Raw genomic sequence first — 72089 nt, 5'->3', positions numbered from 1 at the left:
AACTTAGAACTACTTAAACCTAACCAACCTAAGGACATCACACACATCCATGCCCGAGGCAGGATTCGAACCTGCGACCGTAGCGGTCGTGCGGTTCCAGACTGTAGCGCCTTTAACCGCTCGGTCACTGCGGCCGGCAAAAGACACGACAAGCATCACATGAGAGCGCCCCCAATGCTTGTCGAATGTGGCTGTTAGTTCCTTGGGAACACATGTTCACAGGCGGACTCAAACATGCGCCGTAATACGTATCTGGAAAGATTTGCTCCCGCCCTGGAAGACGAGATCATCACTGCAGCACCAATAAACTTTAACCAGGAGCCCGTTAGCACATTGTAGCTAAACGCGGTACAGTTGGACGGTGCAGAAACCATGTGCCATTCCCCCGAGAGATAAGAGCGTTTCCGCCCAAGCTACTCGTAAACACATTACTATCTTTCCAGTAAAAACGTCCACCTCCGTTAGCTGCATGTCCGTCATTCCACACTGTTCAGATAAATTGTCAAAGAGGTCACCGGACCTCTCAATATCTTTTACACAGTTGCTGTTGAATGCACTACCGTCAACCATCGGCACACAATTTATCTTCAAAAGTTAGTAAATCTTTTTAAAAGATTATGAGTGTGTGTCAGCTGCAGATCACGATTAGAATCCGCCCTGACTCTGCTGAAGATCATGTTGTACTGAAGAAGCTCGATGTATATTAAATCCCGTATTGCAGCGGAAAGGCTTATATCGGCCAGTCGATTCGTCTAACCAGAAGAGATGTGTGAAACATTTTTGTCACACAAGGTGCCAATAACCTAACAAATTCACGTTGGTGCGCCACAACACAACGGAGGGACACTACATGAAATCTGATTCCTCATAGAGGTTCGTTGCAGCACCTACTTAGAGGGGCTGTGTCCTTAAGAAATTCCCTGAAGAAAGCTGTAGGGATGATCTTATTAACAGAGACTATGAATAGCTTTCTTGTGCGCAAGGCGTGGAACTAAGGCTAACATGCATTAACAAACTACACTTTGAGTGCTGTTCTGCCGACGGTGTCAATAGCTAATTATTGATATTTATACGTCGCTGTTGTCAGCGTTAGTAGCATATTGGCTCTTTATGTTTGCTTCTAAGCAACACTGCCGTGCCTTTTCTTTCCCTATTGATAGGGAGTCGTCTCCAGTGCTACACTAATTCAGCGAGATAATGCACAGAGTTTTATCTGAAGATACTTATCTGGTGCGTTGCTAAAACAGTTTTATTTGGTTAACTACCTGATCTGGTAGTAAACTGTACAAAAATAATACATGTTAACAGCAGCCTTAGATTATATACGACAGTTTTTTACGATGTTTTCCATGTATGCCTGTGCACATATTTGATGAGTCCCTATAAAATTTTGAGAGATTATAACACAAAAAATACAAGTTGTGTAGGTTAATTAAGGTCTTTAGAAACAGTAATGAAAGCTTCATTCAGACCAGACGCATTGCTCATTATTTTAAAGCATCTTCAGTGGTTACTGCAACAATATTGTGTTTTTCTCTCACAATTATGTTTGCTTTTATCATAAAAAGTTCGCGTGATTTAGTTGTTTATTCCATTCTTTTTCGTCTGGTAGTAAACTGTACAAAAATAATACATGTTAACAGCAGCCTTAGATTATATACGACAGTTTTTTACGATGTTTTCCATGTATGCCTGTGCACATATTTGATGAGTCCCTATAAAATTTTGAGAGATTATAACACAAAAAATACAAGTTGTGTAGGTTAATTAAGGTCTTTAGAAACAGTAATGAAAGCTTCATTCAGACCAGACGCATTGCTCATTATTTTAAAGCATCTTCAGTGGTTACTGCAACAATATTGTGTTTTTCTCTCACAATTATGTTTGCTTTTATCATAAAAAGTTCGCGTGCTTTAGTTGTTTATTCCATTCTTTTTCGTCTTCCACGTGTGTGAATTTACACACAGCACTTTCACTGCACTGTCCTCTCGCCATTTTGCGTGTTTTGTTTTGTTGTTGTGGCATGCGTTCGTGTTTTGTTTGTTTTGACAGCAGTGGGAGCGTCTGCTTTCGATCTGTTAGTGTTTATATTTTCCGACTAGGAAGAGAGAGAGAGAAAGAGAGAGAGCGTATGTATGTGTGTGTGTGTGTGTGTTGTTATTTTGTGTGTGTGTGTGTGTGTGTTGTGTGTGTGTGTGTGTGTTGGTGTATGAAGGGAGCTAACATGTCTTACTACTGCGTGTATAAGTTACTGCTTTATTATGGTACAGTGATGGACAATCTAGTTTGGGAATATTGCCTAGTTTGTGATATAGTTTTGTAGTGTCTAAGGAGTTGTTTTTTTTAACAAAAAGTTTCATTAGTTTAAATAGCGTCTGGTTGCTGATGTTTGTCTGGTCATTTATTATGCGCCTTTTCTCTATTATTGCTTTATGAATTTGGACGTTTTCATATAGCTGTAGGAGATGTTCCTTGTTGCTAAATTTCACTCTATTCATGTCCTTTCCTATTCTGATAGAGAGGCGGTTTTCTTGAAGGAGGTGTTCGTCAAATGTTGAGTGGCTGGTGCCATATTTCCACGCTGTTTTGTGTCTTATACCTTATTTCAAAAGTTCTGTCTGCCTGTCCTAGGTACAGAGCATCATAGCTGTTAGATTGGAGTTGGTAATTGCCGGATTTTTGGTAGATGTCCATTTGATCTTCCTTTTTTAGACAGTCAGCATTTACAGGAAGAACTCCACAACAGACGCACAATTACATCAGTCACGTAACAACCGACTTGCCCAAAACGATTCTGCCCTCATGTATATGATCCACGTATAGCACTACTTGACAAACACCACTATAATAAGCTGTTGGACATAATTATTTAGATAGCAAAAAAATAATGGGCACCAAGGTTCCCTAGTAACAAAATCGAACAAAAAATCCAGAAAAACGTAAGAATGAAAAAAGACACCACACAAATCCAGAGACCAACATCACCTATCACAAACACACACTTCAACATCACCACCATGACACAACAACAGAGCAACACAGAAACTCATATACATGGAATTAAATTGACACACAGAATTGGGACGGTCTGAAGAAACAGGGATAAAAATAGCATACCAAAGCAACAACTGTATACAGAAATGTCTGAAAAGGGAAGATAAAATGAGCATCTATCAAAAACCTGGCATTTACCAATTCCAGAGCACAGCTGTGATGCCCTATATCTAAGACAGACAAGCAGAAATTTTGAAATAAGACATCAGGAACACAAAAGAGCGTGGAAATAAGGCACCAGCCATTCAATATTTGCAGAACAACTCCGTCAAAAATACCACCACCCTTCCACAACAGAAAGGACATGAATGGAGTCACATTCATATAAACATAAACGGATCGACAGCAGACCTATATCCGAGCGAGGTGGTGCACTGGTTGGCACACTGGACTCGCATTCAGGAGGTTCAAACTCACATCCGGCCATCCTAATTTAGGTTTTCCGTGATTTCCCTAAATCGCTTCAGGGAACTGTCGGGATGGTTCCTTTGAAAGGGTACGGCCGCCTTCCTTCCCCATCCCTCCCTCATCCAATGGGACCGATGACCTCGCTGTCTGGTCCCTTCCCCAGAACCAACCACACGCCTCTACCACTATCAAAACAAACAAAAAACGAGCGCATCCCGCAAAACAAAACACGAAAAATGACGCGGGGAGAGTGCACAAAAATGTAAATGTGTTAATTGCTGTGAAAGGGTTGTGTGAAACTGCAAATACTCAACACATACACGTGAAACACGAAGAAGAATGGAATAAACAACAGAAAACCAAAATTAACGAAAAGAATAAAAATTGTTTGGAGTTACAAGTAAAACATGAGAACTCTTGATGGCAAAACAAACAAAATTGTAAGAGACTACTCAAAATACTTTAAAATAAAGCGAAACGCGTCTGGTCTGAATAAGATTTTTTATTACAATTGCTAAAAGACGGAAATTAACCTATACAACTTGTACATGTGCAACTAGAGGGAAAAGAGATAAAAAAAAACCAGACAACACAACATGCAAACAAAAGTGTGTTTGTTACATTTCGTCAAGCGTGAGCTGCGAAGTTACAGAATATCTTTAAAGATGCAGTTTGTAAAACTGTGGTATATGTTTTGCAATGAAAGTTCGGTCTGGTTAAGCGATAGCTGCGGCTCCTGAAGCTTCGCTCTCTCAGCGAGGTGGTCTGCTCGCGGCGTTTAGGAACACGTAAATCACCGTTGTGGGGTGCTTTTGCTGTCCACCGCGGATACTGCCCTGAAATAACTCTCCCTGCGTCAGACACTACATTACGGCGTGATCATGAATCACTTTCCTGCTTGGAGGTGTACCAGAGTGTTTACCGTTGTTCAAGTAAAATCTCTCTCTCTGTCTTTCTCTCTGGACAAGGTAGGCAACAGTTGTACTTGCTTCATCTATACACTATATTAGCTGTAATCACAATAAACCTATTACCACTTTTCTCAGCTTCAGAAACAGAACTGTCAATTATAGTGTTTACTCTTATTTTTTATGGTCATATAGATCCCTGATCTAATACCACTCTGTGTCCATCTTTTCAGAGATGGTTGCGGGACTTGGCTGTTCGATACAGGATGTCAAATCAAACACCTTTCAGCCGTTAGTTTCTAGACTTATTTTACTTCGCTATCAGTTTCGGCGATTTACTACGCCATCTTCAACCTGCTGACCGACGTGTTGGAAGATTCCTCCTTGGTTCTGGTCAAAACAGGGGGCACCATTCGAATTCTGGTATCTGTAGATTTCTGCTTGCTATAGCGATCACTTCAACCATAATCTGCCGACGTTCTCTGCACAGTACATGAAAGCATAAGAAAATACGATTTTTGTATGTAACAATCATTGCAGAAATTTCGCGAATGTGAAATGTAAAATCATTGTAAGCTTCTACGTGCCGGTGGAAAGGATTGTCTTCTCAAACTAACATAAGTGCAAATAACGAGTGCCTATAATCATAAAATTCTAACTAGTTTCAACAGCACAGAAACTGAGACACAATCTCAATAGACACTGTATTGTGACAGATAAAAACACAAATATATACAAAAATAGAATTAAGCCTTCCAATGTATTTTTATAATTCCATGCACAAAAAACTGTACATTGTACACTGAGGTGACAGAAGTCGTGCGATAGCGATATCCACACATACAGATGGCGGTAGCATCTCGTATGCAAGATACAGAAGCGCAGTGCATTGGCGGAACTGTCATTTGTACTCATGTCATTCACATGAAAAGGTTTCCGATTTGATTACTGCCGCATGGCGGGAATTAACAGACTCTGAACGCGGAATGGAAGTTGGAGCTAGACCCATGGGACATTCCATTCCGGGAATCGTTAGGGAATTCAATATTTCGAGATCCAGAGTGTCAATAATGTGGCGATAATATTAAATTTCAGGCATTACTTTTAGAGCTAACAGAGAAGCAACATTGTGTGAATTAACCCCAGAAATCAATGTGGAACCTACGACGAAGGTAGCCGTTGGGAAAGTGCTGCGAAATTTGGTGTTCGTGGGCTGTGGCAGCAGTCGACAGACGCGAGTTCATTTGCCAACAGTACGATGTCACCTCTAGCGCTTCTCCTGGGCTCGTGACCATATCGGTAGGACCCAAGACTACTGTGAAACGTGGCCTGGTCAAATAAGTCCCGAATTCACTTGGTAAGATCTGATGGTACGGTTCGAGCGTCATGCAGGCCCCACGAAGCGATGGACCCAAGTGGTCAGTGAGGCAGTGCGAAAGCTCGTGGTGGCTCCATAATGGTGTGACCTGCCGTCACATGGAATGGACTGGGTTCTCTTGCCCCACTCAACCGCTCATTGACTAGAAATGGATGAATGTTCGGCTACTTGGAGACGATCTGTAGGCGTTCATGATTTTCATGTTCCCATACAACGATTGAATTTTTATGAATAAAATGCGCCATGCCACAGGGCCGAAATTGTTCATGATTGGTTTGAAGAACATTCGGGACAATTCGAGCGAATAATTTGGCCACCCATACCGCCCAATATGAATCCCATCAAACATTAATGGAACACAAACGAGAGCTCAGTTCGTGCATACGATCCTGCACCAGCAACACTTTCGCAATTATGAACGGCTTCGGATGCAGCATAGTTCAGTGTTTCTGCAGAGGACTTCCAGCGACTTGTTGAGTCCATGCCACATCGAGCTGCTGCAATACTCCCGGCAAAAGGAGGTCCGACACGATATTAGGAGGTATCTCAAGAGTTCTGTCACCTCAGTGGTTATTGCAGGATAACTTGAAACTGGAAAACTGCCAAAACGAGGTTCGTCGTCTATGTAAATAAAGAGCGAATTAAATAATTGTGTAGCACAAAACGTGAAAATATATACGAGGGTTATTCCAAAAGTAAGGTCCGATTGATTGCCAAATTGAAACCACAGTGAACATCAGAAATGTTTTACTTGTAACAATTAGCTACACCTTTCAGCTACTTCTCTACGTAGTCGCCGTTCTGACTTAGACTTTTGTCATAGCGTTGTACCAACTTTTCAATAGCCTCATCATAGAAGGCAGCCGCCAGTGCTTTCCGCCAATTCTCCACGCTGGCCTACACCTCGTTGTCTGTGTCAAAATGTTGTCGTCAAAGACAGCGGTTCATGTGACCCGAGATGAAACTCAGGGGGAGACAATTGCGGACTGTATTGTGGGTAATCTAACATTTCCATTTGAAAACGATGCAGGAGCATCTTCATTGCCCCTGCAGAATGCGGCTGAGAATTGTCGTGAAGACGAAACAGCACGACAGTTATGTAATGTTGGCTGCATAGCTTCAGGCGAAATTTCTCACCAGGCCCTCGTACTTGGCGGCAGACACTATTTTCTAGACATCTTTACGCACTCACTGCGAGCTCAGAAATGAAAAGAGCGACGTGATGCTAACTGGGGTTATACTAGAGACACTACCCAACACATCTGTGCAAAGCTTTATCGGATTTTCATAGTCGTTTCCATTTCGCGACCGATCGGACCTTACTTTTGGAATAACCCTCGTATATGCCATTTACTTGTAGCCTTTTTTTTTTCTTTTTACCCAACGTATCAGCCTTTGCGGAAAAGCTAATATTTCTTCATATTGAAGATTTTTCCAAGAGTAAGCCTACTCGAAAATAAATGTATCCATTCCCGCAAAGTTCATCCTGTTTTCATCTGCGGAGTACCTCAGTCACTTAAATGATACCAAGGATTCCATGTGTGTGTGTGTAGTTGTCAGAGCTCGGGTACATCATGCCTTGAAGTCCACTATCAGCAAGCGTAATCATTGTTCTACAATGCAGAACGACATACTTTTACTGAAAAAGCCTTTAACATAGTATTTAGTTTGTCAGTTAATGTCATTGTGTATAAAAGTAATGGCAGTGTGAATACTTCAATCACAGTAAGCAAAAACTTAGTTTGTCGCTGTATGGAAACTCTGGGAATGGAGAGAAGGTGACTTTTCTGCGATTAATGGCGTTGTTACAAAAACTGGAAGTTGGAGATAGTGCAGAAGGAAACTGAAGTGGCAGAGTGTAACAATGCAAGTAGACCAGTTTATTGACAACTGCTGGACATGTATTATGGTAAGTCTTCACCAAATTTATTATTCGGTGATTCTTCCAGGTATATAGCGCGCTTACAAAAATTTTCGCGTGTGATTGTGTTGCTACTGGACGCTCATGTTCCCTTTAGGGACATGACCCCATATGTAAGCCGATCTGACAGTGACTGCCTACCGGTAACTATGTAGACTTTGGTAGTGTGTAACACGACATAAGGGAGAAAAGCTGATAACCTCAGCGCTTTTTTTTTGTCTTGTTTTTGGGCGCAAAAACTTCGCCATTGAGAGACCATTTTCCACGCTGTCACTGACACATACACTCACTCACACACACACACACACACACACACACACACACACACACACACACACACACACACAAAAGATGAAAAGTATCCTAGTTTCGGTTGCGTCATAGACCCTGATCTAACACCAGGACTCATGGGATAATCCCGTAACCAGGGTCAGGCATAAATTTTCCTTCTTTGTCGCTCAATACAGGCTAAACACTTTCTACTCTTTGTCGACTTTCAGTGTGCTACGTAATTAATGAACTTCTAAGAACTTTAATTGCGAACAATTTCTATGCACTTACAACGATTGTGTATTTACTTTGTGAACTTGATCTAGACTGTGTCACGGAGATGAGGCATCACTTGCCCCAGTGTTCCGATGGTTATTACTCTGCATCTGTGTCTTTTGTCTACCTAAACGGTTTAACTTCGTAACCCTTCCCAAAATGCTATCCAACAAAGAAAGTCCGCAAGAAGTCAGTAGCGCAAGCATTGCTTGAAATGTGCCGCACTATTCAGAGACTTCAAAGTGTGGAATTCTCAATCACCTATCGTAACATGACCCCTGATGTGAAACATGCTTCAAAGAGAACATGCTCTTTCTGGTATGCTGCTGGTTTTCAACGTGTTCTATGCACAACTATGGACTATCTAACAAGGAGTTACTAATGTATTAATGAGTATTTTATTGATTCAAGCTTGAGCTAGTTTTCCTCCATGCCGCCCTATAAACTACAAAAATATCCATACACACAATCAACAATTAATGCTACTGCATCGCGTCCATTTATTGCATGTGCGACCGTAACAAATTTTTTTTCTTATTTTGTAGATTTTCTGCTCAAGCGGTGCACATACCGGAATACTACATTTCTTTTACAAGAGCACCCAAATGAAGAGAAATACGAATCGTAATTTCGAATTCATCTCGACCTACTACAGCTACGATACCAGTACTGAATTGGATTTATATGACGGGTTCGTGACGAACGGCAGTCAGGCGAAAATCTTAAAGATTGCATCATGTTGTACATGAAAGACGTTTAAACTACTATCATGGAGCAGATAGTGCTTTATTATTGGCATGTGGTTCATAATGTCGAACTAAAATTTTGATCATGTAGAATATATGCTTCAAAACACTCGTATTTCAGCTAAGGTTAATTCATAGATATACAAGATTTATCCTGAAACAGCCAACAACACTTAACATGTCGTGAGTGATGGCAAACTGTCATCTGTCAATGCCGGCCGCGGTGGTCTAGCGGTTCTAGGCGCTCAGTCCGGAGCCGCGCAACTGCTACGGTCGCAGGTTCGAATCCTGCCTCGGGCATCGATGTGTGTGATGTCCTTAGGTTAGTTAGGTTTAAGTAGTTCTAAGTTCTAGGGGACTTATGACCATAGATGTTAAGTTCCATAGTGCTCAGAGCCATTTGAATCATCTGTCAATGGGATACTCCTGTCTGGAAATTGCGTAATTTCTGCGGTGTGTAGTGTCGAAGTTCGAGAACGTAATCGTTTATGGTTCTTCGGATTGTGTTTGATATCCTAATTAGTTGTGCAATCTGTTAACAGTCTGTGTAAAGTGAACCGTATGTTGCCGGCCGGAGTGGCCGAGCGGCTCTAGGCGCTACTGTCTGGAACCGCGCGACCGCTACGGTCGCAGGTTCGAATCCTGCCTCGGGCATGGATGTATGTGATGTACATAGGTTAGTTAGGTTTAAGTAGTTCTGAGTTCTAGGGGACTGATGACCACAGCAGTTAAGTCCCATTGTGCTCAGAGCCATTTGAACCATTTGAACTGTATGTTGAGCATGACATTTAACTCATCATTTTTCAAGACGAAAATGTTAGAAAAGATTCATTTACAGTGATGGACTGGTGACCCATGGTATGTTAAGAAACTACACAAAAGCGGCATTCTGTATAGTACATTACAAAATTAGCTCATATCTTTGATCTACAACTTTATTGAAGAATGTGCGTAGTTAGTGGAGAGACTGACACAAGTTGAGAAATACGCTATATGATTAGAGGTATCAGGGCACTTCAATGAAATTCGGAACTAGCTACTAGATGTCACGGGAGGCGGAACCGTCAGTATAAAAAGAGGCGGAGAGTAATGTGGTGATAACAGAGAACCAGTGACAGTAGAATGGGTCGCTCATGAGAACTCAGTGACCTCGAACGTGGGCTAGTCATTGGGTGTTACCTGAGTAACAGATCCATCAGGGACATTTCAGCCCTTATAAAGCTGTCCAAGTCGACTACTGGTGATGTGACTGTGAAGTGGAAACGCGAAGGAACAACCAAAGCTAAACATAGACCAGGCAGATCTCAAGACCTGAGGGACAGGGCGGCTGTACAAAAGCAGCGGAATGAATGACTTGTGAGTTTCAATGTGCTACCAGCACTTCATGTAACACGATGACTGTGTATAGGGAGTTAAGAGAAATGGGGTACAATGGTCCTTATAAGCCACAAATTTCTGTAGTCAATGCTAAACTACGCTTGAGGTGGTGTAAAGAGCGACGCCATTGGCCAGTGGATGGATAGAAACAAGTGATCTGAGGCGATGAATCACGACACACCCTCGCGCAGTCCGAATGCCTGGAGAACGTTATCTGCTATCACATGTGGAGCTATCACATGTGGAACTTCTCTCGAAGAAGTGGGGAGTGCAGACACACAAACATCTCATACAAAGTATCAACAGCAGAGCTCAAAAACCGTCATAACGGCGATGGGTGGACACACACCGTATTAATATCCATTGATAGGTGTTCGAATATTTTTGATCAGATAATTTAAGTGCGGTAGTGGGTATGGTATTTCAGCCTCGACGTGGACTCATGTGATAAAATTTGCTTTGTTTTATGCTAGTCTTAACAGGAACTACAGAAAATGGTCAAGAGGTGCTCCATCTGGTGAGTGTGGTTGCCATGGCATAGGTTTCCAAAACAAATGGTTCAAATGGCTCTGAGCACTATGGGACTTAACATCTGTGGTCATCAGTCCCCTATAACTTAGAACTACTTAAACCTAACTAACCTAAGTACATCACACACATCCATGCCCGAGGCAGGATTCGAACCTGCGACCGTAGCAGTCATGCGGCTCCGGACTGAGCGCCTAGAACCGCGAGACCCATAAGTTTCCCCTCTAACATTTCATCGATTCGTATATGTGACGTTCTGTTGGTCACGCATATTCACATTAAAATGAAATGAAGCTCCATTATTTTGCAACAAATTAGCTGACGAAACCGTTCAGGCATCTCATGCAACAAGATAGGGTAAACACTCGTTAAAAGGCATATTGCTCAACACCATGAGCTGCATGTAACAGACAAGCTTACAATAGCAGACCACCAAACATTAAAGATTTTCAACTAGAGAGAACCTTCCTGAGAGAAATCAAGTAGAGACTAGTTATCAGTCTGATCACATATCTTGACACTGAACTTGTGTTTGCGACTTGTGCTCGCGGATTTTCTTCTGCCAAAATATGGTTGTTGTGCAAGTTCAGGTGCCGTGTCGCCTGAGCCCATTCTTTGCTGCGGATGGTATGGAGGTAACAAATTACCACGACACGTGACAAATGTTTGAGCCACGTGCCGCGTGCTGTTGGACGGCGTAGTGACCTAAACTGTCGTCTTCCACGGCAGCCGTTCGAAACGACGGTAAATGCACGGCATCTGTTTTGAGACCTAATGCCGGACAGAACTGCAGAATAATTGAGGCATTTATCGGGATGTTCAAATAACTTACGGGTTTGCTGCCGGGTGACATCGTCGAACACCGCTAATATTTCGACAGCAGCACACCATGCCCTACTCAAGGCACAAATGCAAGGAAGAAAAAATGTGTAAGCAAATTTAATACCTCGGTTCACAGAGGAGAAACAAGGAAGACACCACAAACAGGTGTCAACACAACCAAAGATAACCAACATCAGAAATATCGATAGTATAGGTGGAAAAGAATGGATGCCTTCCCTTCCTTGATGTGTTGGTCAAAAGGAAGACTGATGGTACGTTGGACATTCTGTTTATAGGAAGCCCACCCACACTGACTTGTATTTGCGAGCTGATAGTTGTCACCATCCAGCCGAGCGTGAAGGAGTACTTCTCTCCTCAGTTCCCAGGGCCCACGTTATCTCAGACCCTGAAAGTTTGGCAGCTGAGCTAGCACATCTGGAAGTCACCTTTCGTCAGAATGGCTATAGTGAGAGGCAGATCAAACGTGCGTTGCGCCATCAGCCTTCTGTGTAACGGATGAGTGACGATAGTAACGAAGTGGCACCTAAGTCTACGGCCTTTTTGCCTTACGCAGGAAGCATTTCCAACAGGATTGGCCGTATTTTGCGGAAATACGATGTGAAATGTGTTTTTCGACCATCTTCTAAGATTAAGGCCCTGTTGGCGTCCGTAAAAGATGATCTTGGTTTGCGTAAGGCTGGGGTCTATCGTATTCCTTGCAGTTGTGGCATGTCATATATTGGTCAGACAATCATGACTGTGGAAGACCGGTGTATTGAACATAAGCGTCACACACGCTTACAACAGCCGAGCAAATCCGCTATTGCAGAACATTGCCTTGACACAGGTCATCCTATGGAATACAACAATTCGGAGATTCTGGCTTGCACATCCAGCTATTGGGATAGCGTTATTAAGGAAGCTGTTGAAATCAGACTATCAAGCAACCTTATTAACAGAGATGGTGGATTTTGTTTAAAGGCAGCTTGGAATCCGGCTCTGTCTCTCATCAAAAAACAGAGGGACAGAATTAGTGCTACCTCACCTGTTGATTAATAGTAACTATCGATATTTCTGATGTTGGTTATCATTGGTTGTGTTGACACTTGTTCTGTGTGTGGTGTCTTCCTTGTTTCTCCTCTGTGAACCGAGGTATTAAATTTGCTTGCACATTTTTTCTTCCTTGCATTTGTGTCTTGAGAATGGCAGGGTGTGCTCCTGTCGAAATATCGGCGGTGTTCAACGACGTCACCCGGCAGCAAACCCGTAAGTTATCTGAACATTCAAAATGGCTCTGAGCACTATGCGACTTAACTTCTGAGGTCATCAGTCGCCTAGAACTTAGAACTAATTAAACCTAACTAACCTAAGGACATCACCCACATCCATGCCCGAGGCAGGATTCGAATCTGCGACCGTAGCGGTCGGTCGGTTCCATACTGTAGCGCCCAGAACCGCGCGGCCACTCAACCCGGCATTTGAACATTCGATTCGCCGGGAAAAGTTAAGGTCTCACATTTATCGGAATGTCTCTCATACCTCCAGTTAACTTCTCAGTACCTCAGAGTACAATGTGATTGAAAAAGATTCATCCGATTTCACAAGACTATGTCTTATTCGAGGCTCATTCAGTAATTAAATAGACAAATTGGTCTGGGGAAGAAACTTTTAGTATTGAAAGTTTCGTACTTTTATGCCTTTAAGTTGGTATCACTGGGATGAGCCCTGATCAGCTGATGTATTAAGACTGTTTTGCTTATAACCTCAAAAATACATTTCAAGATGGGGAGTGCGCTCGAAACGTCCACATTAGTTAAACAAAGTTCTGTTAATCGTTTTTTACTTGCTGAAGGCGAGAAACCAATGAATACAAACTGTAGAATGTCTAAAGTTTATGGTGAAGGATGTATCACCCGTGGAAATTTTACAAGTGAGTAGAGGAGTTCAAAAATGGTCGCGACTCAGTGACTCGCAAACACCGTTCTGTCCGACCAGTTGCAGTTTCAACTCCCTCATTTGAAAGTCAAATTGATGACATTATTCGTGCCAACCGCCGTGTAACTGTGGAAATGATAGTTTATAAGGTTCAAGTTAGTACTGGTACAGTTTATAACATAATCTGTAACAAGCTGAAGTACCACAAAACGTGTGCAAGATGGGTCCCAAAGGAGTTGACGCGGCTACACAAGGAAACAATGTTGAGAGTGTACTCAGAGATAAAGGAAAATTATGAAAAAGAAGGTGAGCACTTCCTCAACAAAATTTTAACTTGTGATGAAACTTGGGCTCATTATTATGAGCCAGAATACAAAAAGACAAAGCATGGAGTGGAAGCACATCAACTTACCTATCAAGAAAAAATTCAAGACCCAAGCTTAAGCAGGAAAAGTCTGTTGACGGTGTTTTGGGATGTTGAATGTCCAGTTGTTTGTGATTATCTCGAAGAGCAGCGTACAATGAACAGCCAGTAATACTCGGATTTGCTTTTAAACAAGGTGAAGCCAGCCATGAGAGAGAGACTTCGTGGATCTCAGAGGAGAGGTGTGATTCTCCAGCAAGACAACATACGTCCTCATATTGCTCATCTAACCCGTGAAACCATCGACAAAATGGGCTGGGAAGTACTGCGTCATTCCCCTTACAATACTGATTCAGCAACTACTGATTTCCATTTGTTTGGTGCACTAAAGGAGGCATTACGTGGGAAGATGTTCCAGGACAACGACGACGTGAAAAAGTTTGTGGGACATTGTTTCCGGCATCACAATAAAGAGTTCTTTGCAGCCAAAATAAAAAAGCTTGTAGCCCGTTGGAACAAGTGCATGAATGTTCAAGGCAATTATGTTTAAAAGTAGAAAAAGTATTGTTTTGTAAAAATAAACGCTTTTTTCTCAAGACCAATTTGTCTCTTTAATTATTGAATGACTCTCGTGCATGAATGAAGGTAAAATGTGGGAGTGGCTTTAAACGGTTCAAATGGTTCTGAGCACTACGGGACTTAACTTCTGAGGTCATCAGTCCCCCAGAACTTAGAACTACTTAAACCTAACTAAACTAAAGACATCACACACATCCATGCCCGAGGCAAGTTTCGAACCTGCGACCGTAGCGGTTGCGCGGTTCCAGACTGTAGCGCCCAGAACCGCTCAGCCACCCCGGCCTGCGGAGTGGCTTTAACATGGGTGTACAGCTGTAAGGATTTTATTTTCAGAATTCTATTTTTGCAAAGGTATATCCTCCACATGTATAGATACAAAACCTTTGGATACTGTTTCCAAATGTTCACTGTGCGCTCCACAGGGCACACGACAAACATCCAAACAGTAGTCAAACCCGTCCCATACTTCCGATAGCATGTCTGTTGTTACAGCATCCACTTTTGTAGCAGTGTAACATTGCAAGTAATCTGATTTTGTCGGAATGGGAAGCGAATAGGCGAAATATTTAACAAACCCCTCGAAAAGAACTAAATTCGCATGAGGTAAAATCAAACACCAAACGGGGCCCCTTTGGCCGATCCATCTTAGAAGCTTCACAATGTTAAGAAATGCTCTTACACGCACTCGTCAGTTTAGTAGTATTAATCTTGTTGCAAAATCAAAATTTTTGCATGTTCTCACGAATTTGGAACACTTGAGATATCAAACAGATCTAGGTAAGTGATTCCTGTAGTTACTTTTCCAGAAAAAAAGAACGCAAAACACATTATGCTTTAGAGAGGCTCTTTCGTATCCGTCTATAGTAAATGACTGCTATGTTTCCTATATCATACGTTGTGGCACTTGAATATTTCACATAAATAATAATTAGCCAATTAGCCTCATCACAGAAAACCATACGAGACCTCTCTTTATTTCTTTCTTTTTTTTTTTAAGAACAAAAACAGTATACAAGCTGGCTGCACTCTATTTATTGTCCGTGCTGTTTGCTAACTTCGACCGTCAGCCATTTTCAAACACCTGAAACATATCCTCAAAATAGTGATATCGGCATATACATCAAGACAGAAAGGAATTAAAGATATTAGCTGCCAGTGCGTACTGAATTATATCAATGTGGAAACCTGGAAATTCGTGCCACACTGCGATTCGAAACTGGGTCTCTTGCAGGCAGATGCGCTGACCACTACGCCATCTGGACACAGTAGTCATCACAGCTGTCCGGTTTACCCCAGCATGCCTCCCATCAGACCGAAATTCTTAATTTATACCACACACTACTGATGCAGTGCCCCTGCTCAAAAGCCTCGTTACCCATGGCATCTCGCTGATTTCCATAAGAGTTCGACCTTGGTGTGCATCTGCACTGAAGGGATCACTGGAAGTCATCGCGTTAATTATACAGGGTGATCATAATTAAAGTTAAACTTTCAAACCGCTGTACAAGTAACACCACTGGTCAGAACGACGTCTAATTATAAAGGAATATTATCGGAGAAGGGGGAAAACGTATGGCAGAACAAAAATAAACAGTTACAAAATGTAGCAGTAGATGGCACTGTAGTCAACTACAAATGACAAATGAATCATACAACAATACCTAAGGTGTTCGGTTGACGTTAATCAAATTGTACTACTCAGTGTGCATGGGTGTACAGTGAAGGTTAAGTAAGCCCATCCACCACGGCAAGGTCATATCACATCGGATGGGATCAATCTGTTTTTAATTGTCCTGAGGACAACAACTGCATAAAAAGCATCACTCGCATTAGTTTTTAATTGTCCTGAGGCCAAAAACCGCATAAAAACATCAATCAAAATGGAAACGGATTATTAATATCCGTTTGACTGGGGCAAAACATGTTCAATATGTTGTCTACTGTTTCCTGCAACACGTTGAAATCGGGAAACAGCATGTTCTACAACCGATCGAAGTGTTTCCGGGGTCACGTTCAGAATGTGTTGCGCAATGCGTGCCTTCAATGCAGCTAAGTTTTGAATCGAAACACTAAACACAACGTCTTTCAGACAGCCCCACAGCCAAAAGTCACATGCATTAACAATAGATGATCGGGACGGCCAAGCTGTAGGGAATTGGCTAATAATTCTAGCACTTCCGAAATGGCGCTTCAGCAGCTGTTTAACTGGAATTGCAATGTGCGGAAAAATGATCCCATCTACACATCCACGCTACTGGAGAGCTGGAATGACGTGTTTGCACAAAAAACACTCATAACGCTTAATCAGTGACGGAACAGGTAACAGGACCGGAAGCACCTGTCTCTTCGAAAAAATATGGCCCTATGATAAATGATGACGTAAATCCACACCACACAGTGACCTTTTCGGAATGATGTGGTACTTGTGGATTTGGGTGTGGATTTTCCGTTGCCATATTTAGCAATTCTGTGTATGGACGTATCCTGTCAGATGGAAGTGTGCTTCGTCTGTCGACAAAATTTTCCACGGCCAGTCATTGTCCTCTTCCATGTCAGCAAGAATTTCTAAAGCAAAGGTCTCTCTTGTTGGCAGTTCAACAGCAAGCAACTCGTGCACATGGGTAATTTTGAATGGATAGCAAAGAAGGATGTTTCGTAGGATTTTACACACCGTGCTCACGGGTCTGTCCAACGTTCGGGTAATTCTCCGTGCACTATACGTTTTCACACAACCACTCGTCTCCTTCTCCATTGCTGTGGCCACTGCTTTCACTGATGTCGAATCAATTCGTTTCATCCCTCTACCAGGTTACAATCCAAAGGAACCCGTCTTTCCGAATTTCCGAATAATTTTCTCCATACCCACGGCAGTCATCGGACGAACGCCTTTTTTCAAACCCTTCAGTGTCCGGAAATTCTGCAGAGCGACGCGTGCACACGCATCATTCTTGTAATACAGCTTTACAAGCAGAGCGTGATCCTGCGTTGAAACAGTTATGGCGAACGTCGCAGACGCGAAAGGAGGAAAACCCGTGTACCCGGGCCGGCCGCATTGGCCGAACGGTTCTAGGCGCTACAGTCTGGAACCGCGCGACCGCTGCGGTCGCAGGTTCAAATCCTGCCTCGCGCATGGATGTGCGTGATGTCCTTAGGTTAGTTAGGTTTAAGTAGTTCTAAGTTCTAGGGGACTGATGACCTCAGAATTTAAGTCCCACCGTGCTCAGAGCCATTTGAACCATTTGAACCGTGTGCCCGGCCTGTTTATGCCAACTTCAGTGGGTTGTGCGCAAGAGAGGTGTTTTCATTTACGTATTCTAACATATACAACGTCATCTCTTGATCAATTTTCATTTTTTTCTTCTGCCATACGTTTCCTCCTTCTCCGATAATATTCAGTTGCAATTTGACGTCATTTTGACCAGTGGTGTCATTTCTACAGCATTTTGAAAGTTTAATTATAATCACCCTCTATACGTGGCGTCTGTTCTTTCGCACAAGTCCGAAACAAATAAAGGCTTATACATCGTCTGTCAACGTTAAATATCCCATGTACATATATACTTCATAAGCAAAGTTACTTAGGATCATAAGCCTCAAGCTTCACATCAAGTTTACTTTATTAAGTGAACTTGATGTGAAGCTTGAGTCTTATGATCCTAAGTAACTTACAGTACATACGTAAAGGTATACATCGTTTTCACTTGCACGTGTAGCACCAATACAATCCAGTAGTGCACTAGATTACTTCAATTATTAACACAAATATAGAAAGCTGTCACGTCATAGCATAGACATAGGTGTTACGGAGCAGTCATACATCCTTAGAACCATATCTAGGATAATCGATAATACTATGCAAGATTGTGGCGTAATATTTACTGCAACCTTAAGTTTCTTGTACTTAAGCATGTCAAGCAGAGCAACGAAACACAAATCGATAGAATATATGGTACAGTAACAAAACAACTGTACACACATTATACTCGATACATTACAGTTTGGCATGGTGCCCGCCAGAGGTTATGATGGTAGACTTATTTGGGTAGATGAAGTAATGTTAGACTAAATCATACCAGCAGTTAGCTGTTTCAGTTCAGGTTACAGGTTGGCCATAGTTACATATTAGCCTATGAAATCACCAGTATCATGTGAAGAGAAAAAGCGTTTTATCGAAATTATTTGCATAAAACACAAAAATTGCAACATAACGTACGCAGTATTGAAGCAGTAGAAACGGTTCAGAGGATACTAGGGTAAATATTAGATCTAATCTTGTGTCTTGTTAAAAGTTAAAAATCGAAACTCATACATTAGTGTCATGTGAAATGTAATATTGGAGTTTTCAGTATCATGTAAGAAATATAAAAAATTACGGCGAGTCTCCAACTGGTGTATTCCAGTCGATATATAAAATATGTCAAGTTTCACTTTCTCTTTAATTCTTCCCCCTATTCTCACACCCTGACACTATTTCCTTCACTCTTTTCCTAGGCTGTTCCGTCGCTGTCAGCCATGCTCCACTGCCACTGTGTCCCTCTCTTTCTCTCACACTTTGCCTCCTTCGCTGTTGCTATTACACAACCAGTGTCCACTGTTTTTCAGTATTTATTTCTTTTCCGTCTCCTTCCCACTGCCACTGTCTTCTTCTTTATCAGCATAAAAAAGCGCGAATCAGTTCGCATGCCAAAATTTTTGGGAAAATTTTGTGAGTTGGCTGGTACCGCACTTTTCAGTCTGAGTATTTTAAATAAACAGGAACACATTTGAATTTTTAGTGCTCCGACAGCAATGCATATAACTCATAGGAAGAGAAATATATGGGTTATAAAAATTTATATAGTTCACTTACATGAAATTGAAATAACGCAAAACTAATTTTACACCTCGAACCGGATTTTACGTGAAAAAATTAAAATTTTGAAGTACTCTGAAACGAGGATCCCAGACGATGATGTAAACGTTTTACAGCAAAGGTACGAAGAAGATTTTCAAGGCAGTTAGAGACCGGCATCTTAGAAAGACGTCGTAAAAATTGCAGCCATTTGATACGCATAGCCCTCTCGTATTTTGGTATAAAACAAAAGAGTTTTTGGGGTGTTTCTCGATAACAGATAAAGATTTTTGAAAATAGGGAGATGGCTCTTCTAGACAAATGCTCAAAAATATACCATTATCATTTGAACGATTTTCTGCGGTTATTTATTATTTGCATTTCGCCTCATACCGAATTACACGTGTAGACGTAGAGTAGATTTGAACCTCTGTATCTTGGAAACAGATAAATATATAAGGAAATTTTCAAGTTTTTCCGAGAACGGGACGTTAGGAATATATCATAAAAATTTTAGTCATTTACTGTGCATAGCCGTCTTGGAATCCTCTGCTCGGTTTTGGTCCGCAGGTGACGCCAAAAAAATACACTACTAACCATTAAAATTGCTACACCAAGAAGAAATGCAGATGATAAATGGGTATTCATTGGACAAATATATTATACTAGAACTGACATGTGATTACATTTTCACGCAATTTGGGTGGATAGATCCTGAGAAATCAGTACCCAGAACTACCAACTCTGGCCGTAATAACGGCCTTGATACGCCTGGGCTTTGAGCCAAACAGAGCTTGGATGGCGTGTACAGGTACAGCTTCAACACGATACCACAGTTCATCAAGAGTAGTGAGGTAGTGAGGCAGTTGCTCGGCCACCCTTGACCAGACGTTTACAGTTGGTGAGAGATCTGGAGAATGTGCTGGCCAGGGCAGCAGTCGAATATTTTCTGTATCCAGAAAGGCCCGTACAGGACCTGCAACATGCGGTCGTGCATTATCCTGCTGAAATGTAGGGTTTCGCAGGGATCGAATAAAGGGCAGAGTCACGGGTCATAACACATCTGAAATGTTACGTCCACTGTTCAAAGTGCAGTCAATGCGAACAAGAGGTGACAGAGACGTGTAACCAATGGCACCCAATACCATCACGCCGGGTGATACGCCAGTATGGCGATGACGAATACACGCTTCCAATGTGCGTACACCGCGATGTCGTCAAACACGGATGCGACCATCATGATGCTGTAAACAGAACCTAGATTCATCCGAAAAAATTACGTTTTGCCATTCGAGCACCCTGGTTCGTCATTGAGTACACCATCGCAGGCGCTCCTGTCTGTGATGCAGCGTCAAGGGTAACCGCAGCCATGGTGTCCGAGCTGATAGTCCATGCTGCTGCAAACGTCGTCGAACTGTTCGTGCAGATGGTTTTTGTCTTGCAAACGTCCCCATCTGTTGACTCAGGGATCGAGACGTGGCTGCACGATCCGTTACAGCCTTGCGGATAAGATGCCTGTTATCTCGACTGCTAGTGATACGAGGCCGTTGGGATCCAGCACGGTGTTCCGTATTACCCCCTGAACCAACCGATTCTATATTCTGCTAACAGTCATTGGATCTCGACCAACGCGAGCAGCAATGTCGCGATTCGATAAACCGCAATCGCGATAGGTTACAATCCGACCTTTATCAAAGTCGGAAACGTGATGGTACGCATTCCTCCTCCTTACACGAGGCATCACAACAACGTTTCACTAAGCAACGCCGGTCAACTGCTGTTTGTGTATGAGAAATCGGTTGGAAACCTTCCTCATGTCAGCACGTTGTAGGTGTCGCCACCGGCGCCAACCTTGTGTGAATGCTCTGAAAAGGTAATCATTTGCATATCACAGCATCTTCTTCCTGTCGGTTAAATTTCGCGTCTCTAGCACGTCATCTTCGTGGTGTAGCAATTTTAATGGCCAGTAGTGTAGTAAGAAACTCTTTTCTTGTATTTTCCGATGAACTACCCATGATATATTGGCGGCCTCATAGTCACATTAACCCACCACAGACCACATGAAATGCAGAAAGAACCAACCCAACTGCTCCAATTGCCTTAGAAGGGGGAAGTGTATAACGTTCACACTTTGACCCTTCACTGTAGGATAATGACACTAAGGCGATCCTTCTAATGCTTATACAAATGGTTCCTAGCCCAAGGGGTATCCAAAACACTTGACCCTACCCTTCTATCACCAGCAGAACCCGAGGTATAAGGGCCGGAAAATCCCCTTTTTATGCGTGACGTTTTGGAAAATTTTAGGTAAGCAAGCCGTCACATTCATATCTATATGAGAGCTTTAATCGTCTTGCTCTTGTTGGAAGCTCCTCTTGACGCTTTTCTGTGTTGGTGATGTAAAATTCTGGCTTCTTTTGAAATCCGCCTTATGGAAAATACTATTATTTTCACGTACACAGACGATGTATAAACCAATTTCAACGTTTTTGTCGGTGTATTTCGGGTGCTTGAAATTAACTGACTGTCGATATTAGCTAATAGCACGGACAATAAATAGATTGTTTTTACCATGTTTCTGTTCTTAGCACAATGATGCTGTGGACCCTCTCAAGAACTAAATTCAGAAAAGAAATTGTTTCGTATCTAGATGTTCAGAATCAATTCGCGAAATTCTACACGTTGTTGTTATCACAATAATTCTAACGTCGAAGTCGAGGTATGCCGACTATTTCCGTTGGAAAGTACAGTCATGCCTCAGCTCTGTTGCTGTTGTCAACTTTTCCATAAGAAAGGAGTATTTATTAATTTCGCTACAAAGGTGCTGGTAGACGTCGTAACAACGCCAACAACGTTATTGCACTGATAAACGAGGTAACAATTAATTATGAAGAGAGCTTTGGACTAGCAGAAAATGAAGTTCATCCACAAGAATCCTACTATAATCCATCTTACTTGGATGGATATTGAGATGCATCATTAACTAGGTTGTCAGAAACAATCGAAAGGTTGAGGCAACAGAGCATCACATTCATTGGAGACAAGGCCTGTTTACGCAGCAGCTAGCTCCAACTTCTTCACTGGCAATAGTAGCAATTAATCGCGATCAGTTAATGAGAAGCAATATTTCGAGACGATCCATCTGGTGTCCATAGGCATGAAAAGTCAAGTTTTCTGCCGCTGGGGTAGCCTAGAGGTAGGTGCCAGAACCTATAACTACGACGCTCTGTGGCGTCTTTGGATGACGTTTGGGAACACGGGCTACTGTGTTCGATTTGTTATCCAAAACACCCCTATAGCCCCTCCAAGTCTGTCGCAACATTTTATGTAAATACGTAAAACTACAACCACTCACTTTTTGAATAGTTATGAACTGGTTTTCGAACCTTTTCAGGTTCGTCTTCAGACGGTTTTCTGGAAGTTTCATCACTGTTTCTAGCATAATGCTGGTTGCTGGCTCTGTGACAAGAAGATGGAATACGCTTTAATGTATTGCCATGAATATTATTTATCTATCAATATGAATGCAAAATTTTTACTTTTACATTTATTACGGCAGTATGGGTAGCTTTTTTCTGTTAGAGTCCAACTGTACGCATTTTCACACACTCTCTATGCATTTACACTGTGAAATTATACCAGCATTCAGCATGTGCTATACAGCTGTTCCTTGTTACAAAGATCTTGACAAAAAGATATGACTTAGGCCTACATTGCTCAGAGATGTTATTTGTTTTTGTTTGCACGTATTGAAATCGGTATGTGGGCAAATACTTTAATCAGACTGGTGTTAACACGAGAGCTCAAAATTAATAAATGAATTACTATAAGAACAAACTTCAAGTCATCTGATGTCTTATTTCTATTCGTATATTAACGTATAACACAGTGAATGTATGAGCAAATACTTTAATCAAGATTGTCATTAACATGAATATCCAAGAATAAAATAATACAGAGTTATAGTATTTGCAATGAGAGTTGGCTGTTTGTATGACCGTGAACTTTATATTTAAATTTAAAACTATAACAAAAGTTCATATTAACTGCTGACTTATTTCTGTTGTTACATTAACATGATCCGGAATATCAGTACGGATAGGTTCGGTTTATTTTAGGTAAAGGTAATATGTATGTAAGTTACAACATTTGTAAGGAACTCAAGCTGTATTTATGACAACACAATTTATATTAAAAACCAAGAACCAAAGTTCAAATGAACTGTTGAGTTATTTCTGTTCCTACATTAACGTGGTCTGGAATATTAGTTAAGACAGATTCTGTTTATTTCAGCCAGAGGCTGCAGTAATACGGTAAGCAATGTTAATAGGGCAGATTCTGTTTTTTCAGCCAGAGGTAATATGTATAAAAGTACTGATTTATGTTGACAGTAGAGAGCTTCACCATTTAGAAATGTAATACAGGATTTATTCTGTTGTAAGATATTTACGTTGACACGAGTGTAGTTCGGATGTGAAGAGGGGTGTGGGAGGTCTATGGGAGGGAGGTTGGAAGGCAGTGTAGGGTTGGTTAAATGATGACTTGTTTTGAATTAGTAAGTCTTCGAAGTTCTGAAGGAAAATTTGGTTTCTCAGTTCGGTCTGGTCATTGAGTAAATAGTCAGTATGTGTGATGATAAAGATATCAATTTCTTCAAGAAGATCAAGTATCATGCCTTTGTTAGAAAAAAGGAGTATTTGGACGTTTTGTTCTATACTGGTTGAAAGAGGAGATGAGATTAAATGTTTATCGGTAATTATAGGCGTAGCTTCGCTCTCGGTACATACAAGCTGTTTTCCTTACCTCACAGAGAACCAGTATATCTCTCACATTGTCAACACTATAAGTGAGTTTACCATCCGTATCCATCTCGGTATTCTTTCTTTCATCTCATATGCTAATCATAATCAATTATTTCTCGCTCTTCCTGTTAACAAACCATTGCTTCTTTACATTTGACTCCTTCTGTACTGATGCCTTACAGTTATTTACATTTCATTACTCACATCCACCAAGAACTTAATTGGAGAAATTGCTTAATACAATGTCAAAAAAACTGGCAATTCTTATTTTTATTACTACCGGGATTGTTATTACCATCATTATTCACTGCTCATATACTACGTATATTGTAATGTTGGCTAACGAAGATCATTTGGTTAGATACGAAAGAAGGCTTGGGGTTGCTAATCTTGCCAGGTGAAATAAATGCACAAATATTATCGTGTAACCCTTCATTTGACTTAGAATGACTACAACCTGGTTTTGGCTCGTAATAGAACTTACTAGTGTTGAAAGTTCCACCAGTCATCAAATTATCTACATAATATTCAATACCAGTGAGTATTGACCGGTGAGTGATGACGGATGTAGGAAGGAGATTCAAACTTTCATTTAGACTACTTGATTTAAAGTTCACAAACTCCGCGATACTTTATGCAGTACGATAATTTTAGACTAGCATATCATTCTGTCTTAGTCCAGCTTGCTAATAATCCGGCCTCATTTCCTTTGACATCGGGAGAACGTTATCCTTCAGCCAGAAATCGGTAATAGGGTAACCTTTCTTTATATACAACCATCTTGAACGGTTATAATATGCCCTATGGTTGGCTGAATTTGCATAAAATGTAAGCTGGGGAACTTAGATTCGCCTCATGGAAACACAAATCTTTTTAAGATCGTACTGATATTTTTCATGCTCTCTACTACTGACTTGTGACCGTTTGTCGTATCTTGAACAGTTATTTCAAAATAGCTTCCTTCGGCTCGTGATGAAGTCTTTATAGTTCACGGCTTGAAGCTATCTTCTGTTCAGAATCTAGGGAACGTGTATGAGCAATACGAATAGGATCACCTATTTTCCTACTGTAGCTATTAATCGTGAATATCGAAAGGACAAGGTTTCTCTAGTGTAATCTTAGTTTTACTCCTCAGCACGCAACAGTACACGACTTCCACGATCAGTCACGCTACTGGCGAGAACATAGACATTTCGCCGTTATGGTGCATTCCTTGGATGTTTTGCGAATCGCCTTCTGGGCTGTGTGAGGCCGTTCCGTGTGATGGGATGTCAGATTTGTATTTGGGCACAGACGCTCTTCCCTTCCTTCGGCACAGAATCAATTTTTCCTCTCCGTAGCCCTGATAGACGAGTGATGGGAGAAGAAAAGGGCGTCTGAGAATAGGCGCGTCAAGAAAATGTCACCAGAGGATACAGCGGTCCATGTCGTATCATATACTGTCACAAGTTCCAAAGCGAAAATGTAGAGACTTCCATAAGATGAACAACAGCTGTGTTACGCAGAGGCATTCGAAATCGAAGCCCAGTCTTTTGTGGATTGCGCTCTTCCTTTATTCTGACTTACATCAGATTCATAGACAGCAAACACGAATTTTATACCGAGCGAGGAGGCACAGTAGTTAGTATAACGGACTTCCGTTTGGGAGGACAGTGGTTCAGACACGCGTCCGACCATCGACGTTTACGCTTTCCGTGATTTCCTCAAATCGCTCCAGGAAAATGCCGGAGAGGTTCCTTAGAAGGCGAACGGCCTGTTTGCTTCCTCAGTCTTACAAATACAGCCCGAGCTTTCTCTACGTCTGTAAAGACATCGTTGTCGCAGGGACGGAAAAACCCAAACTTCCTTCCTTTTTTAAGAAACTTCACGGACAAAATTTCGGAGTTTGATCAGTGTATTTTCTGGATATTTGTGTATGAGGTACCCGTGGCCTTCTGTGACATTTTGTTACGTTTCCTAATGTACTGAAATCATCTGCAAATGGCTTGAAAACAAACTTGTTCCATTTACTCGAGTTGTTTCCAGATAACATCACTAATGGCCACTTTACTATTTCCCCACAAGCTTTCCTTCAGTGCTGCAGGTCCATGTTAACAGTGGTACACATCTGTATGGATAGGTTTACTGATGAAGAGTTTTCCGATGTTCACAGCGTATTACTGGATGCAGTGGAAGAGTAGAACAGTGACTCTATGCTGAGCTGTTACCGCAGGGACGGCAACCACACCACAGTACTTTAACATTTGAATGTTGTTGCATTACTCAGTCTAATGTATTGTATATTTTGGTGACAGCATATTTCAGGTTTCTTCACTCTTGTTAAGGTATTTTAAGAGAAACATAGGTATCTGGAAAAATAAAACAAACAAATCTTTGTTACATTATTACTCTGTAAAGAGGCAAGAAGATTACTGGTTTCCAATACCAAAATACTCGGAAAGTATACTCTGTACGACATCCAGAGTTTCGTTCCGCGGAGTTCGTGTTCAGCCGGTTCATTTGTGCAATAGGGAAATTCAGCGGTACGAGTGTATTCCACTTAGGTCGTAATTAACCAGTTTATATTTTATCCATAGTCATACTTATGGTATTTTTTTATAGTAGCTTTGCAATATACAGTGAGGTTGGCTGACTAGCAATGAAAGCTGAAATAGGGAGTAGAGAGGAAATTCCGTTTATTACCATAAGCTGCTGTCGAGCAGACAGACTTCACTCACTGAGATATTATTAAATAAATGACAGTTACTTATTACACGGAGCAGGAACGCTGGATTTAACAGTATCGTCAACATCGAGGCTGTTATGAAAATTGGGGTTATCGATTTTATGCTCTGTTGGCATAGAGAATTTCGTAAGTGCGGTAATAGCTCGGAATTGATAAGGATGAGGTATGGGCCTGATTTCTAAAGCGGTCATCCCAGCCTTCAACTGAAGTAATCCAGATAAATTTAACTAAAGACCTAGGAATTACACTTACAAACAATTTGAACTGGAAAGAACACACAGAAAATTTTATGGAGAAGGCCAATCAAAGACTGAGATTTACTACCAGAACACTTAGAAGACGCAACAGATCTATTAAAGAGACTGCCTATACTACGCTTGTTTGTCCTCTTTTGCAGTACTCCCGCGCGGTGTGGGATCCTTACCAGATAGGATTAACAGGAGTATATCGAGAAAGTTCAAATAAGAGCAGCACGTTTTGTACTATCGAGAAATAGGGGGAGAGAGTGTCATAGACATGATACAGGTTTTGGGGTGGACATAATTAAATCGAAGTTATTTCTCGATGCGGCAGAATCTTCTCACGCAACTTCATCCACCGGTTTTCTCCCACGAACGCCGATCTACATAGGGAGAAACGATCTCGTAATAAAATAAGTTAAATAAGAACTCTCACTGAGAGATATAGGTGTTCGTCTATTCGGCGGGCTGTTAGAGATTGGAATAATAGAGAATTGCTGTGAAGGTGGTTCGATAAACTCTCTGCCAGGCTCTTAAGTGTGACTTGTAGAGTATCCATGTAGATGCAGAAGAAACAAAAAAATCTAGCTCTGGATGTTAAGCACGGTTTTGATGCTATTCCAAATGAACCAGTGACCGATGCGTAAGGATCTGAGACACCTATTTGATGCTCCATATTATCTTATGTTACAGGATCATGGACAATCGGGAATAAAATTTTGTAGGTGTGATATTTTGCGAACTAAATTAAGGCAGAACAAAACTGATGGATATTTAAGGTTTATCATTCCGTCGACAAGCAGGCCGTTAAAGACGGAGCACAAGCTGAGATTGTGAATTGATGGGGTGGGTTACCGAGCATGACCTCCACAGACAGACAATTCCGGTGTTTGCCTAAAGTGATGTATCGAAGTCTTCCGCAAACTTGATCTTCATGCTCCGACGGCAAATTTGCAGCCCAGCCTCTCGAATTTGAGGAACATCACGGAAGCCGTTAAGATACATGTCCCGTCAGTGCGATGCCAGTTAGTGTGCCTGCGGCAGTGTGGACTGTGTGGACAGATGTGTGAAAGAGTGTTGTGTTACTCTGTCACAGTTGTTCGTGTTGTAAGTTAGTAGGCTGCCACAGTTCTCACATATAAATTTCGTTCACGTGGTCAGATTGTTGGCAGATCAGAGGCTACGCTAGGTGTGAGATGATAGGACAGTTGAATGTCGCCCATAATCTTACCTCATGGCTGTCGAGATGATTCAAGGAGGTAGAAAAGTGTTTTCACCTAGCAGCATATACCCTTATGCATGTATTTCTAATGTGCATCTTAAGGGGTTCAGTCTCTGGAGAATGGAGGTGACAAGAATCTCCATGCTTATTCATTTCACGGATGATAATGGTCGTGGCCGAGCGGTTCTAGGCGCATCAGTCTGGAACCGCGCGACCGCTACGGTCGCAGGTTCGAATCCTGCCTCGGGCGTGGATGTGTGTGATGTCCTTAGGTTAGTTGGGTTTAAGTAGTTCTAAGTTCTAGGGGACTTATGACCTCAGATGTTAAGTCCCATAGTGCTCAGAGCCATTTGATAATGGCCGATCACAATGAGTGCGAAGACGAATACAAGAGCCATAGTGGAGACGTAAACATAGATTATCCAGACGCCTAAGAATACATCGCTCAATTAGAGATTCACGGTGCGCTCAGGGCTGAGTAAGTGAAGCCGTAATACTGCCATGACGGACAATGTTTATGATTAACAAAGGCTAGTCGTCCACAGCGGGACGTTCATTGGAATCCCTGGTGTATGGCCTTGCCAACAGCAAGGAGAGTCGCTCCGCATTGAGCACACCTTCCATTGAGGCTCTGTGACACCTGCAGGGGGCCATCACACACGTTAACTTTCACCTACAGTCTATCCTGAATATTGCGGTATATACCTTACCCCACTGCTTTCTTACGTGTCACAATATTAGCAGGGCTCCTTCTAGGACTTCTTTTATCAACGTGCTGCTGTGGACAGGTGTCGCGCAGAGCAACAGTTACCCGACAGAGTGACTGTAAAAAGCTTGGTCGGATAGTTAGGTTTTAACGAGATCATTAGGAACTGAGTACAAGATCGGTTGAGGAAGGATGAGAAAGGTAATTTTCGTAGGAATCATGTCAGTTTTGGCGATTTAGATAATCCATGGGAAATCTTAATCTGGATAGCTGGACACCGACTTCAATGGGAGTTGACCGTAATATGACTCCAGTGGCATATGCCTCCCGAGCATTACAGTTCCACCAGACGTTACCACAAAACCAGTCTTAGCAGAAGACAGAACGTAACCAAATGATGTTCTGCTGATGAAGTGGCAATTACTAAGCTTTGGCCATACGGATTCCTGAGTATTGCTTGTTAGGGTGAAACCCTCACAAACTGGATTAATATAACAGACAACTAAAACTGAATTCTTCACGTATTTCTTTAATCAACGAGACAGTACAGAAGAACTCTTGAGCAGTCTCCAATTGGAGACACCATACGAATTACGTTCTGAGACACCTAAAATTGTATCTCAAAATTTTTACATCTTGCATCTCAGAAATAATCAAGAGATGTATTACTTGCTAATACGCAAATCTCACATAGCGGCTGTGACGTTAAAATTTTATAATATTCTTGCTTATAAATACTGTACCAAGTTGGGAGAAATGACATTTATGGGGAGACGTGACTAAAGGAAGGATCTGTTGATAGGACACGTCCTGAGGCATCAAGGATTTGTCAGCTTTGGTAAAGTTGGAAAATCTGGGGAGTAACAGATGTAGATGAGAATCAAGGTTCAAATGGTTCAAATGGCTCTGAGCACTATGGGACTTAACATTTGAGGTCATCAGTCCTCTAGAACTTAGAACTACTTAAACCTAACTAACCTAAGGACATCACACACAACCATGCCCGGGGCTGGATTCGAACCTGCGACCGTAGCGGTCGCGTGGTTCCAGACTGAAGCGCCTAGAACCGCTCGGCAACACCGGCCGGCGAGAATCAGGGCTCGAATGTAATATGGAAGTTCAAAAGAATGTAGTCTGCAGTAGTTGCGCAAAGATGAAGAGATCTACACTAGAGAGACTAGCTTGGAGAGCTGGATAAAAGCAGTCTTCGTACTGAGGATCACTACAAAAATACGTAGGCTTCCCGTCATCCCTTTTCCTCCCACTCCACAGGACAACTATTTAAATAAATATGTAGCTTCTAAACCCCTGAAAACCGTTTGGTTATAATTAACAATGACTTGGGTAGATAAATTATCAGTATTGCGTATTATGTGTATACAATGTTTATTGCAATTATGTAACTATTATAACAGTAGCGGCGGCAGAAGGGAGAGATAAAGGTCTTTTCAACTTATTGTGTTGCGGCGTGTCCAGGGCAGCTAAATTCCAACCGGGTACTCCGAAAATGAGGTCCGGGGTCGCTACAAAATGACTAAAATACTTTTCTTAAAACTCCACATTTTTTATCACAGAGTTGCTGCCACACCCTATTCACATAATCTGCCCAAAACATTGAAATATTTGCATAAACAACAAACCCTGCTCTTAACAAGTTCATTACATTGCAAATTTAGTCTGTAAGTTAGTTACAACTAAGAACAAATCAACTCTGTCACACTTGGCGCATACGTGTTACCAAAAACAATAATATTTCAAAAATAAGTTTCAAAGATGTCACACTGATACTAAAATGTAAACTACGATAATTGGAGAGTGTGATTCGTATCAATATTTATAATATTTTTTAACCATGTCTGTTTTAATTCAACGTAGGAGACCCTAGATGACTAACCTTTTCGTAGTTAGCGTAATTATGTGTCCTGACAACGCTCAAATTTCAAATAGGAGAAAGGAGCGATAATAACTGAAACTAATATGGCTACAACGAGGTCCTTTGCAAAGACCGAGATGGGCTCAAATTTTGCACAAAGTGGCACCAGCAATTTTAGTTGAAGAAACCGTAATCGATGGATGCAGTAAAGATTACAGGGCACCAACCTTGGTTCGTTACAAGCTGCAGGTGTTCCGTCGAATGCAGTAGTTAATGTCCACGAAGAATTGTACCCCTCTGTTACCTCTTAGAGTAACAATGATTGACTGAAATCAAGCGCTTGGTAATAGGAAAAAGTTTGGAATTGTAAGTGGTCTTCCCTGGTTGTTACAAGTGAAGTTTGCCAACCTCTTCCAAAACGGACTTAACTCGTACGTTATATTACGTAAAAACATGGTGGAAGAGGAGATGGACTTCGAGGAGAAGGATGAGATGGCCAGAGGGAGAAAGAGCACACGGAGAGAGATGGGAAGCGCTGATGGAAAGAAAGAGGGGAGGAGGAGATGGGTGGAGAGAAGGGAGAGGAGCAGATACAGAAGGAGAGGGGAATGGCAAATGGAAAGAGACAGGGTGAGGAGCAAATGGGCACTGACAGGACGAGGAGGATTCGAGCATAGGAAGGAGAGAGATGGGAAGCGCTGATGGAAAGAAAGAGGGGAGGAGCAGATGGGTGGAGAGAAGGGAGAGGAGCAGATACAGAAGGAGAGGGGAATGGCAAATGGAAAGAGACAGGGTGAGGAGCAAATGGGCACTGACAGGACGAGGAGGATTCGAGCATAGGAAGGAAAGAGGAAGAAATGGAGAGAGAGAGACAGAGAGAGAGAGAGAAGGACTGAATGAAGGGGAGGAGAAGATTGACAGAGTGAGTTGGAGAAGAAGGTGGGCAGAGACAGCTGGAGAACGAGAGGGACAGAGAAGAGGGGGCAGGAAGAAATGGACAGAGAGAGGCAGGAAGAGAAGGAGATAGAAGAGGTAAGGGAAAATATGGAAGTGGTAGGTGGAGGTGCAGTTAGATGGGAGGAGGAGGTGGCAAGAACCGATGTTGGGAAGGGAGAGAAGCAGACAGACAGAAATTGGGTGTAGGAGAAGGTCGACAGAGAGAGGGGGAATTTTGAAAGAGGCAGAGGGTGAGGTGAAGGAAACACTCAGAGAGAGGGGAACTTGGGTGATGGACTAATCGAATTGGAATACATACATACCCACGTACTCAGTTAGATCTTAATATAACTGATAGTTTAGTTTCACCACTGTGCACAAAGATAACTCCGTCATAGTCGGAACAAAAAGTGCTGATATGTACGAGGTTACAGCAATCATTATTGATTAACCCAATCATGAATACGTTGTCGGATGATGTAAAGGTCTTGGAATGAAAGTCAAGATTGAGATTAACATGTAATTATTTGCCCTAAAGACTGACAAAAATAACAAAAAAGTAACTAAGGACAGGTTCTATAAAACTCAAAAAAATTACAAAATGATGCTAATGCTGGGGGAAGTACCAAAAGTCTGGAAGACTTTGTGGAGAAAGCACTACAAGAATTGCTCATTTAGTCTTCTCACGAAATCACAATGGACAGTACGACAAGATCCCACAAATTCTCATTAAATTAAGCAACCAAAGTTGCATGGCAAAGTAGGCAAGTAGCGAGCTGTTCAGAACATGGATTGCACTGTCGCAATTGCGACGCTTACACATTCCCGAATTCACGAACCATGAGCCCATCAGCACCAAATGTCGTGCAAGACACGTATGAACCTCACGCCAGAAGGCCACTTACGAATGTAGCTTGTTTCATGGGAAAACTTAGAATTGCTGCAGAAACTTTACAGTCTTGGTATTGAATATCGACCTCAACAAATGAGTGTCCTGTTAAAGAGATACACCAGCTGCCTCTTGGAAACAGAAAGGACCCCAAGACTACAGCAGGAGGAAACCTGCCCGGCGAGATGAACGCAAATACACTCCTGGAAATTGAAATAAGAACACCGTGAATTCATTGTCCCAGGAAGGGGAAACTTTATTGACACATTACTGGGGTCAGATACATCACAATATCACACTGACAGAACTACAGGCACATAGACACAGGCAACAGAGCATGCACAATGTCGGCACTAGTACAGTGTATATCCACCTTTCGCAGCAATGCAGGCTGCTATTCTCCCATGGAGACTATCGTACAGATGCTGGATGTAGTCCTGTGGAACGGCTTGCCATGCCATTTCCACCTGGCGCCTCAGCTGGACCAGCGTTCGTGCTGGACGTGCAGACCGCGTGAGACGACGCTTCATCCAGTCCCAAACATGCTCAATGGGGGACAGATCCGGAGATCTTGCTGGCCAGGGTAGTTGACTTACACCTTCTAGAGCACGTTGGGTAGCACGGGATACATGCGGACGTGCATTGTCCTGTTGGAACAGCAAGTTCCCTTGCCGGTCTAGGAATGGTAGAACGATGGGTTCGATGACGGTTTGGATGTACCGTGCACTATTCAGTGTCCCCTCGACGATCACCAGTGGTGTACGGCCAGTGTAGGAGATCGCTCCCCACACCATGATGCCGGGTGTTGGCCCTGTGTGCCTCGGTCGTATGCAGTCCTGATTGTGGCGCTCACCTGCACGGCGCCAAACACGCATACGACCATCATTGCCACCAAGGCAGAAGCGACTCTCATCGCTGAAGACGACACGTCTCCATTCGTCCCTCCATTCACGCCTGTCGCGACACCACTGGAGGCGGGCTGCACGATGTTGGGGCGTGAGCGGAAGACGGCCTAACGGTGTGCGGGACCGTAGCCCAGCTTCATGGAGACGGTTGCGAATGGTCCTCGCCGATACCCCAGGAGCAACAGTGTCCCTAATTTGCTGGGAAGTGGCGGTGCGGTCCCCTACGGCACTGCGTAGGATCCTACGGTCTTGGCGTGCATCCGTGCGTCGCTGCGGTCCGGTCCCAGGTCGACGGGCACGTGCACCTTCCGCCGACCACTGGCGACAACATCGATGTACTGTGGAGACCTCACGCCCCACGTGTTGAGCAATTCGGCGGTACGTCCACCCGGCCTCCCGCATGCCCACTATACGCCCTGGCTCAAAGTCCGTCAACTGCACATACGGTTCACGTCCACGCCGTCGCGGCATGCTACCAGTGTTAAAGACTGCGATGGAGCTCCGTATGCCACGGCAAACTGGCTGACACTGACGGCGGCGGTGCACAAATGCTGCGCAGCTAGCGCCATTCGACGGCCAACACCGCGGTTCCTGGTGTGTCCGCTGTGCCGTGCGTGTGATAATTGCTTGTACAGCCCTCTCGCAGTGTCCGGAGCAAGTATGGTGGGTCTGACACACCGGTGTCAATGTGTTCTTTTTTCCATTTCCATGAGTGTATATCCTCCTAGCTAATGAGAGGTGGACAGTTTAAATAAAATCAACCACAAAAAGAATCACATCAGCCCTTCATCCATCTTTCAAAAAGAATAGAAACTCCTTGGACAGTAATCCCCGTTTGTCACCTGGTTCACGTAACATAGAAATCAATTAACTGTGACAACCCCGAAATGCGAAAACGACCGCTTACAGTCTTCCGTCAGGATTATTGAAATAAGGTAACGTGTGATGTAACCTGAATCATAATAGCATTATCACCTGATAATAAATATGGTACCTCAGGTTTGTACATGAATAAAATGCAGTAGCAAAATCATAATACACGATTACTTACTTAAATGTTTCAGCGAAAAGATCTCTGGAACAACGTTAGATATTGAAAAACGACTTTCTCAAGTATGAATGTAAAGCAAGGGCTCTTGGAACTAAATACAGTGAAACATTCTAAAACGTAAGCAAATATTATTTTCAACACAAACTTACGATTTTTAAATTACATCCGGTATTATTTCTTACGCAAGGAATAACACGAAAAATTATAAAAAATACGTGAATTTTATGTCGAGAAATTGCAAAGCAAAGTTAACGCAAGAAATAAACGAAATGCGCCGCTTTCGCATATCCCGAGATGCAAGCAGGAAGCCAACGTTACTCGTAATCGTGATGTGACTGACGTGCCTGTTGTTAATTTCACCTTTATTACGAGGGCCGAAAGTAATAACTGGGTTTATTGCCACAAACAATGAAATGTACGTAACGGTTTCTCTCTCGTGCGTGCTATTTATCTACGTACACGCTACGGAACGGTACCGGTCATTGTACTAAACTAAAAATTCCAAAATCGATGGATAGGGCAGGGCAGTATTCTTCAGAAATCTTCAGTGCTGTCACCGGACCTCACTCCAATGAACACTTTTGTTTGAGGACATGTGAAAAATGTGATGTGTCAGAAATTTCAGATAACAATGGGCACTGCGGTAACACATGAAACACTGACAGCTGTGAGTCGATCAGTGTTGGAGAGTGGACAGCGTTGTTGAGCATTTCTCCTGTGAGGAATGTAATTGCATATGGGGGTACATTTTGTGTGTTTCTAAGAAGGCGTATGTACTTTTGATTTTTAGGTACTATTGTACATTTACGAAATCGTTTCATCATATGCAGAAGTACAATTCTAACGTAATCGTTATTAATTTTCTGTGAGATGACCTGTGCGTGTCATTTACCACTATGTAATTGATGTATAGCTACACACAACTAGCATTTGCGCCTCTTTTAAATCTTTGGTAAGCCATTAATTATGTATACTCTGGCTTGTGATAATTAGTTATTAGTTACCGTTATGTCCATTCTAGTACTGTAGTAAAGATCAATAAAGCACGGTAGAGTAAACCCTTTCCTTATTTTTCATTGCATGTGACTAGACATTTGTACCGTTTGCAGTAAATGACATTAAGTGCAGCGTTTATCCCATCGTAGTACGTCAATCACACCGCGATTAAAGGCGACGTGGGGTTCACTCTTGCATCTAGAGGTGTGCAATAGCGGCGCGTTTTGTTTCTTTCAAGCATGAACTTCGCTTTTCAGTTTCTCGGGATGTAATTGACATATTTCAATACAACCAATTTCATTCTTTTTGTTATTTTTCATGATATTGACTGTCCATTTAAGAAACATAAGTTTGTATCAAAAATAATATTTGCTTACGTTTTAGAATGTTTCATAGAATTTACCTTCAAGAGCCCTTGCGTTACATTCATACCTACGGAAGTCGTTTTTCAATATTTATTGTTGTTCCAGAGATATTTTCGCTGAAACGTTTAAGTGGTCAACCCTGTGTAATATTAGGAACTTCCGTTCCATATAACATAAATCAGATATTCATAATTAATCTAAATTTTCTTGGGTTACATTACATACAGCATTTACCAGTGTGCAAAAAAAGCGCAAATTAAATGAAGTAATCTGTTGCTTGTAGAGAATTTCAGAGAGAGCATTAGGGAACGGTTGACAAAAACAGAAATACAGAAGAAGAAGAATGTGTAGTTTTGAGATATGAAACAATGAAGGCAGCAGAGGATCAAGTAGATAAAAAAGTAGAAGTCCTTGGCTAACAGAAGAGAATTGTATTTACTTGATGAAAAGAGAAAATATAAAAGCACAGTAAAAAAAGCAGGCGAAAAGGAATACAAACGTCTCAAAAATGTGATCGACAGGAAGTACAAAATGGCTAAGCAGGGACGGCTAGAGGACAGATGTAAGGATGTAGATGCATATATCACTAGGGGTAAGATAGATACTGCCTACAGGAAAATTAAAGAGACCTCTGAAGAAAAGACAACCACCTGTATGAATATCAAGAGCTCAGAAAGAAAACCAATCCTAAGCAAGGAAGGGAAGGGAGAGAGGTGGCAGGGATCTATACAAGGATGATGTACTTAAGGCCAATGTTATGGAAAAGGAAGAGGATGTAGATGAGGATGAGATGGGAGATATGATAGTGCATGAAGAATTTGACAGAGCACTGAAATACCTAAATCGAAACAAGGCTTTAGGAGCAGACAACATTCCGTTAGAACTACTGATAGCCTTGGGAGAGCCAGCCATGACCAGACTCTTCCGTCTGGCGAGCAAAATGTATGAGAGAGACGAAATACCTTCAGACTGTAAGAATAATATGATAATTCCAATCCCAAGGAAAGCAGGTACTGACAGGTGTGAAAATTACCGAACTATCAGTTTAATAAGTCACGATTGGAAAATACCAGTACTCACACGAATTCCTTACAAACGAATGGAAAAACTGGTAGAAGCCGACCTCGGGGAAGAACAGTTTGGATTCAGTAAAAATGTTGGAATATGCGAGGCAATACTGACCCTACTACTTATTTTAGAAGATAGGTTAAGGAAGGGCAAACCTATGTTTCTAGCATTTGTAAATTTTGAGAAAGGTTTTGAAAATGTTGACTGCAATACTCTCTTTCAAATTCTGGATGTGGCAGTGTAAAATACAAGGAGCGAAAGGCTAATTACTATTTGTAGAGAAACCAGATATCAGTTAGAAGAGTCGAGGGGCACGAAAGGGAAGCAGTGGTTGAGAAGGGAGTGGACAGGGCTGTAGCTTATCCCCGATGTTATTCGATCTGTATATTGAGCAAGCAATAAAGAAACCAAAAGAAAAATTTGGAGTAGGAATTAAAATCCATGGAGAAGAAATAAAAACTTTGAGGTTTGCCGATGACGTTGTAAGTCTGTCAGGGACAGCAACGGAGCTGTAAGTGCAGCTGAACCGAATGGACAGTGTCTTGAAAGGAGGATATAAGATGAACATTAAAAAAAGCAAAACGAGGATAATGGAATGTAGCCGAATTAAATCAGGCGATGTTGAGGGAATTAGATTAGGAAATGAGACACTTAAAGTAGTAAATGAGTTTTGCTATTTGGGAATCAAAATAACTGATGATTATCGAAGTAGAGAGGATATAAAATGTAGACTAGCTATAGCAAGGAAAGCGTTTGTGAAGGAGAGACATTTGTTAACATAGGGTAGAGATTTGAGTGTCAGGGAGTCTTTTCTGAAAGTATTTGTATGGGGTGTAGCCATGTATGGAAGTGAAACATGGGGGATAAACAGTTTAGACAGGAAGAGAACAGAAGCTTTCTAAATGTGCTGGTACAGAAGAAAGCTGAAGATTAAATGGGTAGATCGCGTAATTAACGAGGAGGTAATGAATAAAAGAAGAAGGGATCGGTTGGTAGGACACATTCTGAGGCCTCAAGGGACCACCAATTTAGTATTGGATGAAAGCGTGGAGGGTAAAAATCATAGGGGGAGACCAAGAGACAAATACACTAAGCAGATACAGAAGGATGTAAGTTGCACTAGTTATTCGGAGATGAAGAGACTTGCACAGGATAGTGTAGCATGGAGAGCTGCATCAAACCAATCTCAGGACTGAAGACCGCAACAACAACAATGGGATAATCGAAAAATTTAATCTACTCGTACCTTAATGAGTCAGGTCTACAACAACATCCACATGGATACTATGCAAATCACATTTAAGTTCCTGGCAGAGGGTTCATCGAACAACCTTCACAATTCCCTATTATTCCAATCTCGTATAGAGCGCGGAAAGAATGAACACCTATATTTTTCCGTACGAGCTCTGATTTCCCTTATTTTATCCTGGTGCTTGTTCCTCCCGATGTAGGTCGGTGTCAACAAAATATTTTCGCATTCGGCGGAGAAAGTTGGTGATTGATATTTCGTGAGAAGATTCCGCCGCAGCGAAAAACGCCTTTCTTTTAATAATTTCCACCCCAAATCCTGTATCATATCTGTGACACTCTCTCCCATGTTTCGCGATAACACAAAACGTACTGCCTTTCTTTGAACTTTTTCGATATATTCCGTCAATCCTATCTGGTAAGGATCTCACACCGCGCAGCAGTATTCTAAAAGAGGACGGACAAGCGTAGTGTAGGCAGTCTCCTCAGTAGGTCTGTTACATTTTCTAAGTGTCCTGCCAGTAAAATGCAGCCTTTGATTAGCCTTCCCCACAACATTTTCTGTGTGTTCTTTCCTATTTAAGTTGTTCGTAATTGTAATACCTAGGTATTTAGATGAATTAGCGGCTTTTAGACTAGACTGATTTATCGTGTAACCGAAGTTTAACGAGTTCCTTTTAGCACTCATGTGTATGACCTCATACTTGTCGTTATTTAGGGTCGAAAATGGCTCTCAGCACTATGGGACTTAACATCTTGAGGTCATCAGTCCCCTAGAACTTAGAACTACTTAAACCTAACTAACCTAAGGACATCACACACATCCATGCCCGAGGCAGGATTCGAACCTGCGACCGTAGCGGTCACGCGGTTCCAGACTGAAGCGTCTAGAACCGCTCGGCCACACCGGCCGGCATTTATGGTCAACTGCCACTTTTCGCACCATTCAGATGTTTTTTTTCTAAATCGTTTTGCAGTTTGTATTGATATTCTGAGGAATTTATTAGTCGATAAACGACAGCGTCATCTGCAAACAACCGAAGACGGCTGCTCAGATTGTCACCCAAATCGTTTATATACATAAGGAACAGCAAAGAGCCTTCCCTGGGGAACGCCTGTAATAACTTCTGTTTTATTCGATGACTTTCCGTCAATTACTACGAACTGTGAACTCTCTGACAGGAAATCGCATATTCAGTCACATAACTGAGACGATATTCCATAACAACGCAATTTCACTACGAGCCGCTTGTGTGGAACAGTGTCAGAAGCCTTCCGGAAATCCAGGAATACGGAATCGATCTGAAATCCCTTGTCGATAGTACTCAGCACTTCATGTGAATAAAGACCTTGTTGTGTTTCACAGGAACGATGTTTTCTAAGCCCATGTTGACTGTGTGTCAATAGACCGTTTCCTTCGAGGTAATTCATAATGTTCGAACACAATATATGTTCTAAAATCCCGCTGCATATCGACGTCAACGATATAGGCCTGTAATTTAGTGGATTACTCCTACTACCTTTCTTGAATTTTGGTGTGACCTGTGCAACTTTCCAATCTTTGAGTACGTATCTTTCGTAGAGCGAACGGTTGTATATGATTGTTAAGTATGGAGCTAATGCATCAACATACTCGGAAAAGAACCTAATTGGTATACAGTGTGAACCAGAAGACTTGCTTTTATTAAATGATTTGAGTTGCTTCACTACTCCGAGGATTTTTTCTTCTACGTTGCTCATGTTGGCAGCTGTTCTCGATTCGAATTCTGGAATATTTTCTTCGTCTTCTATTGTGAAGGCATTTCGGAAGGCTATGTTTAGTAACTCTGCTTTGGCAGCATTGTCTTCGATAATATCTCCGTTGTTATCGCGCAGAGAAGGCATTGATTGTTTCTTGCCGCTAACATACTTCACATACGACCAGAATCTCTTTGGATTTTCGAGACAAAGTTTCGTTGTGGAAACAATTATTGGCGTCTCGTATTGAACTCCGCCCTAAATATCCAGCTTCTGTGAAGGATCGTCAATCTTGGGGATTTTGCGTCTGTTTAAATTTGTCAAGTTTTTTTCGTTGTTTCCGCAACAGTGTTCTAACCCGTTTTGTGTACCAAGGAGGATCAGCTCCGTCGTTTGTTAGTTTATTTGGTATAAATCTTTCAATTGCTGTCGATGCTATTTCTTTGAATTTAAGCCACATCTGGTCTACAGTTATATTATTAATTTGGAATGAGTGGAGATTGTCTCTCAGGAAGGCGTATAGTTAATTTTTATCTGCTTTTTAGAATAGGTATATTTTTCGCTTATTTTTCGAGAATTTGGAATCACAATATTCAATCTCGCTACGACAACCCTGTGTTCACTGATCCCTATATGGGTTTTGATGTTCGTTACTAAGTCAGGATTATTTGTTGCTAAGAGGTCAAGTGTGTTTTCACAACCGTTTACTATTTGCGTAGGCTCATGAACTAGCTAAAAAATGGTTCAAATGGCTCTGAGCACTATGGGACTCAACATCTATGGTCATCAGTCCCCTAGAACTTAGAATTACTTAAACCTAACTAACCTAAGGACATCACACAACACCCAGTCATCACGAGGCAGAGAAAATCCATGAACTAGCTGCTCGAAATAATTTTCAGAGAATGCGTTTAGCGCAATTTCGGATGATATTTTATGCGTACCTCCGGAATTAAACATGTACTTTCGCCAACATATCGAGGGTAAATTAAAGTCACCACCAACTATTATCGTATGAGTCGGGTACGTGTTTGAAATCAAACTCAAGTTTTCTTTGAACCTTTCAGCAACTGTATCACTGAACTGGGAGATCGGTAAAGGGATCCAATTATTGTTTTATTCCGGTTGCCAACAATGACCTCTGCCCATACTAACTCACAGGATGTATCTACTTCAATTTCGCGACAAATTAAACGACTTCTGACAGCAAAAAACACGCCACCGCCAACCGTGTTTAGCTTATCTTTTCGGAACACCGTTAGGTACTTCGCAAAAATTTCGGCTAACCTTATCTCCGGCTTTAGCCAGCTTTCAGTGCCTATAACGATGTTATTATTACTTAATTAATATCACCTAGAGAACAGCAGATGTGGGCATAAGCTACTCCAGTAGATGGTGGCTCTGCCACTTGTTTACACAGAAAATAATTGGTTACGAATACCTACTCTTTAATTAAATAGCAGATTTTGTACATTAACTCGCATTCCACAAACTGGAGAGTTTTCACTTAGACCTTATTTACAGAGCTTTTTTTTTTTTTTTTTTTTTTTTTTTAATTGTGAGAGACAACTCAGATGGTGTAAGGCTATGCTCGTTTAAAGGGACAACCATCTGTGTTGTTTAGAGTTCCGTAATGACGGTTTACTCCGACACCTGTCTTTTGTTGCCGACATGACGTCGCCAAGAGGTGCATGATAGCGGTTTCATTGTGCTTATTGCGTGAGCCAATCACTGATATCCTCTATATTTGCTGTCTGGGAGATTTATCTTGTCTCCCTGGAGATCATCTGCACTGGAAACTGTCGTATAACTCAATTATCCAGTTTTGCAACTGTGCACAACAGTAACCCGGCATATGACACTCCTGTCTTGACGTATCACGATGACTGAACCTTAGAACGAATGTGACTGTGCAACCGAAGAAAATGTGGTATAAAAGTTATTATGGCATCACGTCTTATAAGGGAACTGTGAATACTTCTCATCATGAATTTCGTCGACATTAATGGAACATTCAGGGCTTGGTCAGAAATGAAAGTAACGGAAGTGGAAGCTTACTTCATCATAAGCGTCTTACTTCATCATAAACCAGGATACTTACAACAAGTTTTTTGATGATGTGATAAAGCCGTACGTGAAGGAGAACAAATTTCTTGTGTTAAATGACGTGTGGGGAGGACAACGAAATCCACAATTTTATGTCGAGATTTTTTGTAAGAAGAAGGATTGCCATCATAATGTGTTAAAGTGATTCCTCCACAAACACACTTGCTAGTGGAAGCCTGCTATGTCTATTTTTATCTTCAGGTAAGGAATTTGACAAAAAGCTTGAATACTGGTAACATGAGAAGACTGGATCAGAATACATTCCATTGCCAGTATCTGGTAAAATCATGAGTTTTGTTGCTTGTTGTCACACTGTGAGATGAGAAAGAACCTTTTATGAATGAAAACCAAGTATGTTTTCCTACAGAAACCTTAAAACCACCGTGCAAGTGTAAAAATGCGACGATTATAGCGCGTGCAATATGCGGCTTCCTTTGTTTTTACTTCGAATGTCACCCCAGCACGTGTAAATGTAAAATAGTGAAAGTATCTAATTCTTTATATGAAGTTCTCGTGTATGCTTTACAATGCCTTCCTGGAAATTTGTTTACAGTCCGAAATTTTCGTTGACTTTCCTTTCCTTGCCTTTTTAAGAAAATATAAACGAATACCATAATTCAGTATTATTTGTGTTTGTCTGTAGTGTAGGTAACGTAAAAATTGAACATAAAAACGTTTTCACATAGAGACTCTACCCCATAACCTTCAGATTACCATTCTAAACTTTTGCCACTGTGGCAGACGCTGCGAGGAAACTACGCTAACTTAAACAGCTCGGAGTAAAAATTAAATTGCTTGTAAATACTTCGCCATCTGAGGCTATACGTTCTGTCACTTTCATTTCTAGCCAAGCCCTACATATATAACAAATCTGGACGAAATCGGTGCTGACGAGTAGGTGTAGTTCATTGTTAGATCGATTTATTTATTCGCAAATCAAAGCAAATCTAAACATAATTCCCACGACTAACATTAAGTTCAGATCCTGACATAGTCAAACTCGTTATTCTGTTACACCCCGTTACCCCAAAAAATATTAAGTTTAAAAAACTATTTGTGCTGTAACTTCGGTCTCTTCGTGAGATAGTATGGCTGAATTGTGTGCTATCTGCAGTAAGTTCAGGGAGTGTAGCTTGATGAACATTGTATAACACATTCCAGCAATACAGGCTGGTGAGTGTACAAAAATCACACAGTGCAAGATATAATTTGTTATCACAAGTATGGTAAGGACTGCTCAGTGGAAAACCTGGCGCTTGAGGAAACCTCAGGATAACTCGGCAAATACCACAGAGCGTAATTCACAGCTGGCGGTATGCCAAAAAATCTCATAATAACGTCTACAGTGCATTCACTGACCATACAGAACACATCTGCAAATCCTTCTCATGTCACAACAAGAGTCAGCCTTTCACGTCATAACAGGATTCTCTATCCAGTTTAAAACCTTGCACAATGGCAGAAACTAATGGTTTCTTCAAAGAAGATGTACCATCTCACAACAAAAGTTATAACACTCAACACCAAAAGAAAGTGAAGGCGCCATGTAAGGCACCTTGAGAAAAAATACAATTTCAGAGGAATAGTACACCAATATTTAGTTACCTCACATTCTCGACGCTTTAGAAACAGGTAAAAACACACATATCGCCAGGATACACCGACAAGTCTAACTCACAGAGGTTGCTGTTCATTATCTTAAACATTTGCAAAACAGGCATTACTATTATGCAACCTGTGATCAGCACCGAGCGAGGTGGTGCAGTGGTTACCGCACTGGACTCGTATTCGGGAGGACGACGGTTCAAACCCTCGTCCAGCCATCCTGATTTAGGTTTTCTGTGATTTCCCTAAATGGCTTCAGACAAATTTCGGGATGGTTCCTTTGAAACGGCAGGGCCGACTTCCTCCCCCATTCCTCCTCAATCCGGTGGAACCGATGACCACACTGTCTGGTCCCCTCCTCCAAATCAGCCAACCATGGTATCATTGCGACATGCGATTTTAAGCCCGAAAGTTGTGGACATAGTGATGCCCACATTTAACAATACACGTTTTTATCAAGGTGCGTCTATTACCAACGTCCCATACAAAGTACCGCTCCTGACTTTCCCCCAAAAGGTACAAACGCATATGCAAATTGTAGAAATAGAAAATGTCCAAAAATTACATAAAAGCTTCCTGTTAAGCACAAACAAGAACTATACAAGGAAACAGTTCTTCAGTATTGCCCGTCACAGCCTAATGTACGTCTCATATTTTAACATGCTCAATCTTCGTCTCCAGCTACCCTCATCTTGTATATAATGTCGAGTCACACTAATAGACTCTGGTCCAGAGTTGGATTCCCAATGTCTATCGTTCCCTCTGCTTCGTATTCCCGTTCCCGTAGCTGTGGATCTCGTTTTGTTGTGTCCAGATCTCAGATTTCTCCAGCTAGGCTTGTAATTTTGAAGCCAGCTGCCGTTGCTCCTTTCTCCTGCATTATTGTTTACTCTGTCTCCCATGAGCTCAGACACTGATACCTCTCCATTACAACTCCCACCCTCTTATTTTCCCTCTCGTTCTCATTGAAATCTGTCATTATTAACCTGAATGCCACCAAATCACGATTTTCAACACGCTAGGCTGTGGTCTGTTATCTTCGCATCGTGTTAGTAAATACACGATTCTGCTCACCACTACTGTATGAGTGGTTCAGATTCTGATTCTGTTTTAGAATCTCGTAGAGGTACGCTGAATAGGTTTGAAAACGAGTTGCAACAGCACTGGAGCATTTGTGACGCTTAGATGCATACTATTTTGTTCGGCAGTGGGCCGTTATACATTGACGAGCCAAAAAATTATGACCACGTGCTTAATAGATTGTTTGTTCATGTTTTTGGTTCAAATGGCTCTGAGCACTATGGACTTAACATCTATGGTCATCAGTCCCCTAGAATTTAGAACTACTTAAACCTAACTAACCTAAGGACAGCACACAACACCCAGCCATCACGAGGCAGAGAAAATCCCTGACCCCGCCGGGAATCGAACCCGGGAACCCGGGCGTGGGAAGCGAGAACGCTACCGCACGACCACGAGATGCTGTTCATGTTTTTAACGAAATACATCACTGATTCTACATATCAGGAATCCGACATTTTGTTGGTATGTTTCTGGAGGTATGTGGCATTAGGTCATGTAATTCGCGTAAATAGCGGGCTAATGATTTGCGTACGTGTTGATGGCACCCGACAGCCATCCAGATGGGTTCCATGGTATTTACACCAAGTGAATTTGGTCGCCGAGACATCAACGTGAGCTCACTATAATGCTCCTCTAACTACTGTAGCACGGTTCTGGCTCCGAGACATGGACAATTATACCGCTGAAAGATGACATGGCCTTTCGGGAAGGTATCAGGCATGAAGGGATGTTGTGGTTCACAGCTATCAGCATGTCTTCGATTATTCCCATAAGTCCCATGCAAGCGCAGGAGAATGTCTCCCACAGCATAATGCTGCTCCCACCTGTCTGCGTCCGTGGTGCGCTGCACGTTTCGAGTAGCTGTCCGCCTCAATGAAGGCGTCTGTGGAGACAACCATCGATCTAGTGTAGTAAGAAAGTGATTCACCTGAAGAGCCAACACGTTGCCATTAATCGACCGTCGAATGGTTCCGTGCTCACTGCAGTCGTAACTGAGAACGTCGTTGAGTCAACATGTGACCACGTAGGCGTGATCTGCTGCGGAGCTCCATGATAAATAATGTGCGATGAACGATGTGCTGAATAACATTTGTGCAAAGATGCCACAGATCATCATCTATCCTTCTTTACACAGCAGACAAGCCTCCGATCTCCACCTTCTCTGAAGAGTCGTGGACGTTCAACCATTTAGCGCCTAGTGGTAGTTTCCACGTACTACCTCTTTCCGTAGATGCTCACGACAGTGAACATTCGACAAGCTTCGCTGTTTTCGAGATACTCATGAACTCCAGCTTTCTCTTAATAGGCCGGGAATCTGGCAGGCTGTCTTAAATATGTCCACTCCTCGTTTCGATGTATAGGTCTCTGACTGCGCCATTAACTACGAAATATCTTTAGAGAGAAGAGATGTTTTTCATCAAATTCCTGTTCTTTGATGTACACAGAACCCGATGCCACACAAGATGCTCTCGCAGTGGCCATGTCTTGAATTAATGCATTCATGCCACCAGGCTGCAGTTTCAGTGCTTATCGATTCAACATCTCGTTTGAGCGATGTGAACTACTCAGATTCTAAGACCTGAATTGCTTCTGTAGCTACAAATTCAGGTCGCTCCAAGAGCCTGTACTCTTTCATAAATAGAAAAATTGTTTCTTCTATGGTCTGCATCTTTAGAGAATGTGAGATGTTTGTTTCCTGAAATTTCCCAAATTCGTCTCAACTTGGACCAGCATAGTCACGTTACTTTCCGCTATTTTTGTTACCTCGCCCAGCTGTTCATTCAATGATTTCAGTCAGAAATCTAATTTTGTAGGTCTGTCGTCTCTTCCCGGAATTGCTTCTTATCTTCTTCGGCCTTTTATCTGTCTGCCTCCGCCTTACTGTCACTCCCCCGCGACTCTCTCCTGTCTGCCTCGGCTTTCCTATATCTTTCCTCTGCTTCCCTTTCTCTCTCTTCATTTCCATTCGAACCCGCTTCTGCTTGCTTTCTATCTGCTTCGACTTTCCTATTTCTCTCATGCACGTCTTTCCCACTTGCTACCGCTTTTCCTAGAATTTGTCTTACCAGTATGGAATATCTGCCACTTTTCTGAGATCAGAGTTGCTCTGTCTAACAGTAGCCAATTTCGCAACCTTCGCTAGTTTTACCCTACTCGGCTGTCGGTGTAGTTTCCTCGGTTTCAGGCAAAGCAGCTGGTGCTGACGATTACCCCACAGCAAATTCTGAGGCGACTTCCTCCGATTCCATTGAATCCTCGTTGCTAAGAATTCGCCTTGCCTCTCTAGATCGTGATCGACTAGCACCGTCCATGTACAAAAGAAATGAAATCAGAATGTATTACACAACAAACTACCGGTGTCGCAAATTTGACATCATAAAATGATCCCCAGCTCAGAAATATCTTCACACTTAATACGAAAAAAATCTTCACAGGCAATTCAAATGCTTTTTCAAGAAAATTCCTCAAAATGCAGGTACATACACATCAAAACAAATTATAACTAACACATAGATCCCATGCGCCATGCAAGCATGTGCTGAAGCTGCAGATTAGAGCACAAGCAACAAAATGGGACAAATATGGATTTTACAACGGTTTACACCCCCAAGACGTGGCTTACTGTGTTTCCTAACACTAGGATATCGAATGAAACCAAAAGTAAGATCTAGGATAAGGGTCGACATGAAAGTTGGGTCCCAATTCTGGATCAGAGTTGAGGACCGTAAATACAATGATCTTTATAAAACAAAACCTTTGACCATACAAGAGGAGCAAGTGCAATGTTCGTTCTTTTCTCTGAGTTCTTATGAAAACTGATTGTAGAGCTTGACTTCTGTGCATGACGATAACGGTGTCATAGTGAGAATAATGAGCTTATGTGTGCACCAGGTTATATTTATTATTAACAGGTCGCCTGACCATGAAAGTTGCAGTATTGTGTAAAGGATCTTGGAATTAAAGTCAAGACTGAGATTAACACATATTTATTTGCTATAATGACACAAAAAATTACGCTAATAATTGAGAACAAGTTTTCTAAAACTCAAAATAAATTACAAAATGATGCTAACACTGTGGGGAGGTACCAAAATGTGTGGGACACTATAGGGAGGGCCGGCCGGGGTGTCCGAACGGTTCCAGGCGCTACGGTCTGGAACCACGCGACCGCTACGATCGCAGGTTCGAATCCTGCCTCGAGCATGGATGTGTGTGATGTCCTTGGGTTAGTTAGGTTTAAGTAGTTCTAAGTTCTAGGGGCTGATGACCTCATAAGTTAAGTCCCATAGTGCTCAGAGCCATTTGAACACTGTAGGGAGGAAGTACTACAAGATGTGCTCATTTGGGCATCTCAGGAATCAAAGTAAACAGCACAAGAAAATCCCAAAAATAACAGCCAAATTATGCAAGCTAAGTTGTGCGGCAAGGATAGCAAGTAGCTGGCTGTTCAAAATATGGACTGCACTGTCGCAACTGTGACACTGACATATTCCCAAATAAAAAGACCATGGCCCCATCAGCACCAAACGGGTGGCAGGAGACGAGAGTCTTTCACGGTGGACGGCGATTGAAAACCCACAAAAATAGATCTCCCCCCAGAATCCCCTAGCCGGCCGTAGTGGCAGAGCGGTTCTAGGCGCTTCATTGAGTCTGCAACCGCGCGACCGCTACCACGAGGTTGGTACTAATATGAATCAGTGTTCCATTGATAGTGAGTTTCTTTGCACCAAGGACGGTGGCAGGGCGGCTCTATTTCATTGGATACCACACATTTTGAAGGGAAAGCAGTGGATCTTCCCACACTGGCTGTGCAGTTTCTCGTTGTCCCTTCCTTTGATGTCCAAACGGAATAGGAAAAACTGTCGCACTCAAATATTCTGTCGGGATGGCAGTGACGTAGCCTGAGTTCTGCGAAAACTGTTAAGCTCCAAAGGCACCTTGCGTTTCGTAAAGAGATTCACTGACAGAGAAGAACCACAGACCACATCAGGATAATACCTTCCAGAGCGAAAACGCAAAGCTTTCCTCCTAGTAAATGTGTGCGGTACACCCTACATAAAATTAATTACGACTTGGTGACATAAATGAATCAATGTCGATTAGCAAAATTTGATAATAATATTACATCGTTATATCTAAGCACCAGATACTGAGTGCGTTGATAAAACCAACAAAGTGTAACAGTTCTGCTCCATATAATGATTTTCACATGTCACAATGGTATATCTCATGCCTTAATTTTGGCACAGACACGTTTTGACTATTGGTCTACACTTAAGGATACGTTTCCAGTTACTATTATGAGACACTTGCAAATATAGGAACATTAAAATTCTACTTATATTCATTATTTATTGCTTAGTTATCATTTATTTATTGTCTTTTGATAAACTGCTACTATAAAACATATTATGCTCTTCCATGACGTAACAGATTTCTGATCATTTTGAAACAGAGCTCTCTGTTGCAGGCCCACTTCGCTTCTGGTCGGCGCTCCTGCCCGTTACCAGAAAGAGTACATTCATCATTACTGAAGCGATAAAATTGTGAATATTCTTTCGACATGTCGCTGCCGACAGCGGGTCAAACATCCAACGTAGGCGAAAATCCGATTCTGCCATGCAGAATTACTCACATACGAAAATGTTACATATGTTTCTTCACTGTTATTGCCAAATCTTTACTTAAGTTTCTTTGTAATTCCCAAAATCATAATCCACGATTTTCGAGAAAGTTATTCTGTATTTGAAAATATCACTGAAATAAGCTCACAATGAGACGAAACAAGCATTTTTATGAATATTAAACGGAAGAACGTGGATTCAGCGTTGAGGGCGTAATTCAGTTGTTAAATCATACATTAGACTCAGTACAGTACCCGTAGACATAATTCAGTGCTTCTATGTCGCATTCCTATCGCAGCTACATTTTGTAAGACTATACTTTCTTTGGTCCTATTCATCCAATACTCTGTTGCTTACTAGAACAGGAAATGAGAATAATTTACAAAGGTGTGGTGCATCTCGTCAACACCGTATGGCCATTTCGTAAATCCACAAGATGTTCAGCATCTTCATGTTTCTACAAAAACAAGTGTGTAAGAAGAAGATTGTGATTTAACGTCTGTTTGTCATAGAAGCCAAAAGACACTGGTTACTGGCATATCGGAACAAAGATTAGGAAGGATGTTTGCCGCGGCGATGTCAAAGGCACAGTTAAGCAATTTGCTGGAAGTGTTAAATGAAGAACGGTGAAATCTACAGTGACGTCACAAAAGTCATGGGATACCTCTTAACATCATGTCGGACTTCCTTTCGCCCGGCGTAGTGCAGCAACTCTAAGTGACGTGGACTCAACAAGTCGTTGGAGGTCCCCTGCAGAAATATTGACTATGCTGCCTCTACAGCCGTCCATAATTGCGAGAGTGCTGCCTTTGCATGATTCTGTCTACAGTCTACAGACTGGTCTCTCGATTATGTTCCGTAAATGTTGGATGGGACTCATATCGGGTGATCAGGGTGGCCAAATCATTCGCTCGAAAACTGTCCAGAATGTTCTTCAAACCAACCGCGCACGACTGTGGCCTGATAACATGGGGCATTGCCATCCCCAAAAACTCCATCATATTTGGCAACAAGAAGTACACGAATGGCTGCAAATGGTTTCCAAGCAGCCGGATATAACCATTTCCAGCTAATGACTGGTTTATCTGGATCAGAGGGTCTAGTACTTTCAATGTACACACAGCCCACACCATTATGGAGCCACCACAAATTTACAAAGTGCCATGTTGACAACTTGGCTCCATGACTTCGTGGGGTCGGCGCCACACTTGAACCCTACCATCATCTCTTACCAAATGAAATCTGGACTCATCTGATCAGTCATCTAGGTTCGAAACATTACGGTCACGAGCCCAGGAGAGGCGCTGCAGGCGATGTTCGTGCTGTCAGCAAAGGCACTTGCGTCAGTCTCTGCCGTCATAGCCCATTAACGCCAAATTTCACCGCACAATCGTAACGGATACGCTCGCTGACGTCCAACATTGGTTTCTGCGTTATTTCACGCAATTTTGTTTGTCTATTAGCACTGACAGCTCTACGTAAACACAACTGCTCTCAGTCATTAAGTGAAGGCCATCGGCCACTGAGTTGTCCGTGGTCAGAGGTAATGACCGAAATTTGGTATTCTCGGCACACTCTTGACACTGTGGATCTCCAAGTACCAAATTACGCTATTATTTACGAAATGGCATGTTCGATGCATCCAGTTCTAATTACCAGTCCGATTTCAAAATTTGTTAATTCCCATCGTGTGGCCATAATCACGTCGGAAACCTTTTCACATAAATTACCTGAGTTCAAATGACAGCTCCGCGAAAGCTTTGCCCTTTTATACGTTGTGCACACGATAATACCGCCATCTGTATACGTGCACATTCCTATATTTGACTTTTATCACCTAAGAGAATGTGATGAATGTGTAAATTACGTGTATCTACGGCCTCCCGTTGGGTAGACCGTTCGCCTGGTACATATCTTTTTAGTTGACGCCACTTCGGCGACTTGCATGTCGAATGTATGTGATGAAGGACGTTTAGGGTCACGTAACAAACAAAAACAATTTGACCATTAAAGATGCTTGAAAATAAAGCGTAGCTCGTTTCTTCTTAACAAGGCCCTTATTGCAGTCTCAAAAGACGGTATTAACCTATACAAATGTACTCGTATACGTGCGCAAGAAGGTGCCGTAAAACACAGAAAATAACATGTACATTAGTTACCATGACCATTTGGAATAGAGTCAAGTACGTCTCTTCAAGATGTATCACTAGAATATAACTTCTAAGAACGTAACTGGACGGTTGTCATAATGTGTTAGTAAACTGCAGTATTTGGTGAAGCGTTCATGGTATCGGTGGAAACGCAGTTTTATAATTTCACGTAGTTATACGTAATATTTTTTGCGAGTTTGAAGTCAAAACGGGTAAGAGAGTCACAAATTACTGAGGCTACATTCGGAGTCAGTAGAAAAAATGGCTCTGAGCACTATGGCACTTACGAAACGTAGGTCATACGGTTTTTGCTTGAGAGGATGAATGTTATCACACGAATGTGTGATTGTGCTCTTCGAATCCCAGCCATTCCTACGATTATGTCTTTCATTAATCGCTACTTTCATGTCTGAAAATTGTTATTATATTAATAAAAAGAAAAGGCAACTTGTACTGTGATTCAGATTCCATGTTCTAATATTTGGGTTGTTGACCCCTTTATCTTCTTCAGAAATTATACCTAATAACACGTTTTTCTGAAATTCCCATCTTAACAAAAAATGACAGTTACTCGTCTCTAACGACCAATGGAGGAATTAATTTCAAAGGGAAGAGCTACATGGCATAAAATAGGATATTTGTTAATGCTTCAGAAGTTGCATATGTATGAGAATTTGAGTACAAAGATTTGTCCACACGTGGTCTTGCAAGTGGTGCTATTTATTCTAAAAAAGTTATTATACAACTGAAACAGTATTATTACGGTCTATACGCATCAGATCGTGGAACAGAAAGAGACGAAAGCCGGCAGACAGCGTATGACGCGAAGCAGGTGCGCGGTGGGACACGCTGATGGACTTTGGCTCCCCGGAGGCCGGGACGGATTGCGGCACAGATAAAATCTGGAGCACGTTGCCTTGGAGGGGTGTGTGATCCTTTTAAGCCAATGAAATGTATGGCGCGGCTCCGAACGGGGATACGCATCGATTCGGTCGTTCCACTCTCGCCTTCAGACCGCGGTTCGCCAGCCTCTTTCCAACCCCCGCGTGCTGCCATCCAGATTGTCGACAGCTTCTCCGTTTTCATTATTTATCTTCAACTTTATCTAGCAACTGCTGCCTTCAGAGTATGATATCGGTCACTTATTTCCGTCGTGAGTATGTTGAAGAGTGATCAGTGGTGCACTGCCGTTTCCGGTAATACCAGTGACTTCATTTCTTTAAGGAAAGACTGCGTAATTGTCATAATAGAAGCTATAAAAGACCTTCCTGAATTTAATGTAATATATAATTAACAAGCTGACCACTCTGGCATTGCCCTGGAATTTATTTTGCCAATTTCCTACTAGAAACGAAAGCAGCAAGTAAACTGTGTTTATAGTGAAATATGGAAAAATATCATTTCCTTGTATTAGTGGAAACACCTTTGAAATTATGAAACAGTCGTACAAATAAATATGTGTAATGCACAAATATATAAATACGGTAACCAAATTAAGAAACATGATCCGGGACAGTTTCTATACCCTGGGCGCAGCTGCTTGTAACCTCCGTGTGACAACAACGCGATTTCGTATACGGTTTCGCCTACAGCCGTTTGTGCTTCCCAATTAAAAGCAGTCAAATGAACTGAAGGGTGTCAAGGATTTCCTAGAGTTATCTCGATTGTATGAGTGTCTGAGTACTGAAGAACAGATGTTTTAAAACTTCATGCATGATGCGGCATTTTTTCACGTATCTCAGTGTTTATGGCGTCATATCTCTTCAACAATGTGTCTTGAAATGATATAACATTGTACTTACATTCAGCAGCATATGTTGATACTGTCTACTAAATGCATTGTGAGTAGAGTTATCAGAAAAGAAGTAATAAATGTAAAAGTCATACACGATGCGGCACTTTTTCACTCAACTCATCGTTTATGATATTACATATCCTGCACTATGATAGACAGATAGTTCTTACCCCCATAGCGATTACTGCCTTTAACTAAAACGTATGTGTACCAAGTTTGGTTTTGGAGGCGCCCAGTGGTTTTGGAGGAGGTGTGGAACATACGTACACACGCATATAGACATATACATACATGCATTTTTATAATATGTATGGATGTCCGAGCTCTTGGGTTTATTCTGCAAGACAATCGTAATTTTGTGTTCTGAAGGATTAGGTTGCAAACCATGGTCCAGCCGCTCCTACATTTGGATATCCGTAGGTTGCCTGGATGTTTCCATTAACCATGCCATGAGTAGATTTACTATATATTTTTGTTGATTCCGAGATAATGCCCAACAACTGTCTTTTGTATCGCCTAATGCTTACAGGACTTTAAAAGCTCTCTTTTCTTCCTTCTTCGAGCAAAACCACCCCATCAGCCGTCTGTGGGTATTGCTCTTGCGATGGATCCATTGAAAGCACCTCACGATACTGCTGGAATATATCAAACACATTCATCCCAGCGAGCAACCTGCAGAGCAGAAATTGTAAAATTCTCAATATGAAGTCCCATTTTCTTATTACTTCGTCCAGTGGAATCTGCAGAGTGACACTGTCACTGATAGTGTGACTCCATGCACACTTCTGTACATCAGACAGTTGCTTCTCAGACGGGAAATTGGTCTTGCGAACAGATTTCCACACTGCAGGGGCCACTATTATGGTCGTCTACGTGACCACAGACTAGCACACACCTTATAGTTGTGAAATAAATGCTTCAACTTGAAAAATACTAATCGAATTGCTGAATAATGTTAAGTTGGAAAACCATTATAAGTTCACAAAAACTCTATTTAATCTACAGTTACTTGTATTAAAGTTACTACACTAACAAAAAGAAAACGGCTGTCAGGGTAATTAAGTTTCTGATCAGCTGTAGCGTAAACAAAATCGACACGCAAGTTTAAGATGGCAAAACTGATCGCTCGCCATTTCTGGGTAAAAATGAAATCATAAAGAGTATTTCCAAATCACTCAAAAGATATAACTGAAACTTAATAATTTCCGTCATAGAGCATCACTGCGTCAAAAAAAAAAAAATATATATATCGAGTTAAAATTATAATGCACACGTGAGCTGTTTGTTTAGTTTCAAGAATCAAACGCCTACAAACATACAAACTTCTTGGTGCGAATTACAAAGAGAAAATTCAAAGTCGTCTAACACGAACGCCTGAAATCGTTACTCATATTGATATAATTTCTGTCTCAAAATTCACAGAAAACTACTGTCTGACTCGGTTTACGCTCGTCGTTACGTTGTCCTAAGCTGGTCTTCCATTGCAGCAGCGGTCTAAAATTGTTAATTAGATTTATGTGTTTAATATCTCACTGACATGATCGATTTACTACATTAGATGCTGATTAACATGGTACCCAATAATGAATTATATCTTAACTATAGAGATACTGTTAGTTTATTACTTAATGTCAGCAACATGAACTTTTCAATTGTTTATAAAGCTGCTTCAGCCACTAGAAATTATTAAGTAACCGAAGAAATATAAGTTGACGTAACACGACTACTCCATGCATAACATAGGAATTCCAATCGTTTTTTTTCTCTAAAATCTCCAAATAGATAGATAAATTTGTACTAGGTGATAGTAAATCGTGATTGATAAAAATTAACACTGTTAAATATTGAAACTGAGCTTGTTTAAAGTATACGTTCGATACAAGAGTGTGTACACTTTGTCACATGAACAAAGGAATTTTCTCACAACATCACTACAGAAATCAGTTAAAGTTGTGCAACAGCTGTGCAGTCCCACGTTGAGTTACCACCAACACCCAACTAGAGCATGTAAAGTACATTGATAACAACCTCAACAAGATGTACATAGAAAGTATAGCAGTTAAATGTGCGACACAAGATAAGTGTGACCTTACATAAAAATAAGAAATGACCATTTATGATCAATGCTCATTGCGTTTGCCTTTACCACATTCTTTCGTTTGAACCACACTACAATATTTATATTTACATAGGTTAGCTAATGATGAACTTAATTAACTTTTAATTTTATGTGCAGCACGAGGTCTGAAGCACGATGAGAACAATTATCCGCAACTACTGAAAGAATGTTGAGTACCGATAAAAAAACAAATTAATAGTTTCAAATGTATAGAAGCGGAATGTTGTTTGGCAGGGCATGTGTTTGTGTGCAAACTAGTAGCGCTCTCTACTGGTGCGACCAGCAGCTGCAAGCACTGGACTATACGGCATTCAGAGTCGCACCTCAGAACAATAGTGTTAACGAGTTCTGTATTAACAAAGAGAAATTAAAGCTGAGCGGTGCTTAACGAGTACGTGACAAGGGCTCTTTTATTAAACAGCTCTGAAAGAAATTCCTGCTCTGGCTTTCTTTCAGATTCGTGCCGACACTGCACGTGATACACTCCTGGAAATTGAAATAAGAACACCGTGAATTCATTGTCCCAGGAAGGGGAAACTTTATTGACACATTCCTGGGGTCAGATACATCACATGATCACACTGACAGAACCATAGGCACATAGACACAGGCAACAGAGCATGCACAATGTCGGCACTAGTACAGTGTATATCCACCTTTCGCAGCAAAGCAGGCTGCTATTCTCCCATGGAGACGATCGTAGAGATGCTGGATGTAGTCCTGTGGAACGGCTTGCCATGCCATTTCCACCTGGCGCCTCAGTTGGACCAGCGTTCGTGCTGGACGTGCAGACCGCGTGAGACGACGCTTCATCCAGTCCCAAACATGCTCAATGGGGGACAGATCCGGAGATCTTGCTGGCCAGGGTAGTTGACTTACACCTTCTAGAGCACGTTGGGTGGCACGGGATACATGCGGACGTGCATTGTCCTGTTGGAACAGCAAGTTCCCTTGCCGGTCTAGGAATGGTAGAACGATGGGTTCGATGACGGTTTGGATGTACCGTGCACTATTCAGTGTCCCCTCGACGATCACCAGTGGTGTACGGCCAGTGTAGGAGATCGCTCCCCACACCATGATGCCGGGTGTTGGCCCTGTGTGCCTCGGTCGTATGCAGTCCTGATTGTGGCGCTCACCTGCACGGCGCCAAACACGCATACGACCATCATTGCCACCAAGGCAGAAGCGACTCTCATCGCTGAAGACGACACGTCTCCATTCGTCCCTCCATTCACGCCTGTCGCGACACCACTGGAGGCGGGCTGCACGATGTTGGGGCGTGAGCGGAAGACGGCCTAACGGTGTGCGGGACCGTAGCCCAGCTTCATGGAGACGGTTGCGAATGGTCCTCGCCGATACCCCAGGAGCAACAGTGTCCCTAATTTGCTGGGAAGTGGCGGTGCGGTCTCCTACGGCACTGCGTAGGATCCTACGGTCTTGGCGTGGATCCGTGCGTCGCTGCGGTCCGGTCCCAGGTCGACGGGCACGTGCACCTTCCGCCGACCACTGGCGACAACATCGATGTACTGTGGAGACCTCACGCCCCACGTGTTGAGCAATTTGGCGGTACGTCCACCCGGCCTCCCGCATGCCCACTATACGCCCTCGCTCAAAGTCCGTCAACTGCACATACGGTTCACGTGCACGCTGTCGCGGCATGCTACCAGTGTTAAAGACTGCGATGGAGCTCCGTATGCCACAGCAAACTGGCTGACACTGACGGCGGCGGTGCACAAATGCTGCGCAGCTAGCGCCATTCGACGGCCAACACCGCGGTTCCTGGTGTGTCCGCTGTGCCGTGCGTGTGATCATTGCTTGTACAGCCCTCTCGCAGTGTCCGGAGCAAGTATGGTGGGTCTGACACACCGGTGTCAATGTGTTCTTTTTTCCATTTCCAGGACTGTATATTGGCTGCTACAGAAATAGGATTTTTGAGTTGTATTACCAGAAGGGATGAAGAACTTCAGGTTTCCGAGAGCATCATATGTCAATATAGTTACTGAAAATATTCCAGGCTGTTACGTCAGAGGATACAGTAAAAAATCTGAATGGTGAATACCGTATTAGAGCTTCTTTCTGATGCTTGGTATTCCAATAATGTACGCATGCACTACACGGAAGTATGTCTAACTTCTTCTACTGTTCAGGACCAAAATGTTTTAGGGCTTCCACTATCGGCATAATTTATTCTGAAGTTGTCAGTGAGGATAAGCCTCGTTTTCCGATCCATGCCAAGTTGCAAGCTGCCATGTGAAGCGATTTGACACACGAATAAAAGTACAGTGTTCAAATAATTCATCATAATTACGAAATAAGCGCATACACCCTACACACGATATAAAGATATTTACAGAACAAGGTAAAACTTAACCATTCGCATAAGACTCCACAAAAATTAAACATGACAGTTCATATACGGAGACCAAGTACTTTCTTATTAAATAAAAGAGTGAAATGCCTGGTAAAACTGTTTCACAATAACAAATTGTTAGTAAAGGAAACTGCAACTATTGTCCGCAAACGTTGTAGGCTGTGACATGCAGTGCTTGCAACGGTTAATAGGGAAAGGGCGAATTTCAATCGAACCCATTCCTGGGAAAAAACAGTTCGTAAGTCTGAGAGAGACTTCTCCTGGGGGTCACGGACTGCACTTCGTTTTGTCAGTTCATTTCGTACTCGCTTGTAATTAGCCAACGAGAAATCCATCGGCCATAGTAGCTCGAAACGGATAGACATCTCATGAATATGATGTCAGGACCAGTTGCATCTCTCTGAAGCGACGTATTGCATTGAAGTCTACATCATCTACATCTACATACATACTCCGCAATCTACCCTATGGTGCACGACGGAGGGTACTGTTCCACTGATGACTGATTACACAGGTGACTTGATATGTTACTAAACTCAGAACCTCACTCTTTAATTAACTTTGTTCACATTGTACCATAGCTACTAGAATTTTCTAATTTTAAGGAGTTTATGACACTCATTGCTTGAACTGGTGTATTGAGGGTCATATTTATACTACCGAAGTTATATGGAATAACAGGTCTGAGCTATTCCATGCCAATATCTTATGAAATACTTCTTAGAAAGTTTTACATCACAGCACACTTTTGTTACCAATCCATCATTTACTCTTAAAACTACCTGCTCCTTTTCGTTTCTAATTCTACCAATCTCCTCCCTCACTGTATCCTATATTGTCTTTATTTTGAAATCTGATGTGATTATATTTTTCTAATAGTATATTTCCTTTGATGTCACTATCTTTAATATTTTGCAGTACGTCTTGTAATGAGCTATATAATCAACATCAGTGTTGTTTCTGATTGACAGATATAGTTTCCTTTTTGTTTCACAAGATATCTTTATTCCCTGAGTAAATCACGGCTTCTTTGTTACTTTTGAGGGAAAACGGTACTCAAACAAGATGAGGATTTAACAAAACTGTCATATTTTCATTCACGCCATGTGTACTGTCACAAAATAATCAGCTTATGGCTTACTGAATACCCAATAAACTCAGATTTAATAGATCTTATGACCCGTTCAGTATTAACATTTAACAAAAGGAACTGTGTGTCATGATCACTGAGGCCATTGTAAAATAGTTTTGTTCATTAGACCTTTCTCTTAAGATATTACCAACAGCTGTTTGTGAGCAATTACCTACCATAGTTACGAAGTTTAAAGTACGATTTAAGTAGAATGATAGTGTTACTGACTGTAATAAATGCTTACTGAAGCATATTTTTAAAAAAATCTACGTTAGAATCGCCTGCAGCCACTATTTCTTTGTCTTTTTTTACGACTAAATAGGCCAGTAGAGTTTCAAGGTGTGTTATGAACACATTAAAGTTACATGCAAGTGTTCGATATACACTTCTCATTATGAAAGTTTTATTATGAAATTCTACTTGTATTGCACATGCTTCCAAATGCTGCTGTAGGCTAAATTTACGATTGTCTGTGTTTCTTTCTTTTAATTTATGACAATTCCTGAAGAGTGTGGCAACCGGTCTTTTCTACATGTTCCATTTGCAAATTGAGCAAGGGGAAAGACTCTGTATGCATCAGTAACGAGCCGTAATTTCTCTTACCTTTACTTCGCGGTGCTCACGCGAGAAGTTGGTTGGTGGTGGTAGAATCGTTCTGCAGTCAGTAGTAAAAGGTGGTTCTCTGAACATTCTCTATAGTGGTTGGGGAAAAGAAAGTCGTCTTTCCTCTTCCCATTTGAGTTCACGGATAATTTCCGTAATATTGGCGTGTAAATCGAACCAACCGGTAATGAATCTAGCAGCCTGCCTGTGAATTGCTTCAGTGTCTTCCTTTAATCCGAAATGGTGAGCATCCCAGGCACTAGAGCAATACTGCAGTACTGAAGAATGGGTCGAACTAATGTTCTACAGTCTTCTTATATACGGGAGTCATCTGCGCTTTATTCCAGTCACTTGCTGGACAAGAGATTCGCGATAAATGGAAGCTAAGAACGAAACCAGTACCGAATAGTACTCTCTGTTGGATTCCACGCAGATCCTTAGATGTTTTAGACTCTTGCAGTTGGTTCTCAACGAAAGAGATGTTCATTTCAGTATGCTGAACATTAGAAAAATTCCTCCATATACTAAGTTAGATTTGAAGGTCTGTACGCCCATCCAACAAGATTCCACCTCACTAAGGAATCTCAACACCACCAAACCGGTCTCTTTCCAATATGTTTCAGTTATTATACGAGGTTGCTCAATAAAATTCTGGAAACTGACAGATTTTTTTGTACACGGATGCAAAGCCATCATTAGTACAAAAATTATAAACATGAATTTTATTTTCCTAAAAAGTTAAGTTCAAGTTCATCTGGGCAGACCACATTCATCCTATAATTCATGGTTCATTTTCGATATCGCTGATTTCACAACCAACCATTTCTGCATTTCTGTGGGCAGGGCAAAAGTATCTGAACGCTGACTAACTACTTTGGGCCTTCGGTATATAGGTTATCGTGAAACTGCAATTCCTAAATCAACCATAAGTTCTGCAGATAACTGTCTTATAGACACAGTTTGATTAAAATTGCTCATTAATCAAAAGGTAACTGGACCTGAAGATATACTAGTACGATTCAGTACAGATTATGCTTAAGAATTTTCTCTCATATCAGCATTAGCTTGACAAAATTTTTAGGAGGAACAATGGAAACCTGTTTACTGTAAGAAAACGTGCCGCTCATTTTCATATTCAAGTGGTGCCGTTTAACAAATGCACATAATTATAGCCCTATATCACTTACATGAATCACTGGAAAAATCAGGGGATGCGTTGTACGATCCCCTGTAAGGTACCTCTTCTGGAGAAAGGCACGTCCATGCAGCTAACACTGTTCATATGTAAGTTCTTGAGAGCTGAAAATAACGGTGTCCAAGTTGATGTCATGTTTCTTTTTTCCTTATTCTGGAAGACATTCAATGAAGTTCCTCCAAATGTTCGTCTAGTCCATGACATTAAAACGCATAGGGCATCGTATCAACTTTTTTACTGTATTCGCAACTTTCTAGCTCATTGAACAATCATACTCATCTCCTATGAAGCGTGGTAGGGAAAGCAATAACAGCTAATTTTGTGCGCCATGTTCAAATTCCGTAGCATTACACCATACTTGACAAATTAGACTTGTCTGTAAGTACGTGCCCGTATACACTGAAGTGTCAAGGAAACTGGTATAGGCATGCCTATTCAAATACAGAGATATGTAAACAGGAAGAATACGACGCTGCGGTCGGCAACGTCTATATTAGACAACAAGTGTCTGGCACAGTTGTTAGATCGGCTGCTGCTGCTACAATGGCAGGTTATCAAAATTTAAGTGAGTTTGAACGTGGTGCTATACTCGGCGCATAGCATCTCCGAGGTACCGTGAATATCATGAGTCCGGTAAAACATCAAATCTCCGACATCGCTGCGGCCGGAAAAAGATCTTGCAAGAACGGGACCAACGGCGACTGAAGATAATTATTCACCGTAACAGAATTGCAACCCCTTCACAAATTGTTGCAGATTTCGATGCTGGGCCATCAGCAACTGTCAGCATGTGAACCATTCAACGAAACATCAACGATATGGGCTTTCGGATCCGAAGGCCTACTCGTGTACCCTCGATGACTGCATGACACAAAGCTTTACGCCTCGCCTTGCCCCGTCGACGCCGACATGTGACTGTTGATGACTGGAGACATGTTGCCTGGTCGGAGGAGTCTCATTTGAAGTTGTATCTAGCGGATGAACGTGTACGGGTATGGAGACAACCTCATGAATCCATGGACCCTGCATGTCAGCACGGGACTGTTGAAGCTGGTGAAGGCTCTGTGCCGGCCGGTGTGGCAGAGTGGTTCTAGGCGCTTCAGTCTGGGACCGCGAGACCGCTATGGTCGCAGGTTCGAATCCTGCCTCGGGCATGGATGTGTGTGTTGTCCTTAAGTTAGTTATGTTTCAGTAGTTCTAAGTTCTAGGGGACTGATGACCTCAGATGTTAAGTCCCATACTGCTCAGAGCCATTTGAACCATTTTTGGAGGCTCGGTAATGGTGTCGGGCAAGTGCCGTTGGAGTGATATGGACCCATGATACGTCTAGATACGACTCTGACAGGGACACGTACGTAAGCATCCTGTCTGTTCACCAGCATCCATTCACGTCCATTTTGCATTCCGACCGACTTGGGCAATTCCAGCAGGACAACGCAACATCCCACACGTCCAGAATGGCTACAGAGTGGCTCCAGAACTACTCTTCTGAGTTTAAACACTTCCACTGGTCACCAAATTTTCCAGACATGAACATTATTGATCATATCTGGGATACCTGGCAACGTGCTGTTCCGATGAAATCTGCTCGCCGTCGAACTCTTACGGATTTATGGACAGCCCAGCAGGATTCATGGTGTCAGTTCCCTCCAGCTCAACTTCAGACATTAGTCGAGTCCATGCCACGTCGTGTTGGGGCACCTCTGCGTGCTCGCGGGGTCCTACACAATATTAGGCAGGTGTACAAGTTTCTTTGGCTCTTCAGTGTGTTTCAAGCATTTTGCTTTTGTTGTTCCTAAATTTTAATACAATGACATGTCCAATACACTTGTTATGGTTACCCACATATGAATAAAACCATTATTATTATTTGCATTATTGTTGTTATTATTCAGTCATCGTGAGCCTCTAAGTTTGTCCCGGATGGAATAGCATGAACCAGGTACTTCGTCGACTCTGTCGAAACCTCCCAAACTTGCGCCACGTGATTGACAGCTGCATCGTCCCTCTAGTTCCCATAATCGAATGACATGATTCCATGTATTACATAGCAATGGACACAACTAGTATAGCCAGCTATCTGTGGATTCCATAAAATCATTTCTCAGGATAAGCGCCTCTCCGTCGTGTCAGGGTAAACTTGCTGTATATGTCTCAAAAATATCAGTATCAGACCTCAATAACTGCCTCAAATGAGCGGAATATCAAGGTATATTGAGGTATTCCCAAAAAAAGAATCAAACCACTATTGAATAGTCGAGGGACCCTAAAGAAATTCAACACTGAGGATTGGCTGCAGTCAAAAGATAGATAGTAGGGAGACCTTCGGAATATCGAAAATAAAAGGTGCATGAAATGGTAGGTGGTGTAACTGTAGCAGTAGATAATCCAAACTTAACTGGAATCAGCATGCGAAATATCTTAAGGACGAATAATTATCACTAACTGGATAAAATTTATAACTATATCCGTGCATCAAGCGTCACCCTGGCTTACAGAACTATATCTTTATGATAAACATCCATTCACTAGTGCGTGCTTACCTATATTTGCTACAACAATTGGATAGACTTCTATAATCCCGCAATTGACTTGAAAAATTACAATAAAAAGAGCGACATACGAGAGGAAACTCCTAGTGAAACCGTTATAAAAGCTTTCTCGGAATGTTACGTAGAATAGATGGTTCGGTACGCTATCTGCGGTGGATATTCGCCAACTTGTTGAAGATAAACAGACCAGACTCCTCTGTCATATTCATTGAGAAAGTGATCCATGATGACGAAGGAGAATGAGTACCAATGTCTAAAGTAAAGGAAGACTGTAAAGATCCCCGTTGGTATACATAAAATGTCAGGAAGCATCTAAGGAAACAGCATCTGATAGGCAGATGGTAACTGGAACACATTCTTCTATCAAAACGGTAGTACGTAATGCCTCAGCAACTATTGTAGCAGAATATTGTCATAGCACCTGACTGAAAACCCAAAGACGTTTTGAGCATATATTGAGACTGTTAGCGGCACAAAATTCAGTGTTCACGCATTTATGTACGAAATGGAAGCAGAACACTAAATAGCAAAACAATAACCGAATTGTGGGATTTTGCTTACAAACGTACCTTCACATAGGAAAATCAAGGCGTGTTGCCGTCATCCAATAGCCGTAGCGAACCTAAGCTTGTCGGCATAGAAATCAGGTCTTGTGGTGTTGTAAAGCAGGTAAAGCGTTGCCGATCGCAGCGCCGTATTCTGCCTGTTTGCATATCACTGTATTTGAATACGCATGCCTATACTAGTTCCTTCGGCACTTCATTGTAAATTACCTCGGCGGATGTATTCGCGAAATAGATTGCTCTACATTAGTAATTTTGGTGATGCGTTGTGGTGTAAGATATTTAGAGCGTTAGCTTGTTATTTTCTCTCTTCTTTCCATGGTTTTTTATACTCGCTTCTTCGGGCACTAAGTTTGTTTATCTGCTGTGAAAAATTAAATATCACGCCATTAATCTGACCAATACATGATGCTACACTGAAATCCAGACCTTTGGCTTTTAACAGGCGTTGATAAATATCAACGGGCACAGTTGAAAATGTGTGCCCCGACCGGGACTCGAACCCGGGATCTCCTGCTTACATGGCAGACGCTCTATTCATCTTTTTTTTATTTTTCATTTTTTCGGTATTGTTCGTTGCGTTTGCTCTGGGCGGACGTCATAAGACATAGTTGATCCCTTTACTCAGTTTTTTATTACAGAGGGCGAGAAGCTCTCTGACCGAACACGCTGAGCTACCGTGTCGGCATCTGAGCCACTGAGGACAAGGAGGACAGTTTGACTGCAAGGACTTATCTCTGACACGCTCCCTGTGAGATCCACATTTTGAACTTACTGTCCACACACTACATTTGTAGTGCCCCTGCCCACTATACTCATCACTCGCGGCAGTCAATCTACCAATTCCCGTATGAGTTCGGGCGATGTGAGAGCATCCGCACTGAAGATCATTGGCCTGTAAGCCTTATCGATACGAAAATGGTATCTGTTCTTTCCGATGTCTTGTGACGTCCGCCCAGATATTCACACACTTGTGATTAAACCTCGCGTACAGCAATTCCTTTTCCCACTATATGCCGTTCTATACTCGTCAGCCTTACATAATGAATTATTTTAAATGTTGAGCTCAATGCAACGTTCGCTCGGAGCATTATATTGTAAAGCAAATTTTGCCTTTTTGAAACATATCATTAGAGCCCTAACTACAGTTATGTGATGATAATCAACGTAGATGCTTTGATATCAGTTTAATGAATTGGAGAATGTTTATTTTTGTCATATAAATATTGCGATTAATTGTGATTCTTGTACATCGTATGCTAAACACAGGCACTTTTTGAGTACTACGGTATTCAGAGGTAAAATACAGGTGCTGCAGTATATATCTCACACGGAAAGGGGTTCATCCAGTACATAACTCATCAAGTACAGCTAGCAAGAGCCACAGGGATATTCTCCGTTGCGGCAGGCTTTTTTTTTATCTCAGATGAAACTAAGGCAGGCTCCTTTGTAAAAACGGGCAGAATGTATTATCCGTTTCCAGAGGCAACGTCCTCATATGTTATTTCTTTCACACTGACATAGGCCGTTGTTTGTACAAACAGTGACAGCTAAAATCTTAAAATGGAGAGCCGAAGGAAACGTTCTCAGCTCATAAATTTGTTCCTGAAGTAATGACATAAACTTAATTCATGTTTGCCATGCTAGGCTCTCAGACCAAGAGAATATATTCGATGTCGTTTCTAATGTTTCTTTGTGATAAGGAATAAGAAAAAAAGTTACAGAAATTGTCTCTGAATTTGTAAGATAACCATAGGAGTATTTGCGCCTTCAGTGTTTTACGCCACTGTTCCGTACATGAGTTCTTAGGTCTATTGTAACCAACTATTTTCCAAAAACTCAACAAATCTCATTTCTACTAACATTTGAAAAACCGTGTGAGGTGGCTCTTTGGTTAACACACTGGACTCGTATTCGAGAGCACGACGGTTCAAATCCCTGTCTAGCCATCCAGATTCAAGTTTTCCGTGAGTTCATAAAATTCCTTGACGAAAATTCTGGGAAGGTTTCTCTGCAAGGGCGCGACCCATTTCCTTTAGCATCCTTCCCTAATCCGAGCTCTTGCTCCGTCTTTAATGACCTCATTGTCGATGGTACGTTAAACACTATTCTTTCTTTCTTCCTTCCTTCTTCTGGTTGAATTCATTGTACAACTTCGGTACCATCTTGAAAACTTGTTAAGTTAGCTACATAGTCAGTTAGTTATTTGCTCCACAGATCAAACTTAATATAAAAACTATGATGTGGAGCATTAAACAAAAAAAATATATATAGAACACTTACATACAATTAAATAAAAAATATTTATAAGTCTGCATGCTGGCGATTTACAGTTTTCTAAATAACTAATTATCTCTACGCAAAAATTCTTCTATAGCTTAGAAGGTGATGTTAAGGAGAAAGCACTTTGATTACATTTGAACAAAATTCTGCATTCTGTCAGATATTTTATTTCCATGAATAGATTGCCAGGCTTTTCTGTACCGAAGTTAGACTCATTAAATCGTAAAGCAGATCATTTTTCCTTCTAGTTCTGTATTTGTTAATATCTATGTCACTCTTGAACTTAAATGGACTGTTGCTATATAATTTCTTAAGTGAATAAATATACTGTGAGTCTGTGGTTCATGTCCCCAGCTGCTTAAAGAGATACTTACAAGATGTACTTATGTGATCTCTATACATAAGTGAAATTACATTCATTTGTGCCAGGAAGAGCGGTGTGCTGACCACATGCCCGTTCATATCCGCTTCCAGCGCCTCCTATGGGCTGAGAATGACACGGCGGTCGGTCGGTACAGTTGGGCCTTTAAGGACTTTTCTGACGGAGTTTAGTTCATTTATGCAATGAATACCTTTTGTGCAAGTAAGGAGCTACCACAGAATATTATCCCATGAGACATCAATGAATGAAAGACTGTAAAATATGTTTACTTACTGACTGTCATACCTCCAAAGTTAGCAGTTATTCTTGTGGCAAAAGCTGCTAAACCTAAACGGTTTTGCAGATTTTCTATATTATTTTTCCATTTTAAGATTTTATGAATATGCACACCTAAATTACTGTCCTGTTTGTTATTTACTTGCGGTGTACTTAGTTGTTAGGGCAACGGCCTTGCCGCAGTGGATACACCGGTTCCCGTGAGATCGCCGAAGTTAAGCGCTGTCAGGCGTGGTCGGCACTTGGATGGGTGACCATCCAGGCTGTCATGCGCTGTTGCCATTTTTCGGGGTGCACTCAGCCTCGTGATGCCAATTGAGGAGCTACTCGACCGAATAGTAGCGGCTTCGGTCAAGAATACCATCATAACGGCCAGGAGAGCGGTGTGCTGACCCCACGCCCCTCCTATCCGCATCCTCCCCTGCGGATGACACGGCGGTCGGATGGTCCCGGTAGACCACTCGTGGCCTGAAGACGGAGTGCTAAAAAAATACTAGGTTAACAGAAGGTCGGAATTTTTTTAATGCTGAAAGCCTGGTTGAACTACGTTCTACCAAAGTTAAAAGCTGGCACAGTTGTACAGATCCATTCAGTAACTTCCACAAAAACATCGTTTAATGTCTTCTCTGTTGATGTTTCTATATTCGGTTTCGCAGCAATGCATGTATCAGCTGCAAACAGGACAAAATCTGTGTCCTTATCCAAATAAAACGGCAGATCTTTGACATAAAGCAAGGAAAGTAGTGGGACAGTCATGGAATCGTGCGGAGCTCCCACTGTAATTTCTCCCGGTTCTGACGGTGTATTGTCCTTCTCTGTATTACTCGAACAGCTTAAGATAACTATTTTCAGTCTGTTCCTTAAAAAACAACTAAAACAGGCATTTGCTGAACTACATATTCCATAAGAACTTAACTCTACGAGAGTGCTATGATTTACAGAATCAAATGCCTTTGATATTTTGAGACATAGGGAACCGGGAACGTGTTGTGAACAGGAGTCCGAGTATGGAATGTGGTTGTGTAGTCCTTTTCATACCCAGAGGACTCAGAGGCACAGTGATATCTGCAAGTACATTTATTTAGAGTGTAAAGTGTATAGAGTTCTCCCAATGCAATTCCACGGCAATATGTTCCAGCAAATAGAGATATGTTTTTGGAAACCTAAGGATGGATGCAGTTTTCAAGTTGACAACACCCTACAACTAAACGTGAAACGTAAGTTGGGATATCCACATGACAAATTTGACGGCTGCGATGAATACACGATCGAACGTAACAATTGTGATAAGTATTATATCGGCGAAAGCGGCCACTCTTTGAATGTAAGGTATCAGTAGCATTTATAGCCAAGTAACAAAACTGACTTTGGGTTGCACTTGCCAGATGCCAGAAATAATCTACGGAGTACAGCAAGAAGTATGTGAATTTTTCACAGAACTCAAAAAGGTCTTACTTTGCATTTACTCGAATAGCTTGAAATTTATAGACCAGGCACCATGAGCCAACAAATGCGCTCAAGAGGCAACGCTGTCTTGCCCCCAATACTGACTTCTCTTTATACGATAACGCTTCGCATTAAAGAGTGAACTACTCTCGTACCTTGCCCTGTCGTTACACAGTAAAGAGTGCATCATATATTTGCTCCATTTTCTTATGTTTCTCGTTCTACTCTTGCGTTGGATTCACTCTTCACTGTTTATGTGACACATCTCAGTAACAAGATAATCTTAGTAAGTGACTGTTACAGTATTATATTATACTTTCCTTGAAACGGTGTGTATCAGGTTACGTGAGGAGGTTAAGTTCCTCCGACTTCTCGTGTATGCTGCATTGTGGCGGCTACGCCAACAGATGGCGGTGGTTGCTTACTTTTGTCTTTTGTTTTCATCTTTTCTCTCTTCTTGATTGGGATTTTCTATTAACTTTATGTTCTTAAATTAGCTCCATAAGCCTGTTCTCGTGTATGTCATTATTTTTATCAAAGATGAACTCAAGAGCTTCTAACAATTATATATTATCATTTAACCATTCCCTTTTAGCAATTTTTAAATTTAACTTCATTCATTTTTTTAATTATTACACTTTATCACTGTAATAATGTACACATCTGGCAAACCCATTACAGATTGTATGTATTACACTGTTCACATATTGCATAATGTACAATTTTTATAATTGAATGTGTGTAGACATACAGTAGCGACATCTAACGAGCTTACCGCACAAACATGTGTTGTGGCTACTGTACTGCAGTTTCTTATGAAGACGTCGACTATTACTGAGAAGACAACAGCAACTATTCACATTTTACAATGCTGTTTATTTATTTAAATAGCGCCTTTATTGGTTTCAAGCCAAAAAGATCATCTTCAAACGGGTGGTTCACGTTAAGATACATTTTACATTAGCTTTCAGTTTTTGTTTTCCCAAATGCTGAAATTTCCCTGGTGTGGTGGAGTCGTTGGAAAACATCGCGCCATTACGTTCCAGTGCTGGCTGTCTGTGATCATGCAGCATCGGAGACTGTATGATGCACTTCTTTTTAAGTGTATTTACGCACATAATCTGAAGTACCACTCACACACAAAAAAAAAAAAAAAAAAATAAAACCACATAGAAGTCTGTACACATAGATGGCGATGTCGCAGCCTTAACGATGAACAGTACCGATAAAGACAGTATAACTCTGCCAGAGCTGAGGCCTAGATTACACCATATTTTAAATATGTGCTACGATGATATGCTGAATTTTTGTATATTTTGTGACAATGCTATTATAGCTTTACTATTTTAGGGTATGTTGTAGAACAGGTATGCCTAGTCATATTTTAACCACATGTTTTCGTATCCATGAATGTAATAATTTTTCGTTATGGCACATATTATTGATTGAAGACACAATCTGTTCACTAGTTGTATTTCATTTCGTTTTGCTGCAGATATGAAGATGGTCATTGCTAATCGAAACCGACTGTCTAAGGACCACACGTTTTACGATCATTGGCGAAAATAAAAGAAATTCGTTCTACACTTCCTGGATCACTGTTTTAATCAGCGACATGTGGGCGAGAATTATCCTGTTGGAACCCTCCCCCCCCCCCCCCCCCCCCCCCCCCCAGTAATCCTGTCCATGACTGGCAGCACAGCAGTTCGAATCACTAGACTAACGTACAATTTTGCAGCCAGTGTACATCGGATAACCATGAAATCACACCCCCGACCAGAACCGCACATGGAGGTCCAATGTGTGTGGCACGCAGAGAGGTTGGTTTCAGGCTCTCAACTGGCCTCCTTCTAACCAATACAGGGCTGTCCACTGGCACCGAAGCGGAATCAGCTCTCATCATGGACGCACAACAGGCTTTCACCCAGCCCTCCCAATGAGCTCTCGCTTGACACCACTGAAGAAGCAAATGGCAGTAGTTTGGGGTGAGTGGAGTGCACCACTACAGGGCATCTGTAGATGGAGTACCATGCACCAGAGCCATACGCCGAATACCATGGTCTTCTCTCCCGGTAGTGCCACGGGGCCGTCTGGAGTGCGGTCTTCTTGCGACTCTACATAATCGTATTCACCCTTGCCAGCGATTATGTACAGTGGCTAAATTCCTGCTAAGTCACTCTGCAGTATCACAAAATGAACATCTAGATTCTCGTAGCACTGTTAAATGACCCCATTCATTGGTCTATTAGATGTTGATAACGGTGCCCTTGTCGCCTTGAAGGCATTCTGGACAGTCATCAGCTCACACGCCAAATCTCAAAACTAACTAATGCTCACGACCGTTACTGCATGTATTTAAAAGAAACCTGATTTGCATCCTCATAGTGGTGCCACTAGCGCGCCTCTTATGCAACCGGTCCGAACTTTGAATATATCTCATCTTTCAGATGTAGAATAATGCCCTCCAACTTTCATTTACGATGCACAACGTCCTGTTGGTGCTACCGATCTTTTTCTCCATCGGTATATTTCATACTTTGTGGGAGCACACCCTGAGTAAATGATGCATGACTTAAGTGCAAAGAACATTACTCACCAGGACCATAATGGTTTAGTGTGTTATTGGATATATTTTCCACAGTACATAGACTTTAGGTTAATGGTGACATTCCTTATTTCAAATGGGCATGTGACATCACTATTAATTTATTAAATGTGCTCTTTGGCATCTTCTATGTATTGTTCTGATTTCTGATATGAACTAACTGCAATAATTTCCTCACCCTTTTCAAAACATAACTATAAAAAATATTTGCTAGACGTGGATTTTGTTTTACAATGCACCACATTGTTTAATAGAAGTAATTCAATCTAGTATTTATTCTTGCTCTGTCTCTCGCTTGACCAGCACTCCATAACGATTTTATTTTATTATCTGATCTGTAAATTGTTGACAAAATGTACATACTCTTGGATCATCTATAAATTTTATTAATATGCTGCAGTACTCTTGACAATAAGCAAGTATTTCTGGGTCGATAATTGTTTTGGCTCTTTTGTGCAAGTCTGTCTTTCATTCTGAAAAATATTCTGATACCTGTAGTGCGCCAAGATTTCCTTTAATGATGTGCCATTATTACGTTTTAACTATCTTTTTATGAGAAATATTGTCCAAAAATATAGTAGTAGCTCATTAAGAAATACAATGAGCATTGAACTCAATGTCAACTTCACCACAGTCAAATTTTTTTTTCGGATTTTTTAAAAATCTTCAATAGTTTTGGCATTAATGAGTCTCAACGTTTTCTCAGAGAGTTTTTTGATCTCTACATGGAGCTAGGTTGTATAATAGGACTAGTTCTTTTGAGGTCTGACAATCGGTTTACCACAACTTTCGCTTCTTTAATGAATACAATATATTGCAGTGTACTACCAGTACTGTCTTGAGCAATTTGGCTACGGTAATTTATGATTAATACCAAGGCACCTCTGGACCTGTTTTCCTGTCAGACTGCTTCAAGTAATTAAAGTTAAAATCACCACAAACAATAATCCCTTCTATCTATGTGACGGAGAGCACAAACACTGTTAAAAATTGTTTATGAAAATTTCCCAATTACCCAGATGACACTTATATGTTGTAA

This window comes from Schistocerca piceifrons, chromosome X (assembly GCF_021461385.2).
Source record: "Schistocerca piceifrons isolate TAMUIC-IGC-003096 chromosome X, iqSchPice1.1, whole genome shotgun sequence".
Taxonomy (NCBI): Eukaryota; Metazoa; Arthropoda; class Insecta; order Orthoptera; family Acrididae; genus Schistocerca; species Schistocerca piceifrons.
The sequence above is the reverse complement of the archived record's forward strand: the minus strand, read 5'-3'. Positions refer to the sequence as shown.